Source organism: Molothrus aeneus, chromosome 31 (assembly GCF_037042795.1).
Source record: "Molothrus aeneus isolate 106 chromosome 31, BPBGC_Maene_1.0, whole genome shotgun sequence".
Classification (NCBI taxonomy): Eukaryota; Metazoa; Chordata; class Aves; order Passeriformes; family Icteridae; genus Molothrus; species Molothrus aeneus.
The window spans coordinates 2,547,272-2,614,240 of record NC_089676.1 but is presented as its reverse complement, the minus strand read 5'-3'; the positions used below and the strand labels follow the sequence as shown (position 1 = coordinate 2,614,240).

The 66,969-nt window shown below is 53.0% G+C and overlaps 11 protein-coding genes across 11 annotated transcripts; 8 read left to right on the top strand and 3 right to left on the bottom strand.

The window, feature by feature from the left end:
• The first annotated feature begins 566 nt into the window (after window positions 1-566).
• Window positions 567-2,057, top strand: LOC136568373 (uncharacterized). The gene has a single exon (XM_066568353.1). It carries the CDS (start codon window positions 567-569, stop codon window positions 2,055-2,057), a length of 1,491 nt encoding a protein of 496 aa, XP_066424450.1.
• A 14,231-nt stretch (window positions 2,058-16,288) lies between these two features.
• Window positions 16,289-16,603, top strand: LOC136568093 (putative small proline-rich protein 5). The gene has a single exon (XM_066567948.1). The coding sequence runs from the start codon at window positions 16,289-16,291 to the stop codon at window positions 16,601-16,603; it is 315 nt and encodes a 104-aa protein (XP_066424045.1).
• Window positions 16,604-27,034: 10,431 nt separating this feature from the next.
• On the top strand, window positions 27,035-28,315 carry LOC136568092 (keratin-associated protein 9-1-like). The gene is made up of 2 exons (XM_066567947.1): window positions 27,035-27,187; window positions 27,260-28,315. Exons 1-2 carry the CDS (start codon window positions 27,035-27,037, stop codon window positions 28,313-28,315), a joined length of 1,209 nt encoding a protein of 402 aa, XP_066424044.1.
• Window positions 28,316-32,361: 4,046 nt separating this feature from the next.
• LOC136568113 (late cornified envelope protein 1D-like) lies at window positions 32,362-32,613 on the top strand. The gene has a single exon (XM_066567971.1). It carries the CDS (start codon window positions 32,362-32,364, stop codon window positions 32,611-32,613), a length of 252 nt encoding a protein of 83 aa, XP_066424068.1.
• Window positions 32,614-36,150: 3,537 nt separating this feature from the next.
• Window positions 36,151-36,363, top strand: LOC136568149 (keratin-associated protein 10-3-like). The gene has a single exon (XM_066568002.1). It carries the CDS (start codon window positions 36,151-36,153, stop codon window positions 36,361-36,363), a length of 213 nt encoding a protein of 70 aa, XP_066424099.1.
• A 6,249-nt stretch (window positions 36,364-42,612) lies between these two features.
• Window positions 42,613-43,563, top strand: LOC136568364 (keratin-associated protein 5-10-like). The gene is made up of 2 exons (XM_066568334.1): window positions 42,613-43,173; window positions 43,432-43,563. The coding sequence occupies exons 1-2, from the start codon at window positions 42,613-42,615 to the stop codon at window positions 43,561-43,563; spliced, it is 693 nt and encodes a 230-aa protein (XP_066424431.1).
• Window positions 43,564-46,457: 2,894 nt separating this feature from the next.
• Window positions 46,458-46,874, top strand: LOC136568090 (loricrin-like). Its single transcript, XM_066567946.1, has one exon. It carries the CDS (start codon window positions 46,458-46,460, stop codon window positions 46,872-46,874), a length of 417 nt encoding a protein of 138 aa, XP_066424043.1.
• Window positions 46,875-50,122: 3,248 nt separating this feature from the next.
• On the top strand, window positions 50,123-50,440 carry LOC136568365 (loricrin-like). Its single transcript, XM_066568335.1, has one exon. It carries the CDS (start codon window positions 50,123-50,125, stop codon window positions 50,438-50,440), a length of 318 nt encoding a protein of 105 aa, XP_066424432.1.
• A 6,310-nt stretch (window positions 50,441-56,750) lies between these two features.
• Window positions 56,751-58,607, bottom strand: LOC136568322 (protein MRP-126-like). The gene is made up of 3 exons (XM_066568268.1): window positions 58,519-58,607; window positions 57,573-57,731; window positions 56,751-57,076 (listed from the first exon to the last, which is right to left on the bottom strand). Exons 1-3 carry the CDS (start codon window positions 58,525-58,527, stop codon window positions 56,885-56,887), a joined length of 360 nt encoding a protein of 119 aa, XP_066424365.1. The 5' UTR covers window positions 58,528-58,607; the 3' UTR covers window positions 56,751-56,884.
• A 2,602-nt stretch (window positions 58,608-61,209) lies between these two features.
• Window positions 61,210-62,588, bottom strand: LOC136568361 (protein S100-A7-like). Its single transcript, XM_066568331.1, has 2 exons — window positions 62,397-62,588; window positions 61,210-61,374 (listed from the first exon to the last, which is right to left on the bottom strand). The coding sequence occupies exons 1-2, from the start codon at window positions 62,586-62,588 to the stop codon at window positions 61,210-61,212; spliced, it is 357 nt and encodes a 118-aa protein (XP_066424428.1).
• Window positions 62,589-65,594: 3,006 nt separating this feature from the next.
• Window positions 65,595-66,726, bottom strand: LOC136568048 (protein S100-A9-like). Its single transcript, XM_066567884.1, has 2 exons — window positions 66,574-66,726; window positions 65,595-65,831 (listed from the first exon to the last, which is right to left on the bottom strand). Exons 1-2 carry the CDS (start codon window positions 66,724-66,726, stop codon window positions 65,595-65,597), a joined length of 390 nt encoding a protein of 129 aa, XP_066423981.1.
• Window positions 66,727-66,969: the final 243 nt, after the last annotated feature.

Sequence of the window (66,969 nt, the reverse complement as noted above, 5' to 3'; positions counted from 1 at the left end):
GTGGTGCAGCCAGTATAAAAGCTCAGCCATCCCAGGGCTCCTCATTCAACCCACACCGAGCATCGCGACGTCCCCACCAGCACCGAAGGTAAGCCCGTGCATACGGAAACTTCTGGAACATCTATGCAGGGAGATCCCTCCATCAGTTTGTCCTTGGGTGCTCTTGGAAATGTGATGGCTCCAAAACCAACTGGAGGTGCCAACAGAGCTCCCTCCCTTAGACAGGGGCGTTGCAGGTGGAGCTCTGAAAGCTGAACTTTGAGCTGCTGAGTCAGTGTGAGACATCCAGAAGGATCCACACCATTTTTGAGGCATGTCAGAGCGTGTGTGCAAACCTCGGGAAGTATTCCCAACCTCCCTGCATGCAGAGGGTTCCTGGAACTGTTGTGACCTGCAGAGATCTCCCCGGGATGTCAGGGCAGGTCTCGGGGTGGGAGTTTAAAGTAGGGCTGCAGAAGATGGGACAACTCCTGGGAACTCTTCCTTCCTGAGCTGGGAAGGCTCAGCTGCCTCTCCAAGGTTCTCCTTTCTGACAGCTCCCTTCCTTGCAGGGTCACTGCTCCAAGATGTGCTCCAGACAAAGCTCCGGAGGCTGCCATGGGATGTCCTCCCAGTCCAGCGGGTGCCACAGCTCCTCCAGTTACCAATCTGAAGGCTCCTCCTGCTGCGGGGGCGGAGGGGGCAAAGTCATCATCAGCTCTGGCGGTGGAGGAGGTGGATCCTGCTGCAGCGGGGGCTCCTCTGGATATGGGATGGGAGGGGGATACTGTGGTGGTTCTTCAGGATCAAAGAGCATCATTGGAGGGGGAAGCAGCGGAGGATATTCAGGTTGTGGCATGGGAGGAGGGTACGGTGGTGGCTCTTCAGGATCAAAGACCATCATTGTAGGTGGAGGTAGTGGAGGTTCCTCTGGATGCTGCAGTGGGGGCTCCTCCAGCTATGGAATGGGTGGAGGATATGGTGGATCTTCAGGATCAAAGAGCATCATTGTAGGTGGAGGTAGTGGAGGTTCCTCTGGATGCTGCAGTGGGGGCTCCTCCAGCTATGGAATGGGTGGAGGATATGGTGGTGGATCTTCAGGATCAAAGACCATCATTGGAGGGGGAAGCAGTGGAGGTTCCTCTGGATGCTGCAGTGGAGGATCCAGCTATGGAATGGGTGGAGGATATGGTGGATCTTCAGGATCAAAGACCATCATTGTAAGTGGAGGTAGTGGAGGTTCCTCTGGATGCTGCAGTGGGGGCTCCTCCAGCTATGGCATGGGTGGAGGATATGGTGGTGGATCTTCAGGATCAAAGACCATCATTGGAGGGGGAAGCAGTGGAGGGTCCTCTGGATGGTGCAGTGGAGGATCCAGCTATGGCATGGGTGGAGGATATGGTGGATCTTCAGGATCAAAGACCATCATTGGAGGGGGAAGCAGTGGAGGGTCCTCTGGATGGTGCAGTGGAGGATCCAGCTATGGAATGGGTGGAGGGTACAGTGGTGGATCCTCAGGATCTAAAACCATCATTGTAAGTGGAGGCAGTGGAGGTTCCTCTGGATACTGTGGTGGAGGATCTTCAGGTTATGGCATGGGTGGAGAATGTGGCGGTGTGTCTTCAGGAACCAAGATCATAATGGGAGATGGAAGCAGTGGAGGTTCCTCTGGGTGCTGCAGTGGAGGATCCAGCTATGGAATGGGTGGAGGATATGGTGGTGGATCTTCAGGATCAAAGAGCATCATTGTAGGGGGAGGTAGTGGAGGGTCCTCTGGATACTGTGGTGGAGGATCTTCAGGCTACGGCATGGGAGGAGGGTACGGTGGTGGCTCTTCAGGATCAAAGACCATCATTGGAGGTGGAGGCAGTGGTGGATCCTCCGGATGCTGCGGTGGAGGATACAGCTATGGCATGGGAGGAGGATACAGCGGTGGCTCCTCAGGCCAGACCATCATCATCAGCTCTGGAGGTGGCGGCGGAGGCTCCTCGCAGCAGAAATGTCCCATTGTCATCCCCAGCGTGGTGTCCCACCAGAGCAAGCAGAGCTCCTATTGGCCCTATGGCCAGCAGAAGTGAAAGCCCTGGCCAGCTCCAGTTCTGAGTCTCCTCCTTGCCTCCAGCCTGGCTCTGCTGCCTGGTCCTTCCCAGCGTGTCCTCTCCTGCCCCTGTTCCCTGGACCCTCATGTGAGATCTCCAGGGTTGCCCTGCTGTACCCTGCTCCTGGTGTTGGGGTGCCTTTGATAGCGTTCTGCCACTTTTTACACCCAATAAATGTTACAACTACTCAAACCTGCCCTTTTTTTTGGGAGTTCATTTCTCTCTTGCACTACCAACCCGCACTTCGTGGTTTTGGGATGTGGAAATGTCTCTGATGAGATGTTTCACCCCAAAGCCACCTGGTTTATTGTCCCAGAGGTTTTTCACTTTCATTTTCTACCTGGGCTCTGTGAGGGAGGAACAGAAGACCCCAAAATTAGAAGGAACAACAGCACCAACACCCTTTGGTGCATGGTGCAGGGCTTCTGTGTCCTCTGAGGTGCCAGCACTCAATGCCACCTCCGTGGACCTGATGGGAGATGTGACCAGACCCATCAGGCTCAGTCAGGAAGAGAAGGGATTGGGGATGACCCAGCTGCAGCAGGTGGGCAATAAAACATCCATGACAGCATCCACAGCTTTGCCATCCTCCCCTTTCCTGCAGCAAGCTGAGGGAACACCCTCAGGCTGTGCCAGGGGAGGCTCAGGGTGGAACCAGGAGGAATTTCCTCATGGAAGGATGGTCAGGCCTTGGATGGGGCTGCCCAGGGAGGTTTGGAGTCCTCATCCCTGGAGGTGTCCAAGAAAGGACTGGAAGAGGCACTCAGTGCCCTGGGCTGGCTGACAAAGCAGGGACAGGCAGGACTCGATGGTCTGGGAGGGCTTTTCCAACCTCAGGGATTCTGGAATTCCATGGTCTGTACCCAGAGGGAAGCCTCACCTTCGAACCAGCCAACCCAGCCCGAGGTCAGGCCGGGGGGAATAAAACCAGCATCAAATCCCTCAGGCTGCTCCAAATCTCCCTCCCAGTCTCAAAAATCCCCCTCTCCCCAGGCTTTGCACCCTGTCCTGGCAGCCCCACAGCCCCACGCATGGATTTCTGCCCAGGTATGGGGTTTGGGGCAAAACTGGGACTTTTTGTCACCACGGCAGAACTTTCCGGAGCTGGTCCAGCCTCCAGGAGCTGCTCTGCGGCCCCGCTGCTTGTTCCAAACCAGGGGAAGGAGGTGAAAAAGAAGGAAGGGAGGGATGTGGAGGCATAATCCTTCATTAAAGCGTAATCCAGCCAGGCTGGGTTTAAGCATGGGGACATTCCCACCTCCGCAAATTCTGCCTTTTCTAAGCTCTCTTTGAGCACCCTTGCAAAATTCCCACTTCAGGCATCAATCACTTTGAACGAACTTCTGGCTCATGTGCAAATGTTTTCCTCGGAAAAAAAAAAAAAGTTCCCCCTGGAGCCACCGGGGAGGGATCATCAGGCTGTCACCAGAGCTTTGGGAGCTGTTCCTCCCCACCGTCCCTGCTACACCCACATCCCCACCCACCTCTCCCGGGGTTGGGGGCCGGAGGATTCCTGCGTAGCCCAGGGCAGGGGCGCAGGAACGGGCTCATTACTCAGAAGTGACAATTACGGCAGCGAAATGAGCGGTCTGAAGGGAGATATGGATCGGGAGTCAAAGCAAACACTGAAATCGCAGTTTGGTAAATAAATCCTTCTCATTCCCGAGGGTGTCTCACTTCCCTTACATGTTAAACGCCATATAAATGTTCCCGAGGCTGTTTAAGCTCCTCATTCAGTCGACTTTTACCTTCTAAATGTGTTTCCGATGGCTGAAGAGGGTAAGTCTCTTTTTTTTTTCTGGGATTTTATCCTTTCCTAGTCATGGGATGAGGCTGATCTGATACCTTGGCTCGTGGTGGCAGCAGGACCCCTCTGCCTGAGCCAAATCCTCGGGATTTGGGAGGGCTCCAGCTCCGTTCTGGGTCCAATCCCTGCTGAGAAAGATGAAATCAAGGCACCAGAGCGGGATGCAGAGGGACGAGCAGGGTAAAAACCCAGATGGGTCGGCAGGTGGGGACTGCACAGCCTCTGTGGGTTTGAATGTGCAGGACACATTTTTATATTATTTAATAACAGCTGGACCTCAGACTGGCCACGAGCCTCTGTGGCTGAGCCAATCAGCTTCTATAAAAGAATTTTGGGGCTGCAGTAACAGAGCCAGGGTGGAAACTTTTATCCATTGCTCTTGCAACAACTGAGGAAGAGAAATGAAGATGATCCTCAGTAATTTTGCAGCTCTGTGGACACGAAAATGAGTGAGGCAAACCAAGGCAGTTCTTAGAGGGGAAAATAATACATTTCAGGTTTTATATTTCAGCTTTTGGATTCAGAACATATTTTAGCTTTTGGATTCTGTGGAATTAGAGGTAGAAAGAGGAAACCTATCCCAGGAAGACCCCAGATTTCCTTGGATTTGAAGAGCTGGGGCTTGGAGCAACCTGGTCTAGCAGAAGGCATCCTTGTCCATGGTAGGGGGTGGCATTGGATGAGTTTTAAGGTCTTTTCCAACCCAAACCACCCCACAATTCCGTGATCCTCTAACAGCTCAGTTTCAAAGCCTGGAACTGTCACATTGCCTGGCACCAGCACGAAGTGAAACAGTGCAAGTTTGGGGATGTTTCCCTTTCCTCTTCCAGCTCTACCACTGGGAGTGTTTCCTTTCCTCTTCCAATTTTACCACCAGGAGTGTTTTCCTTTCCTCTTCCAGCTCTACCACTGGGAGTGTTTTCTTTCCTCTTCCAATTTTACCACCAGGGGTGTTTTCCTTTCCTCTTCCAGCTCTACCACTATCTGCGGCGCAAATGGTCGCGGCAGAACCGGGGCTACAGCCGCGAGATCTCCCTGAGCCACCGCGGCTTCTGCTCGGGCGCCTTCACCAACCGCCACGGCCGCGCCTCCTTCTCGTGTGGCGGGGACAGTTCCGTCACCTACAGCCGGAGACCCTCGTCCTGCCCGCCCCTGCCAGCGCCAGCCCCCTACAGCATCTCAGGGAGGTTCTCGTGTGACACTGACGGGTCCCTCGTGGTCAGCAGTGGGGACCATGGGGTCATGTCTGGTTGGGACCCGGTGGTGAGGACAGTCCCTGTTTATGGCTCCGGAATGGGGATGGAGTACGGTGGTGAGGATGTGGGGTCGGCCATCAGCAGCGCGGGAGGAGGCGGAGGATCTGTTTACCACGGAGGGAATTCAGGAGTGGTGGAGGGAGCAGGGGCTGGGTATGGATATTCTGCACCCCTGAGTGACACCCTAAGCACGGGGAGGGTCTCTGAGGGATCGGGGTACTACGGAGGAGGGTATGGATATGGGACGTATGGAACATACGGAACTGGGGTGTTGCCCGGGCCAGAGCTCGGCCCTGCGGGCGGGGCGTGTGCCCAGGTGGTGCAGCAGAAATGCCCCGTGGTCGTCCCCACCATCAAGAGCCAGCAGTGCAAGCAGAGCACCCACTGGCCACCCGTCCAGAAGAAGTGAGGGGCCCAGCAGCCTCTCCCACGTGCCAAAAGTGCCCCTGGATGCGCAGCAGCGGAATTTTCCCTCTCGACATCATTACATCACAGAGCTCTGCGTTCCTCACGTGGGGCAGTGCCCCAGGAGCTGCTGGAAAAAGGGGTTTGTGCTGTGGTGATGGGAAAAGGTTCTTTTCTCCATCTCCTCTGGATCATGGGTCGGAAAATAAAATTTCACAGTCTGTGGGTAATTTCAATATTGGGATGATTTCTTTCATTACCATTTCACTCCTCCACTCAAAATGCAAATAGATCCTCAAGGAATCTCAAAGGATTCACAAAGGACCTTTTCCATGTGTATTTTACACCCAATTTAAATGTAAATTTTATGTTAATACAATTAAAATACATCACTTTCAACCGCCAGAGAAGTTCAGGTTGTGCCAGACTCTTCCCAGTGGTGCCCAATGACAGGACAAGGATAAACCAAACCCCAGTTCCACCTCAGTAGGGGGGAGAATTTATTTCCACGGAGAAGGCAGGGGAAGGAGTGGGGTGTCCCCTTCCAGAGACATTCCAACCCCACCTGGAAGATCTCAGGAGAGATCTCCTGCTTCCTCAGGAGATCTCCCTCCCAACCCCAACTACTCCAGAATTTTGGCATTCTGTTCTTAATTCTGGGATTCCGGCTCTTTCTGGAGCTGCTCTTCCCACCCCATGGAGCCCCCACGAGCCTCATTGGGGAGATCTGCCAATCTCCTGGGGAATTTCCGACTGATTATTATTTACAGCGTGACCTGGCAGTGAAAGGTTGTTTACCCGGCTCCTGCCCCGATGGCGAAACCCCGAGCACGTAGAACCTCGTGCATGAGGCAACTCCGAGGAGCTCCTTGGCTTCCTCCCCATAACCTGCTCATGGTGTTTTTTTTTTTTTTGATAGGATCAGGCCCTAAATTAGGCACGGGGAGAGGACGGTTCCAGTGCTGGCTGGGACGTGGGGTTTGCCCAACTTTTAATCTTCTCTTGTTTGACTCATCCAAATACTTATTAGGAAGGGGAAAAAAAAAACACCCGTAGATTTGGGTCCATTTAAAAGTTAGACATAAAATCACATTGCTTGTTTTTTACCTTTCTGCTTTTACCAACCTGGGGGGATTTTGACTTTTTCAACTCAATAAAAATCCGGAAAACTTTGCCCTGAAACACCAAAGACCCAAATCCTCTTAGCTCTAAACCCGTGTTTGATGCCACAGGATCCTTCACGTGTAAAGTGTCATAAGATCATCATGTGGGGACATTATGCAAGATTTTGCCACCAGCCCTATTAAATTCCATTCTAAAATTAGGCAGCATTATCATTTATTCGCTTTTATTTCTATTTCTGAAATCTACCACTTCATTATTATTTCTGTGGGTTTCCTTCTTTCATTAAGGGAAGCAAAAAAACCCTATTAAATTCCATTCTAAAATTAGGCAGCGTTATCATTTATTCGCTTTTATTTCTATTTCTGAAATCTACCACTCCATTATTGATATTTCTGTGGGTTTCCTTCCTTCATTAAGGGAAGCAAAAAAACTCTGAAAGCTCAAACAAATTCCCAGAGAATTCCACAAAAGCAAGCCCAGAGCCTTCAAATATTTAAGTTTACCCAAGTGACCGAAAACCACCTCAAAATTTCAGTCCATCCCAAAAGAGAGAAAACACTTGAAAATCCCATTTTTTACTCCCTGGTTCTGGAGTCTCCTATCAAAGGGCACTCTCCAAGATTGGATGGTTCAATATTTAATAAACCCAGGGCAGACAGGTTTGCAGCCAAGGCTGGACGCGAGGAGCCAGAGCTGATCCTCCCTCCCCAGAGCTCAGCTCCAGCCTGAGGCTGGGAAGAGTCCCAGGCTGGGTTTTATCCTCTTGCACAGTGAGGTTTCCTCCCCTCTCCTTGCACAACAGGGCAGGGACAGTCATCCTGTGAGGAACTCTGATAACACAGGAGTCATCCCAAAGCCTGATAACACCTCATCCCAAACTCTGATAAGCCAGGACTCATCCTGAGCTTGTCTGTGCTTGTCAAACCAAGGCCCCTCTCCTGCAGCTGTTGGTAAACAGGCTGAGCAGTAAACACAACTCTGGCTTCTGGATGAAAGTCTCCAACTGGCGCCTCTGGAGAGAAACTCCAGGAATTGTTTCAGTGATAGCAAACAGAGCCACCTCTCATCTTCAGGGCATCTCTGCCCAACAAAACCTGCCACCCCTCGGCCTCGGGGCCTCTCTGCCCAGCCAAACCTCGTGGCTCCGTGAGGGATTTCAGGTGGGAAGCGAGTGAAAACACATCAGGAGTCCATGCTGGAATTCCATGGTCGGGAGGGGAAATGAGAAGTCGGGGATGTTGCGAAGCCGTGGTTGCATCCAGGATTGCACCACCCCAGTGCTCTGCACCCAGATGCTCCCGTCCCGCCCCAGGGAAGAGCTGGTGGAGCTCAGGATGCGTGGGGAGCTCGGATGTGTGGTCTCTGACCCAGCATTTTACTCACAGCTTACTCACGGGTGCAAGGTTTGCACAAGCGGCTTCCGTCTGCGCCGGTTTCCCATCATTGCTCCAGAGCCCAGAAAATAAAACTGAGTAAAATATGAGAAAAAAAATGGAAATTTTCAGATAAATTCTGTGTGGGGCATCTTGGGACTGGCCAGGAAAAACGTCAGCAAAGATAATTGGTGATGACCGTGTCAGTGATTGTGGAATGGCCGTAAAATCAGGTGGGATAGAAACTCCAGGAGTAGATGTCCAGGCAGATGGACACAGGGGGGGAATCACAGAACCATGGAACCACGGAAGCTCAGAATCCTGACTTCACAATCACAGAACCCCAGAACAGCAGGGGAGCGGGGTCACCTGGAGAAGGTGACACAAGGACACGTCCAGGAGGGTCTGGAATGACCCCAGACACTCCAGCTGTCCCAGGGCTCCTCCACGGAGAGAAGTTCTCCCTCGTGTTGAGGAAACCTCGTTACATTTTTGGGGAGTTCACAGGTAGAAGCCAACGATTCCAATAGTGGCCTGTGCCACCAGATGGGTTTGCCAGGTCACCTCCCAGCCAGAGCCTCCCACAGTGGCCACAGACTTCACCATCCTGGTTCTGTTCCTTTGGGAACTGACCCTGCCAGAGAGGGGACACTTGGCTCACTTCTGGTACCTGCAGGTGCCTCACAGGGTGAAAATTACTTTAAAGATGTTTTCCAAGCGCCTCCAACCAAGACTTTCTAAGAATTCACCATTTCTCGTGGGGGCAACCTGAGAATGGTGGGTTTTTCTCCACAGGAGCCCCAAGGCTTTGCTCCTGCTGAGACCAGTCCGGGAGGACGGGGCACCGGGACCTCTCCTTCCTGCCAGACTCCAGGTGAGAGGTTTTGGGAGGACAGGAACCCCAAAACTCGCCGCCTTTGCCGCCCGTTTTGCAACCTAAAATTCATCGTGCCGTGAGGGTGAGCCAGCCCGGCCGCCCACACGGTTTTCACTCCGAGCCCGCCAGGGGCAGGGCGCAATTAAAGCTGTGTAAGACGAGGAAGACAATCCAGAGCCTGACAAGTCAATCAAAGAAATCGGGTGGAAGGAGCTTTTGAAGGTGATGGGTAATTAGGGGTGGGGCTGTTTTGTAAATACCTTGGTCATTTTTCCCCTCAGGGGGTTATTGCATTTTCAGGAAGGGACTTGGGAACTGTATAAAAGTCCTTGGAGGGGAGAGCAACTCATTCACTCAGCTCCACTCCTCTTCCAGAGCCTTCACAGCCCAGGTGAGTGCCTGCTAACCTTTAATTCCAAGGAGGATTCCCTGCACTGAGCTGAGCTTGGCTCTGGGGGCATTTCCTGGGGTTACTGAAAGCCAAATCCTCGGCCCTGTGGCTGGGGCTGTTTTGTGCTCCCAAAAATTAGGACTGTCTGTGCTGAGAAGCAAAATTTATTACCGGTAGTTACATTTGGATTACTCTGGTGCTTTCCAGCATCCAAAGGACAAACTGGAAATTGATAAAAGCAAAGAATGGGATTCAGTGATGAATGGGAGGCAGCAGGCTGATCTTTCATAAGAAAATTCAGGGTTAAGCTGGGAATTTTAATTGCTTTTATAAGCCTGACTCCTTTAATAAGCTCCTTTGGAAAACATTCAGGACATGAAAGTATTAAAACTTCTTCCTTGAAGTATTGAAATTTCTTCCTTGAAGAAATTAAGGAAAGGACAGAGAAGGAAGATTTAAACTGTGAGAGGAGGGAGCAGCAGGATCCTCTTCCATCTCAGCATCCTGGATGCTTTTTGCCTCCCTAAAATCCCAGCAATCCTCGGCAGGATTTGGGATGTGCACAGAGGATTTTCCTCATGCTCAGGAAATTGGGCCTGGAGAGACCAGAGGACACGAGGAGGGGGGGGAAAGTAGAGGAAATTGTCTTTATTTTGGGCACCTGCCTTTGGAAGTGGATTTTTCCAGGGCTTTGCCACCAGTTCTGGCTGTGCCAGGGCCCCTCAAGGCTACAAAATTTTTGGGATTCTTGTCAGGATGCCTCTTGCTGGTGTGGGACATCCCAGCATCACACAGAGCAAATGCTCCTCCAGGAGCATCCCGGGATGCAGCCAAGGAAGAGCAGGGAAATGGCTCAAAAAATATCAGGGGAATGGTTGAAAAATAGCAGGGAAATGGCTCAAGGAGAGCAGGGAAATGGCTCAAAAATAACAGGGAAATGGCTCAAAAATAACGGGGAAATGGCTCAAGGAAGAAGAGGGAAATGGTTCAAGGAGAGCTGGGAAATGGTTCAAAAAATAGCAGGGAAATGGCTCAAAAAATAGCAGGGAAATGGTTCAAGAAGAACAGGGAAATGGCTCAAAAAATAGCAGGGAAACGGCTCAAGGGAGGAAAGGGAAATGGCTCAAAGGATAACAGGGAAATGGCTCAAGGAAGAAGAGGGAAATGGCTCAAAAGATAGCAAGGAAATGGCTCAAAAAATAGCAGGGAAATGGCTCAAAAATAGGAGGGAAATGGCTCAAGGAAGAAGAGGGAAATGGCTCAAAAGATAGCAGGGAAATGGCTCAAAAAATAGCAGGGAAATGGCTCAAAAATAGGAGGGAAATGGCTCAAGGAGAGCAAGGAAATGGCTCAAGGTAGAGCAGGGAAATGGCTCGAGAAAGAACAGGAAAATGGTTCAAGAAATATCAGGGAAATGGTTCAAAAATAGGAGGGAAATGGCTCAAAAAATTGCTTGGAAATGGCTCAAGGAAGAGGAGGGAAATGGCTCATGAGGCCCAGCAGAACCATGAGGGCTGCTGCGGGGTCTCGTGGGGCTGTTCAGGTGGTCCAGTCTGATCCAGCACTGTGGGAACGAACCCCCAAACCGGGGGAACTGGGTGGGCAGAAAGTCAAATCCTGCTGGGGCATTTGAGGTCGATGCGAACCGTGCCCTCCCTGCCCCTAACACCAACCTCCTCTCCTTCCCAGCTCCCAGACCTCCTCTCCGCCACCCTAAAGATGTGCTCCCGTGAGAACAGAGGCTGCCACAGCTCCGAGAGCTCCTCCTGCCACGGCGGCAGCTCCTCCTGCCACGACAGCGACCGCTCCTGCCACGGCTCCGAGGGGCTGGTGTGCCACGAGGTGACCCCGGTGCCCGACGTCACCCCCGTGGTGGTGCTGACCCCGCAGTGCCCGGCGGGCACCGGGCAGGTGCCCCTGGCCCAGGTGCCGTGCCAGCAGCAGCAGCAGCAGATCAAGCAGCCGGTGCAGTGGCCGCCGCAGCAGCAGCAGAAGTGAAAAAGCTCAGAGCTGCTCCCTGCCCCTGAGCTTGGGCAGGCCCTGCCTCATCCCTGCAGCCCTTTTCCCTCCTCCTGAGAACCCCCGAGTGGCATTAGCGCGGTGGAATTGGGATTTGTTCTTCGTTCCCTGCTCCTGTCTCCAGTAGCAAAGGTGTGATGTTGAATTAAAGCCTAAAAGCTCATCCAACCTGCTGGCGTCCTGGTGTTTTTCCACTGCTTTTCCTTTATCTTTGGCATCGTTGCCCAGCCTGTCTGGGCTGAGGGGAGCTGCTTTCCACAGCTCCCTCCCTTTTCCCGTGGCGTTACAGAGGCTCAGCCCCGCAGTCCCCATACTTTGGGCGCCTGCCAGGCTGATTTCAAAAGCTGTCTGGGGCTGAAGGTGCAGATCAGCGTCTCTGCAACCCCGGCCCTTGGCTCGGAGCCTCAGACCCTCACGGGCACGCTGTGAAGGGTTTGCAGTTTGTTCGTGGCCAGTGAGCACAGAGCTCTGTCCAGGAAATCTGGAAATCCCTGATCTCCCTAAAGAGGAGGACACGAGCAGAGGAAGGACCATGTCATGCTCAGTGTCCCTTCTGACCCCTATAAAATGGAGAATTTCGGGTTAGATTGGTCTTTTCTGCGAGGGAACTCTCCCTGCTTTGAAAATCTGTGCTCCCTGGAGGAAATCCCAGAATCCCAGAGGAACTGAGGGTGGAAAAGCTCTCCGAGACCTTTGAGTCCAACCTGTGCCTGATGCCCACCTTCTCACCCAGCCCAGGGCACTGAGTGCCACCTCCAGGCCTTCCTCGGACACCTCCAGGGATGGTGGCTCCAAACATCCCTGGGCGGCCCTTTCCAAGGCCTGACCACCCTTTCCATAGGGAAATTCCTCCTGATGTCCCCCCTGAGCCTCCTTTTCTCCCAGCTGAGCCCCCGTGGGAGTTCTCCAGCCCCTTCTCCTGCTGCCCCAGCCCCTTCCCCAGCTCTGTTCCCCTCTCTGCCACACTCCAACCCCTCAATGCCCCTCATGAGTGAGAAGAAAACATTCCCATTTCCTCCAGAGGCTTAAACTGACTTAAACCATGAAAGTTCTGAGCCCCCCTTGTAGGTGTGAAAGGGGAAAAAAGGAATTTTAGATCTGCAGTTGGATTTCTCACTGCACCAGGCTGATTTCTGTGGGGTTTGGGGCTCTGTGGGATGAGAGCAGCACTGTGTGTAATGCACAAGACATTTAATTAGCCAAGGGTTCGTGATGAACCTTTGAAAGGAACTAGAAAGGTGCTATTAGTGCTTGTTTTATTACTGCTCTTAATTAAAATAACGAGGAGCCTCAATGCCAGGTGTGAGGTCGGTGATTGCAGGGGCAGGGAATGAACGTCAGGGTCGGGAACAGGCTCCAGCCTGGCTTGGGGACATCCAGGGGTGCCAATCCCTGTCCCCCCTCACCCAGCCTGTGCCAACCCAGCCAGACCAGCGGCTCCAGGCTGGGTTTGGGTCTGCCTTTGTGGGAAGGGCAGATAAAAATCTCCTGCGTGAATCCTTTCCAAGCAATCCAAGGTTTCACCTACGCTCCCGGCTGAGCCGGAGCCATCCAGGCTGTGCCACTCCATGGAAGGAAAGATTTGGGAAGGGCCTGAGGAGCAGAGACAGGGAATCTCTCCCTGGAGAGCTGGAGTGGTGTTATCTCCACACACATCTGTGGAGGGAAGCAGGAAAAGCTGCAGGAATCCAGCAGGAAATTGTCCCCACCTTCTCCTCCCGCGGCAGCGAAGGTGCTGAACCAACCCCTGTGGAGAAATTCCCCAGGGATAAAAAAAAGGCCTCTCCACCTTGCAGTGTTTGCAGCAAGCACAGGTGGGTGCAGGCAGAGCCAAGTCAGGTGCGCAAACACGGAAAATTCCCTGTAAATGGTCCAGGCCGTTGGTGAAACCTCCTCAGTCAACCACAGGGAGTGGCAGCGCTCATCCCACACCTCTTGGAGCTCATCCTGCACCTCTTGGAGTTCATCCGACACCTCTTGGAGCTCATCCCACACCTCATGGAGCTCATCCCACACCTCATGGAGCTCATCCGACACCTCCTGGAGCTCATCCCACACCTCCTGGAGCTCATCCCACACCTCATGGAGTTCATCCGACACCTCTTGGAGCTCATCCCACACCTCATGGAGCTCATCCCACACCTCATGGAGCTCATCCGACACCTCCTGGAGCTCATCCCACACCTCCTGGAGCTCATCCCACACCTCATGGAGCTCATCCCACACCTCTTGGAGTTCATCCGACACCTCTTGGAGCTCATCCTGCACCTCTTGGAGCTCATACCACACCTCATGGAGCTCATCCCACACCTCATGGAGTTCATCCGACACCTCTTGGAGCTCATCCTGCACCTCTTGGAGCTCATCCCACACCTCATGGAGCTCATCCCACACCTCTTGGAGCTCATCCCACACCTCATGGAGCTCATCCCATACCTCATGGAGCTCATCCCAGAGCTCATGGAGTTCATCCCACACCTCCTGGAGCTCATCCCACGCTTCCTGGAGCTCCAGCTGCTCATCCCACACCTCATGGAGCTCATCCCACACCTCATAGACCTGGAAGCTTCCACAGTGAGCCATCCCTGGGGAATGGGGCCTTTGCCATCTCATGACCTCAGTCATTTCTGTTTCCTGCCCCACTTCCTGACACTGGCATCTGTCACCCTTTTTTTTCCCCATTTTTCCCTCCTCACCTCTCCCAGGTGACAGCAAATCTCCTCCCACACATGCCCAAAAATCCCAGAAGTTCTTCCTGACCACAGCCTGACCCAAACCTCTCAGGGAGGAGTCATGGGTCGGTTCCGTGCACCAGTGGAACACAGCTCAGCCGTGAGCGCTCCAGTCTGAGGGATCCCAATGAGTCAGCACAGCATCACCCCAAATCCCTCGTGCCTCGCTCCTAATCCCCGGTGCCATCCCAGTGTTGACACATTCCTGCCTTTTATGGGACAAGAAGACGTAATTGATGGGTCGGATGGGCATGACTTGTACCCAGGCATGGGAGACCAAAGTTCACCCGTGATTCACGGGAAAATCCAGGTTTTGAAGTGTCTCCTGCATCACATTGTTGTGTTCGTGTCTCCATCCCTGTCTCATCATCCCTGAGATCATTCCAGAAGTGTTGGAAGCAGGGCAGCAACAGCAGCATTCTGTCCTGGATAAAACAAAAAAATTCTGGGTAAAAATCAGAAGAGAAAATAACCAAATATAAAATAATATAAAACAAAATAACCAAATATAAAATAAAATAACCAAAATAACCAAAAATGACCAAAACCACTCTGGGAGGGTTTGGGCCATCCTGGAGGTGCCCAAGGAACTCCTGGACATGGCACTGAGTGCTCTCAGTGCTTGACCAGGTAGGGGTTGGTCAAATGTTGGGCTCAGTGGTCTTGGAGATCTTTTCCAACATCAGTGATTCCAGAAAACTGGGATTCTGTTCACCCCAAACCATCCTGTCCTGGCATTTGATACCACTGCCCCCAACACCACGTTGGGGTGCAAAACCAGACTGAAACAGCACCTGAAGCCTCAGGCTGGGTTTGCTTGGCCAGGTTTTGGTGGATGGGGATCCACAGAGGTGGCAGAACCTGTGGACCATGGACAGGAACCCACTCTGGGGCAGGTTTGGTGGCAGAACCGGTGGACCATGGACAGGAACCCACTCTGGGGCAGGTTTGGTGGCAGAACCTGTGGGCCCCATGGACAGGAACCCACTCTGGGGCAGGTTTGGTGGCAGAACCGGTGGACCATGGACAGGAACCCACCCTGGGGCAGAACCTGTGGGGCCATGGACAGGAACCCACTCTGGGGCAGGTTTGGTGGCAGAACCTGTGGGCCCCATGGACAGGAACCCACCCTGGTGGACACCTGGAGGAGAAATCCTTGCTGGGCCACAGGCAGGTTGGAATGATCACTGAAGGACAGATTTGGGCTAACACAAACCTCTCATCGAGATATCCGGCCCCATTGTGCAATTCCCCTGCAGAATTCCTGCCCTAAACCTAATCCCCAGGGATTAACTTCAATAATTATTTTTTCACATGGAGTTCGAGCACGTGGAGCGCTCCTGGTCCAGGTGACCCTGAGGAATTTGGGATTACAAACACCTCTTCTGCCTGATCCACGTTGTCCATGAGCAGATCCATTGGTCACTTCCCGTGAAAATTCCTTCCAATCTCGTTCATAGGGAGGTGAAGGAATTAATGAGCTATTAATAATTACAGTGCCAAAAAGCACAGAGCATCAAAGGGAAAATACGGGAAGCTGAACACAGCGGATAGAAATGGGATCTGTAATTAGGGATGCCTCATGTCCCAGATAAACCCGTGGAAAAGTATAAAAGGTTTCCCATCCCAGTTTCCTTCACTCACTGCTCTGCTCCAAAACAGCTCCATCCCCACTACTGGAAGGGTGAGTCCAATTTTTTCTCTTCCCCCGGAGTTTCTTTAGGGAAACTGGAAGTTTTTCCATGAGTTTGGGTAGAATTGGAGTGTGGGACACTCCCTCCTCACCTCTGGATCTGGATCATGCTGGAGACCAAGTTCTTGTTACCCGCAAGAGCAAATAATTAAAACAAATTAAAATAAAGGCTTTGAGCAGAAGCTCAAGGCAAACCAAAATAACAGAAAGGGCAGAAAATAAAGGCAGAGGGGTTTGTGGAAAAGGGGCTTGGAGGTTTCCAAGCAGGAGGAACCAGAGGGTCTGGAGCTTCTCTTGGGAAATTGATGTTTGGACCAATTTTTCTCTGGAAATCAAGTCCCACCCATAAAAGTTTCTGAGGGTTTAGCCAGGCATTAAAGCATCTCCCAACAACACTGACCCCCCGCTTTCTCACCCCCGAAGAACTGGAAATTAGGAAGAAAAATGGGGAATCCCAGAACAAATATCTATAAGCTCCTGCTGGCTGTGACCGTTCCTCTCTCCCCTCCAGCTCCGCCACCTCTCCAGCGCGATGTGCTCCCGCGGCTCCTGCCACAGCCACGAGACCTCCTGCCATGAGTCCCGCTCCTCGTCCTGCCACGACTCGGGGGCCTCGTGCCACTACACCATCCAGAGGCAGCCCGTGCAGAAGTTCAGCTACGTGACGCCCTGCTGCCCCCCGGTGCAGCCCTGCTACCCCCCCGTGCAGCGTTACTGCCCCCCAGTGCAGCGTTACTGCCCCCCAGTGCAGCCCTGCTGCCCCCCAGTGCAGCGTTACTGCCCCCCAGTCTGCCCCCAGGTCACCAAGAACATCTGCAAGCTGCCCCCGTCCTACCCCAAGTACTGAGGGCACCCTGGATGGCTCCTGCTTTGGGTGCTCTCCATGCCTGAAGCTTCAGCCAATGGTTCCTTATTCCCATTTTTAATTAGATCCTTGAATTCCTCGTCTGTGATTAGAATTGGGTTCCTGGTTTTGCTCTAACTTGGTTTAAGTACTGAGGGCACCCTGGATGGCTCCTGCTTTGGGTGCTCTCCATGCCTGAAGCTTCAGCCGATGGTTCTTTATTCCCGTTTTTAATTTGATCCTTTAATTCCTTGTCTGTGATTAGAATTGGGTTCTTGGTTTTGCTCTAATTTGGTTTAATTTGCTCAGCACGCAAGACCCAGCTCAGGTTGCTTCCCATGAAGCTGGGAATGATTCCTGCTGCTTTCCACCCATCTGACAGCCTCCAAAACAATAAAATTTGATTTCCAAAAGTAAGAGAAGTTCATGGTTTGTTCATTCTTTGACCTTTTTTATTCCAAATGATTGTTACCTTTGACTTCTTAGTCACCACTTTTCTCCTCAAGCTGATCACAAAATGCCCCTGAAATTTCAAAATAATAAAAGCCGGCGATTCCAGAGGCATTCCTGGAGCAGCTGAAGGCTCAGGGAGCTCACCTGCACCCTTTTTTATTCACATATTGATACACAGAATAGGTATTTATACATTTATATGCAGAAGGAATTGCTCACAGGAGGGTGGCACAGGTGATTCCATGGATACCTGGAAGTTTCCAAGGCCAGGCTGGATGGATTTCGGAGCACCCTGGGACAGTGGGAGGGGTCCCTGCCCATGGCAGGGGTGGCACTGGAGATCTTTAAGGTCCCTCCCCATCCAGACCATGGGAACTGAGTCCCCTCCTCAGCAGCTCCTCACACCTCGTTCGTCCCTTTGACTCAGAGTCACAAACATTTTGAGGTGTCTGATAAACGCAAATAAGCACCTCGTGGCTTTTCCTAGCCCTCCTTCTTTCACTGAGCTCCAAATTACTGTTTTCAGCGACCATTGCAGGCACTTAAAATATGTGTGAAATCTCTCTGGGCTTTTGACAACCTCAGACTTTCCTTATCTCCCAGTCCAGCTGAGCCACCAGTTCCAGAACAGGCTCTGTGGCTGCATCAGCTTCCCCAAGAGCTCAGCAGTCAGACTCAGCTGGAGTTAATAACCCTGGGAGTTGGGTGAGATGATCTTTAATGTCCCTTCCAACCCAAGTCACTCCACGATTCCCTGATTCCGTGGATTCCTCCCGCCTGACGGAGGATTGACTCAAGGGCCTACCCCAAAAATGAGTTTTATCCACCCACATGAAGCATTTCTATGTCACAGCAGCTTCCAGAAGGCTTCAGATTTTCCTAAACTCTAAAAGATTTCCCTAAAAGCTGTTTGATTTCTGAACCACGGCCTGACAAATAAATAAAAATATTCATAGAATCGTAAAATAGTTTGGGTGGGGAGTGACCCTGAAGATCACCTCATTCCCTGACCCCTGAGTTGTTCCTGTGGCTCTCACCTATATAAAAGTCACAGGAAAGGGACAATTGCCCAATTTATTCTCCTAAAACCTTGGGCTGCTCTGAGAGAAACTTGGGACCAAAGAGCGAAACGCGGGAAAGAATAAAAAATTTAAAAACTGCTTAAATTAAATGAGACCCCGCAGAAACAAGGGGTTGGCAATAGGCAAAATCCTCACACAAACCCTTCCTGCTGAGGATTTGAAGCTCCCTCCATCCAGGAGGAAAATACCGTGGCACAAACCAAAAAAACAGCTGATGGTCGGCAAACGGAACGGAAAAAATTGGGACTGGGGACGTCGTTCTGGTGTCACCTCCGGAGTCGAGGCGTCGGGTCCCAGGTAGTCACCAGGACCTCCCTCTAATGAAGTCCCTGGGAGCTGTGGCTCTTAATTACAGCCCCTTGTGTCAGGGGAAAAAAACCTATCAATCAAAAAAGTGACTCTGCCACGGAGAACCAGGGGCAGCACGCGGGGAAGGAGTCAACCCTCCGGAGTTGATGCAATCCCGGTTGCCCAACGACAAATCACTTAATAACTCCAGGGATAGGTTCATTTTTGCCACGGGAATATGCAACTGCCTCCAAAATTCCCTTCTAAGCAGATTGGGAAATTCCTTACTTATTAAAGTGCTGAGGAAAAAGCCATCGTTGGGTTTTTTTCCTGACTGCGTCAAGTCGGAAATGCTAAAAACGAGACACAGGAGATAAATATGAATATGAGGGTTTGTGTCAGCATTGCCAAGAGGTGTCTAATTCCCACAACAACCATTTGGGAGATATAAAAGTCCGGCATCCCCTGTCCACCCTTCACTCAGCACCAGCTCCACGAGCTCTTCCTCTTGCTCCAGCCAAGGGTGAGTTGGATTATGTTGATTTATCTACTCTTGAGCAGCAGTTGTTCGCAGAGTTCTGTGTTTGGACTTTGCCTTTGTCTTAGAAATTCCTTATTTTTGATGGCTGGGTGTTTGAACAGGCACAAGGTTTGCTCACAGGTGGGATGGCAGAAAAGCAGGAGCAATTGAAGGAGCAGATGTGGGAGCCTTTGGGAGCCAGCAAGGAATTCACTCCCAGGTGATGGAGGCAGAGAGAGCTTGGACAATTCAGAGCAGTTTTAGGGGGAAATTCTACCCTGAAAAGCCAACAGGAGCATCTTGGGAGGGAAATTCCCATCAGAGCCGCACCATCATGGAGCATCGTCCAAAAGGCAGGGCCACCATGTCCTGTACATCCCAAAACAGAGGGAAACAACATTTCCCATCCCAGTCCTGAAGAAGAGCCAAGGAGGGGGCAGCTGTCCCAGCCTGACCATCTCTCTCTTCCCTCCAGCTCTGCCAAAACTCCAGCACGATGTGCTCCCGCAGCTCCTGCCACGACTACGAGTCCTCCTGCCACGGGTCCCGCTCCTCCTGCCTCAGGTCCTGGTTCTCCTGCCACAGATCCCGCTCCTCCTGCCACGAGCCCGAGCCCTCCTGCCGCTACGTCCAGAGGCAGCCGGTGCAGAAATGCACCTACGTGACGCCCTGCTGTCCCCCCGTGCAGCGCTACTGTCCCCCTGCTGTCCCCTGCTGTCCCCCCGTGCAGCGCTACTGTCCCCCCGCTGTCCCCTGCTGTCCCCCAGTGCCCTACTGCCACCAGTACACCAAGAACATCTGGAACCTTCCACCAGCGTGCCCCAAGTACTGAACAGGATCCAGCCCCGGCAGCCGGAGCCGCCGGCTCCTCCCTTGGGCACCCCGACCTCGGCTCGGCTCGTCCACGCTGAAACCCCCGGATCTTCATGGTGTGGGGGTGAAATGCTCCCCCCTAATTAACATTGATGGTGTCATTCTTGCTAATTATTCCGGAAATGTCCTTTTCTAATTCTTCAGGGCATAATCATTTGTTGGGAATCTTTCTCTGTCTTGCGCTTCTGGTTCAGACTCATCTGGGTGTGGGAAATAATAAATCTGATTCATGAGACCCTCGTTGCCTTTGAATTCTTTTATTCTCATTTTCCTTGATAATTTTGGTAATTTTTTCAGAGGTTTCCAATTCAAATTTCTTTGTATTTCCAAAGTATCCCAAAATTTGGTGGCAAATAATTCCCACGTTCATTTGGGAATGGATGGAAGTCAGTAAAGGAAAGGGGGAGACGGTAAAAGATTGGGCTCCATGATCTCAGAGGGGTTTTCCCACCTCAGTGATTCCAGGAAATTAAATGGAAGGGGAATAAGAAGGTCACATTGCAACTTCTTAATATGTAAGAACTTACTCCGAGCTCTATTTCAGACCTTGGATATAAATTTTCAAATATTTGAAAGCCTTTGAGCCTCTGAAAACAGAAGGCCCAAATTCCTGCGAAAGAACTGTGAGCAAAGGAGGATGGGAACTCTTCTGACATCCCGTTTTCTTGAGCAGGCCCTGAATTTGAAAGGTTCGGAGATGTTTTTTTGGGTGTTTTTGGAAGGCTCTTGAGGAGGTAGAAAGATGTTGGGGAGCACGAATGTGGACAAAAGGAGAACTGTCACACAAAGCTGCCACTTTGTCACCTAGGTGGCTGCTGAGGGACCCTCACCTGAGCCACCAAATGTCCCTGAGGAATTCCTGCCATCCTCCCTTGCTCCACAAAACCCCCATGAGGAACCGGCTGCCTTTGCCCTGGGGAACAGCTGCGGGACACCCCTAGTTTGGGAGATCTTCCCTTCCCAGTCAGTGAATTGTTCTAATGGGCAACATTTTCCCGGGTTGAGGAGTTTCATTTTCTTACGCTTCAAACTCTGAGTCAAGCAGGTCCATAAATCCAGCTTTAGTGCCCAAACCAGGAGTGACAAAACCCAACACTTGCTCAAACTTCAGCTCCTCTTCTCTGAATCCTTAGGTGAGGTCAGGTGAAAAAAATGTGAGGGATCACAGAAGGAGACAGAAACCAAGGAACGGGAAAACATAATATCCTCAAACCTCATACAGAGCTCAGGGTCAGGTGTTTTTCTCTTTAATAACCTGTGATTCACGTGGAACAACCTGATGGGATCATCCCAGTCATCTGCCAAGTTGAGGGACACGTGAAGAACCAGGAATATTTCATTTCTTGCCATCCCAGGGAGCCGAGGAGATCCCGCCGGATTTTCCGGCGTTGTGCCATCCCCAGGAATTGCAGGCGCTAATCCCATTTCCTCTTGGCACTCAACAACAGGGGAATTAAAACCCTGAGCTGTCACCTGCACCCAACAAGGCACCAACCCCAGGAGTCAGCGTTTCTGAGGCCTTTCTGTGCCTGATGCAATCCCGGGTGTCCCTCATCCCTAATTAACACCCGTCAGCCTCCAGGAAATGGGAGAGGGCTGCCCTTCCAAAATCCCTGCTGTAGGAATCACCGGCGGGACGGGGCGTCAAGGAGGGAACACCTAAAATCAGGGGATGTGCAAACATCTGCGGGATTGAGCACGGAATTAATTAAGGTGTCATCGTGACGAGGTGCCTCACACCCCAAATAACGTCAGGAGAGGATAAAAGGCCCCTCAGCCCCGTCCTCCACAGTCGCTCGCCTTCGCTTCCAGAATCTTCTCGCTACAGCTGAACAGGGTAAGACCAACTTGGCCATTTCTGTTCTTAAAACCTCCATGAGGGTTTTTTACGGGTTTTGTGGGAGTTGGGATTTAGGGAAGTACCTCCTGTTTGTGCTGAGGGAGGGAAGGGTGGGGAATGGCGGATGGAGGACAAGGATTCACGGGAATCGTGGAAAAGGTGCAGCCCCCAGAGGGATCCTCGGGTGACACAAACTCTGCTGGAGCTGGGGCTTGGCAGGTGGGCTCCTGGGGCTCCAATTGACTCACAGGGACCTCATTTCACACCCCAATTCCCAGAGCATTTCCAGCAGACTCGGCAGGATCGAGGGGGCTTTGGGTCCGGATTTGGCAGGTGAAAAAAGGAGAGAAACAGTTCACAGGAGACATAAGAAAAAACATTATTAAAAAGAAATGGGGGGGAATATAAGAAAAGAATCAGAGCCTCCTCTCACCACATGGATGCCTTGCTCCAAACAGCTCTGCCACAACTCCAGCACGATGTGCTCCCGCGGCTCCTGCCACGACTACGAGTCCTCCTGCCACGGATCCCGGTCCTCCTCCTGCCACGGATCCCGCTCCTCCTGCCACGACTCGGGGCCCTCGTGCCACTACACCATCCAGAGGCAGCCTGTGCAGAAGTTCAGCTACGTGACGCCCTGCTGCCCCCCGGTGCAGCCCTGCTACCCCCCTGTGCAGCGTTACTGCCCCCCAGTGCAACGTTACTGCCCCCCAATGCAGCGTTACTGCCCCCCAGTCTGCCCCCAGGTCACCAAGAACATCTGCAAGCTGCCCCCGTCCTACCCCAAGTACTGAGGGCAGGATCCAGCCCCTGGATGCATCGGTTTGCCCCTCGTCCACAGCTTCCAGCTCGTCCCAGTGCTCGTGGCTCCGCAGCTTTGCCACTTCTCTCCAAGAAAAAGCTTCTAAAACCGCCGGAGGTGATGCAGTTTTAGGATGAAACCTCTCGGTTTGAGGAGCTCTGAGATGTTTATCTTTCCTCTGCCAACGCTGGGAATGGTTCCCTTCTTGCTTTGCTGCTTCGTCCTCCAGCAAGACAATAAAAATGGTGTTTCAAGCCAAATGAGCAGTCCTGGATGTTTTCAGTCACTGCTGTATTAAATGGGCTGGGTCGGTGGGCAAGAGGGGCATTGAGGGGCTGGAGTGTGGCAGAGAAAGGAACAGAGCTGGGGAAGGGGCTGGGGCAGCAGGAAAAGGGTCTGGGGGAGCTGGGGGGGCTCAGCTGGGAGAAAAGGAGGCTCAGGAGGGACATCAGGAGGAATTTCCCCATGGAAAGGGCGGTCAGACCTTGGAAAGGGCCGCCCAGGGATGTTTGGAGCCACCATCCCTGGAGGTGTCCGAGGAAGGCCTGGAGGTGGCACTCAGTGCCCTGGGCTGGGTGAGAAGGTGGGCATCAGGCACAGGTTGGATTTGGTGGTCTTGGGACCTCTTTTCTCTGGGATTCCACGCTGGTCTGGGTGGCATCTCTGTTTTCCTGTGGGTTTGGAATCACGATTTAATCCCTGGAGCCGGAGGAATGCCAAGGAAATGTGAAATCCATGGAAAACGCCTGCAAGAGGTGGGAGGAGCACGTGGGGTGAAAGAAATCCTTGCCCTGGGCTCAGCCGATGTTGGGGGTTCGAGTTTCCACCTGACCTGTGTGTTCATGTGTCTGCTTTCAGTTCTGCTATTTTTGGAACGGAAATAAAATCAGACCCTGCAGGGTTTTGAGCATGGAACAGCCTCAATTAACCAGTTTCTGCAGTGTAAAATGAGTGAAGGTTTCCCCAGCGTGACTCATCCCTCATCACCCATCCCTGGCCGTGGGAAACAGCCTGGAATGAGCTGGGTGCTGCAATAGCCACTAAATGACCACTTGGTCAATAAGCAATTGGAATTAGTTATTTATAGGTTCTGGAGAAAATGCTCATTAGAGAGGAATGGGTTAAAAAGGAAAAGTTGAGGTCGGGGCAGAGAGCAATGAATGATTCACCTGCCTGGGGGTTCCTGCCCTTGCCAAGAGGTGGCTCAGCCTCATAGGAGCCTGAAAAAAAACAATTTTCTTACTCATTCCTGCCCTCCCTGCAGGTGGGAATTGAGTTTGTGAGGTTTCACCGCAGCGGTGGTTTGGTCTTCAAGCAGAGACTTTCACTTCCCTGTGCTGCCCCAGCTTCCAATTCCCTCCTCCCTCACTGACCACGGCACGTTTTATTTCATTTTCCAAATCCAGAGAAAGCCATAAAGTTGATAAGGAGCCTTTTCCCCATGGATCCAGGCTGGGAATGTTGGGAATGTTGGGAATGTTGAGCCTGTGGAGACCTCAGAGCCTCTCCCAGGATCTGCAGGGGCTCCGGGGAAGCTGGAGAGGGACTTTTCCTCAGGAACTGCAGGAACAGGACACGGGGAATTATTTCAGAGTGATGGAGAGGAGTTTTAGGTGGGATAAAATGAAGGAATTGTTCCCTGTGAGGGTGGGAAGGCCTCGAAGAACCACAAGCGTTTGGCAAGAGAAATCCTCTTTTCCAGGTGGCCTGAAGGGACATTTCTGCTCTGCTAAGGACACACCAAATAACTTCAGGCTTATTAATTTCTGTTGTTTACACCTCGGTGTAAACAAATCTAAAAAGTAAAACAAATTAAAAATTAAATTCAAATGACGACACCGTGGATTCCACAACCCGGACAAACTGTGAGGAAACCCCCAGAGATTAATGGGGAGGAATTTGCCTCAGGATTGCTTTCCTGTATCTTCAATCCAAACAAATGGAGCTCTGCTCCTCTGGGCACCTTTCAGAGCCTGCACAGTCCTTTCACTCAAAGCAAAAGATGATTGAGACATTTTTATGGCCCTAATTTGAATATTTTCCTCTGCAAAATCGCTGTTGGGATCTACGAATCCACCTTGCAGAGCTTTAAACTCCTCCGGTGTTCACATCCAACTGGGACAATGGGAATTTTTTGGCTCGCTGGATGAAACCATGCACCAAACCCATACAAAGTCAACATAAAACGGCCTAATTTTGGCCAAACCCTCTTCCATCACCTCCCTGCTCAGGATATCCCACATTTCTGATGCTGGAATTTCTCTGGAGTCTCCGGAATCACCTGGAGCCGCGGGGACTCGGCCGCTGCAAATGTCAATCACTAATTAGGAGAGAATGGGCGGCACCCGGCTCAAGGTCATTAATGCAGCTAGAGCCAATAGGAAATTAAGCTCTGAGGGAACTGGAACGTTGACCTTGGGATGGCCTTGCCTGGAGAAGTGGTGACTTCACGGTCCTGTGAATTCCTAGAAGGAGGAGCAGCTCCTCCAATTGTGACGTGGCCCAACATCAAGAGCGGAACTGAGGGGAAACAGAGGATTTGTGTCACCAGGAGCCAGACTGAAGGTTCTGGTGGCCCAAAGTGTCCTCAACATCCAGAATTGGATGAGAAAACACAGCCTAAATCTCCCCTCCCTCACCCCAGCAGAAGTGAGGGGTCTCCAGGGATGCAGGGGGTCCTTCGGTGCTCAGCACCCATTTCCACCCCAGGGGTGACCTCAGTCACCAAACATTTCCCGTGACGGGAGAGAGATCATTTTTTAATAAAGTCGTGGTTTAATTTGAGATCCTCGAGATGCTCAGGACACATCACACGGAGGCTTTTATGCAAAACAGATATTAACATCCATCATTAATGGCTGATCACAACGTGATCATTAGCATCGGCGCTAATCGCTGCCAGCGGGTGACTGGGAGCTGAGCACGGAGTTTTTCCAGAATTAGCATCCGTGGGTGGCTCTTCCATTACTCCAGGGCATCTTGGAATCTGAAAAGAATTGAATAGGAATTCTGCAGATCAAGTCATGCCGAGCATAAACAAGATGCAAAACTTCCAGAGCCATTTTGCATTTTGTTTTTATTTAAATGTGCCAAAGAGGAATTGGAAAAACGCAATCTCTGATTTGACCCAAAACCAATCCCAAATTTCCACAACGAATTTGCAAGTGAAAATGTTTGATATTGGCAAGGCCTTGAGCCTGAGAGAGCTCAAGGAGAGTTTGGACAACGACCTCAGGCACAGGGTGGGTCTTTGGGGCTGTGCAGGGCCAGGGGTTGGTCTGGATGGTCCCTGTGGGTCCCTTCCAGCCTGGGGTATTCCATGATTCTATTCCCAGGTGTTTTCCCATGCATGGATGGGATGCAAGGGAAGGGACATCAAGAACTTTCTGGGTTTGCCCTTCTGGTGACCCCAGAGAAGGACTTTGGGCTCCACCATTTCTGCATTCAGACGCAAAGCACGGGACCATGGAACTGCACTTCCTGGAATTCTGTTTTAAAAATCATATCAAGGAGCAACTGACGTCCAGAAGCTTCTGCACGCCTCTGGAATCCACTGCACCTCAATCTTAATTAGGATTTTTATGTCAATTAATCATCTCCACGCAGCAGCCTTACCATATGCAAAGCGGGTAGAAACAACGCCTCCGAGCGTCCCACAAGAATTAACTCGACATTAAAAAATTGTAAAAAATTCACACAACAAATTGATAATAACCCAAAATTGAGGGGTGGGTCAAAAGCCACGAGGCAAAGACTAAACACATGAAGGCCCATTGGGTGAATAAGTACAGGCTTAGTGCGTAAATCACGGATTGCTGGGGGGTACCTCATGTCCGGCAGGACAACTCCGACCTCAATAAAAAGGTCTCCAGGTGCCTCTGCTCCTCACACAGCTTCAGCTCTCAGCAAGAACAAGAACGGTGAGTGCTTCCTACCAGAGATCCTTGGTTCTCTTGGTTCTTTGGCTTTGGGCAAGAGGTGGACTGAGGCTGGGTCGCTGTGTGTGATCTCTGCAGGGTGGTGGGATGGATGAACCTTCAAAGGTGTCTTCGGACCCAAAATGTTCTTTGGCTTTGTGGTTCCATGGGTTTTTGATTCCATGGCTTTGTGATTCCGCGGATTTATTGTTCCAAGGCTTTTTGATTCCAAGGGTTTATGGATCCATGGGTTTAAGGTTCCATGGCTTTGCGGTTCCGTGGGTTTTGCGATTCCATGGTTTTAGCGTTTACAGGGTTCCGTGATCTACAGCTCTCCCTGAAATCCAGATTTTTCTGAGACTGTTGATCTGCTGCCTCTTGGAAAAGACGGACAGAGCACAGTGGAAAATGAGCTGCTTGGGGTGGAAATTCAGGGAGGAGCACAGAACAGGCAGCTCCCAGGAGAGTTCAAATATCTCTGGGACACTGCAGGAGTTGCTTCGATTCCTGCGAGGATCTTGGGTTTCCAACTCAAGACAAAAAAAAATAGGAAAAGGGGTGGGATGAGGGCCTGGGCAGGGTGGAAAGATGGGTTGAATCTCAAAGTCCTTTGTGTTCCAGGTCCTCGCTCAGCCACCCTTCACTCCTCTCCCAACACCATGTGCTCCACTGGATGCTGTTCCACGGGATGCTGCTCTGTCGTGAAGAGCAAGACCGTGTGCTGCACCCCCTGCAAGACTGTGTGCTGCAGCCCATGCAAGACCGTGTGCTGCAGCCCCTGCAAGACTGTGTGCTGCAGCCCATGCAAGACCGTGTGCTGCAGTCCCTGCAAGACCGTGTGCTGCTCCCCGTGCCAGCAGTCCTGCTGCTGTGACCCGTGCCAGTCCTGCTGTGACCCGTGCCAGAAGCCTTGCTGTGACCCCTGCCAGAAGCCCTGCTGTGACCCATGCCAGTCCTGCTGTGATCCATGCCAGAAGCCCTGCTGTGACCCGTGCCAGTCCTGCTGTGACCCGTGCCAGTCCTGCTGTGACCCGTGCCAGAAGCCCTGCTGTGAGCCATGCAAGACTGTCTGCTGTGACCCGTGCCAGAAGCCCTGCTGTGAGCCATGCAAGACTGTCTGCTGTGACCCGTGCCAGAAGCCCTGCTGTGAGCCATGCAAGACTGTCTGCTGTGACCCATGCCAGTCCTGCTGTGACCCATGCCAGAAGCCTTGCTGTGACCCGTGCCAGTCCTGCTGTGACCCGTGCCAGTCTTGCTGTGACCCCTGCCAGAAGCCCTGCTGTGACCCATGCCAGACCTGCTGTGATCCATGCCAGAAGCCCTGCTGTGACCCATGCCAGACCTGCTGTGATCCATGCCAGAAGCCTTGCTGTGATCCATGCCAGACCTGCTGTGATCCATGCCAGAAGCCTTGCTGTGACCCGTGCCAGAGCTGCTGTGACCCGTGCCAGAGCTGCTGTGACCCGTGCCAGAAGCCCTGCTGTGATCCATGCCAGAAGCCCTGCTGTGATCCATGCCAGACCTGCTGTGATCCATGCCAGAAGCCCTGCTGTGATCCATGCCAGAGCTGCTGTGACCCGTGCCAGAAGCCTTGTTGTGACCCATGCCAGACCTGTTGTGACCCGTGCCAGAAGCCTTGCTGTGACCCGTGCCAGTCCTGCTGTGACCCGTGCCAGTCCTGCTGTGATCCTTGCCAGAAGCCCTGCTGTGACCCGTGCCAGTCCTGCTGTGACCCATGCCAGTCCTGCTGTGACCCGTGCCAGTCTGTGTGCTGCACCAAGGTGTGCCACAAGTCCGTGTGCTGTGTCCCACGGCCCTGCTGCTCTCCCTGCTGTGTGGTGAAGAAGCCCGTGGTGGTTTGCTGCACCCCCGTGAGGAAGTACTGCACCCCCTGCATCCCCATCCAGCAGTGCTGTGCCAGCCTCAGGAAGACCTGCTAAACTGCCCCAGGTGGCTCTGAGAATGGGCACAAGGAGGTGAAAATCTCCTCATTTGACTCTGGTTCTCATGGCGATGGAGACAATTCGTAGCGGTTTTCTTCTTCTTTCCAAGCTTAAGCTTCTGCTTCTTTCTGTCCCTTATTTATCAGTTGTCTTTAGTTATTGACTGTCTTTAATTAATTATTGACTGTCTTGAGTAGGCCTGAATTTATCTCCCATTGTATAAGGCATTAGATATTAGTGGGGTGTTAATTCTCCTCTTGGTGTTTGGGAAACCTTTGGTGTCACTGTGACCGCTCCTCATTTCCTCTCTTGACTTGTAGACAATAAAACTTGGCATTAAGCAAAACACAACATTTGGTCTTTTGGTCGTTCTTACTTGGCTTTGCCCTTAATTTGTCACTTTGCCCAGGATTTGTCACTTTGCCCAGAATTTTCCATCTTGCCCAGGACTTGTCACCTTGTCCAGGATTTGTCATCTTGCCCAGAATTTTCCACCTTGCCCAGAATTTTCCATCTTGCCCAGGACTTGTCACCTTGCCCAGAGTTTGTCCTCATTCTGACACCATCTGTGCCCTTGGCCAAAGTCCACACATTTGGGACACAAAGAACTCTCCAGGCTCTTGGCACACATTGAGTCGTGTCTGAAGCAAGCAGAGCATTCCTGATCCTCTGGAATGGGTGCCCAGAGGAGCTGTGGGTGCCCCTGGATCCCTGGAATTGTCCAAGGCCAGGCTGGAGGGTTTGGAACAGCCTGGGACAGTGGGAGGTGTCTCATGGCAAGGGGAGGAACGGGATGAGCTTTAAAGTCCTTTCCAGCCCAAACCATTCCTTGATTCCTCCTTGCCCTTCCTGAGCATTCACCTCACTCAGATTTTACTACAGAACGGAAAGCTGAAGTAATTAAAACTCAAAGGACTGAGCGAGGAGGCGTAACTGCACCATCTGAAAACACAGCACTCCATAAATCAGAGACCCCTCAGATATCCTGACTTGGAAGGGATCCACCAGGAAAACAGAGCCCAATTCCTGCCCCTCCAGAGACACCCCAAAATCCCACCCTGTCCCTGAGAGCGTTATCCAAACGCTCCTGGAGCTCCGGCAGCCTTGGGGCAGAGCCCATTCCTTGGGGAGCCTTCTGAGGGCCCCACCGCCCTCTGGGGGAAGAACTTTCCAGAAATATCCAACCTAGAGCTTCCCTGGCACAGCTCCAGCCATTCCCTCAGGTCCTGCCCCTGGTCCCGGAGCAGAGATGGGAGCTGCCCCTCGGGAGGAAGTTGTGGACAGCTCTGAGATGCACAGGAGCTCACCCCTGGCTTCAGAAGGGACATTCCAACAGGAATACCAAGAGGAATTCACTACTCACTGGACAGCAGGCAGCATCTTCTTCCCGCCACCATCTTCCAAAAATAAAAGCTTAGAAACCCCCAGAAATCGTTGAATTTTTACGGGAACAGAGCGTTTCCCCAGCGCGTTCTGAGCCGGGAATGAAACCTGGGGTTGGCATCCAACCTAAAAGCCTCATTCCTAAAATAGCAAACCCATGAGTCAATGATACCTTCCCTCCCTGGCTGGGACTTTCTTTGCTATTAAAATGCAGGACTCAGCTTGGAATTGCAGGTCTGGAGAAAATGCCCGGAGCTCTGGCTTGATTTGCTTCCTCCAACCTTCACACGCGACATCTGCATTAAAATCATCTTCTCTACGTGTTTGACTTCTCTAAAAACATTCTTGGGTCTTCAGGAGGTTTTTTATGTATTGTAAATCAGGCAGGAGGATATCCCAGATCAAACCATTCAATAAAGAGCTTTCTCTTTAAGGAATCTTTTGAATATTCATTCCGTCTTTGAATCACAGAATCACGGGATGGGTTGGGTCGGAAGGGATGTCGAAAACCACCACGTTCCAACACCCCTGCCATGGACAGGGACACCTGCAGCTAGGCCAGAGAGCTCCATCCAACGTGGCCTTACCCCACACGGGAAAAGCTGCAGGAGCAGATTCCCAAAAATCTCAAACTCCCAGAACCACCGCGGAAGTTTCCAAAAACATCACAGGATGGGGCGTGGGCTATAAAAGGAACTTTGAGTGGATGTCATTTCTGACCCAAGAGCAGGTTAAATGGCGTTGAACAGCAGGGAAAATGCTCTAAATGCTGGCAGTGGTGGGGTGGCTCAGCCTGGAGAAGAGGCAGGTTTGGATGGGATATTGGGAAGAAATCCTTCCCAGCGAGGGTGGTAATCCCTGGCACAGGATATTCCATGGGTGTCCCATCCCTGGATGTGTCCAAGACCAGGATGGATGGGGCTTGAAGCAACCTGGGATAGTGGAAGTTGTCCCTGCCCATCCAGGAGGGTTGGACTGGATGATTTTGGGGTTTCTTCCAACCCCAAATAATTCCATATTTCTATGACTACAATACCAGGATCATCTTGGCCAGCAGGACAGCAATAAAGCCCGATAAAAATGCGATGAATGATTGATTCAAGGGAGATGTTTGAGGGTTTACACAGGGAGGACGTCGCTTTCCTGCAGGCAACTCCTGGTTGTCATTGAGTGACCAAAACAATGTCCTCCCCTGGGGACAATTCCAGAGGGGACACCCAACGTCACAAGAGGTCGTGGTCACATCCTGGAAAGGCAGATCCTGTCCCAGTCACCAGGGATCACCTGCCACCACGTCAGCCTCACAGTCAGAGTCTCCTGGACGTGATGGCAGCCTCTTTTTGCCATGAATTGGTGCTGCCTCAGCATCCTGGAATTCCCATCTTTTACCGGAGGCCCCTCTCATCACATGGAAGCCCCACCATCATCTTCTGGCGTGGAGCTGTCCCTGCTCTGCGTGTGGCCGCAGTTCCTCACGTGAACACTCAAACGTGATCACCACAAGTCTCCTCAGTCCCGGAAACCTTTGGGATAATCTCAGAAATTGGGAATGTGTGGAACCAACACAGGGAAAAACCCTCACACACGCACTGCTGCTCTGAAAGCTGCTTTGTTTAGACTCAGCCCATCCATTCCATGGATGAAAATGAGAAAAAATCTTAATACAACAAAAATTACAAAACAGGGAGTGTGAGGACCCAGCACCCTGAAGGGAGGCCCAAGAGCAAGACTGAGAAAGGGCAAATTTCAGCCTAAATTTTGACCACAGAGGCAGGAAAAAAAAAACATTATTCCCGTTGACCAAAAATTTCCACCGGCCCCCAGAGATCCCGGCCAAGGGCAGAGGGGACACATGAGCAATTACAACTCCAAGTTCCAGGCATGGTTGTCCCAGTGCTTCAGCACCTGGCTCCCCCGAGGCACATTGTTAAGCGTCCCCGTGTCCCAAGGTCATTCCTCGGGAAGGGGTGGGAATACCTCAGAGCTCCCTCCCTCCGGTGCCATTAACGCAAATCCATTAGAAAATTTGCATCTGTTGTTTCCTCTGGAGGAGTAATTATGGGGCACAATTGAGGTGGTGAGCAAACAGAAAGAGGCAGAGATTAAACACGGGGGGAGGAAGGCACGTGAGGGGGTACCCCGGGTGATCCACGGGGTCAGAATTGCCAAGGGATGCCTCATTTCCAGGGGAGGAAGCTTTGGAGAGTATAAAAAGCTCCCCCCAGCCCAGGGGTCTTCATTCGATCGTCTCCACTTCTCCTCTCCTCTCTCCACTGCTCAGCAGGGTAAGTTGGACTTTGCTACTTGTCTTTACTTTGGGATTCTCTGTTTCCCTGGGTTTCTCCAGGGTTTTCTGGGCTGTCTGGTTTGGGACTGGACACTGAAGAAGATTTTGGGATCACAGATTGGTTTTGGGGACCAGAGATCGGTTTTGGGCTGCGCCCAGGTGGATTCTCTCTGGCAGAACCAGTGCTGGACAAAACGCCAGAAGCACAGGAGTCAGTCCTGGGATTCAGGACACCAGGCACCTTCCTGGCCAGTTTGGGATGGATTTGGGGATAAGAAAGCTTTAAGCTGCCTCAGTCTCTGGGAGATTCAAGCAGAGAAAAAGACAAACTCTCTCTTTCCCTTCCAGCCTCGCCTCCACTCCCATCATCAAGATGCCCAACGGATGCTGCGGCGGCGGAAGTAGCTACACCATGTGCTGCTACAGCAGCCCCAAGACCTGCAAGAGGCCGATGTGCTGCAGCCCCATGCAGTGCTGCAGCCCCTGCTGCACCCCCTGCTGCACCCCCTGCTGCATGCCCATGCAGTCCTGCTGCATGTCCATGCCCTGCTGCTACACCATCACCAGCAACAACAACGGCGGCTGCTGTGGTGGAAACAACGGCGGCTGCTGCGGCGGCAACTAAACCCACCCGGCTCGTCCCCTCTTGGATACGGATTTGGATATGGATAACACGCCGAATGCTCCTCCTCCTGTGCTTAGAAGCTGTAGAACTCCTCCTCTTCTTCTCCTGCCTTCCTTCACCTCATCCTTGTGATGTGCCCTGAAGCCGCGGCCCAGCGAGTTCCTCCCGCGAGCGCTGGGCGCTGCTCTTTGTCCTCCTCTTGGTGTGTGGGATGTTTCACTCTTTTCATCACTGTTTCGTTTTGATCTTTCTGGAAAAAAAAAACAAAACCAAACAATAAAATCTGTAGTTTGTGACCCCGCAACCTCCTGGTGTTGAGCTGTTTGTTCGCTGGTGGATCCAGGGGGTTTTGCCGCACCTTTCACCTTTTCCTGGTGGTTTTTCCCAATGTTGGGATTCTCCTGTCTCCAAGGTGTTCACTGAAATAAAATCACGGCATTCCTGATGTAAATCAATTCAAATTGGAGTTCCTGGCACCTCTGGGAGTGATATTTGCCCTCTCTGTATAAAATAGCAGAAAAATAGGAAGAGAATAGGAGAAAAAATGGTTGTTTGGAGACCTCACAGCAGTTTCCAGGATATGGAGCGGCTCCGGGGAAGCTGGAGAGGGACTTTTCATCAGGAACTGCAGTGACAGGACAAGGGGGCGTGGGGTCAGACTGACAGAGGGGAAATTGAGGTTGGATATTGGGAAGAAATCATTCCCTGTGAGGGTGGTGAGGAGCTGGCACAGGTTTTCCAGGGAATTTCTGGTTGTGCCATCCCTGGAAGTGCCCAAGACCAGGTTGGACAGGTCTTGGAGCCACCTTGGATAGTGGAAGTTGTCCCTGCCCATGAAAAGGGGTGGAATAAATGGATTTTTAAGGTCCCTTCCAACCCAAAGCGGTCTCTGGTTCTATGAAAATAATCCATAAACTCAGAAAAAACAGGAATGTTTTCAGGAAGAGTCTGACACAGACACATCCCAGACAGCCAAAATCTGCCTCAGGACTCACAGCGCCAGTCCCTTCAGACAGTCTGACACTCAGGACATGGAGGTTCTGCCTCTGCCAAACTGAGTTTCCAGGCATTTGTTTGTAAAACAAATGCTGAGGAGCCTCTGCTGCCTTCAAGGGTCGGTTGGAGTTCTACCAAAACATGAAAGTTCTGCACTGCCATCCTTTTGATGCATTTTATGCCCTTTTCTGACTCTGTTTCCACGCTGCTTCAGTCCCTTGTTTGCATTGTGATCCACACCCAACTCCCCAAAAACAGTTCGGGTACCCTGGTTCCACCGAGAGTTGGACACGACCATGCAGGGTGGGAAATGCCCACCTCCACCTCCCTTCTCACAGCTGCCAATGGAAAACCTCCCTCAGGAGGCACAAGTGGAGTGCATCCCTTTGCTACTGCCCCATTAATTCCCTGCAAATTGATAAATGGATCTGCCCAGGTGCATTTGTCTCTCCCACCAGGAAGGAAATGCCGCGCGTGTTCTCCTGCCCTTCACGCAGAAGTCACAATTACCGCCTTGCTTCTCCCTCGTTTCACTCCAGAAATTGCTCTCATGCCGGGGAAGCCTGGAAAGGAGCTGCTGGCATTTCCTGCAGGGATGAAACAGCTCCGAGATCTCAATCTGCTCCCCCTTGCACCGCACAGAGAGCAAAGCAAGGTCCTCATCACCGTCCTCGGGGCTGGTCCCAGCTCACCTGGGCCGACCCCTCTCCCCAGCAGCCCTGGGATCCCTGAGGATGTCAGACAGCAGCAGGGAACTGGCCAGGCAGGATCCTCCATCCTCTCATTAGGCAGCTCTCAGGATAATGTGGCGAGGTCCTCGACTGAGAGCTGCAATTTCAGACCGTGAAAAAATCCCTCCCAAAATTCCTGCCCGGTGCTCCTGCCAGGCTTCAGCTGCCCAAGGCTCTGCCCTACCTCGACGTCCCTCCCTTCCTCTGTCCCTCACAGAAAATGGTTTCACCTCAAAAAAGTCTCTTCCTGAGTCCCTGCCTCCCACTCAGCTCCACCAGCCCAGCGAGGAGCAGTTTCTGTGCTGGGCCCTTCTCTTCCACCTCAATCTTCTCATTTTTGGTTCATTCTGGGCTCCCTCCATTTCCAACACCCTCAGAGGGTCCTGCGCCAAGTCCAAAACCCTCCGTCCCTGCTCAGGGCCAGGATTCCAGAATTCCTGGAATTCAGCTGGATGCCAGGGGAGGCTGCAGGAGGGAAATGTTGATTTGGGGTGCTCCACACCCAGTCCTGGAGCCACCATCCCTCGTGTTGCCTCTTACACAGGCAGAGCTGCCCCTTAACCTTTTAATTGAAATATTAATAAAAATACTAATAAAAATACAATTTAATAAATAAAGGGAGAACTTCCCAAACCTGGAAGTGTCCAAGGACAGGCTGGATGGAGCTCTGAGCAGCCTGGACATGTCCCTGCCCATGTCCCCTGCAGAGGGGCGGAATTGGATGATCTTTAACATCACTTCCAACCCAAACCATTCCAGAATGCATTTGCACAGAGTCACGTGCGGGTGACTGAGCCCCAGACATCCCAAACACCGCTGGCTCCCTCCTCACATGCACATCCAGTGACCAGGAACAAACAAACATCCCCATTTTCCTGATGTTTTCCCAATTTGCTCCAAACGCCATCCCCGCGGAACGACCGGCACGACGCCGGGGCTGGGTTTGGGCTCCAGCTCTGATTCAGCACCAGCTGCTGCTGAGTCAGTCCCAGAACATCTCCATCCAGCAGATACGAGGCCGCATTTTTTAGCTCCCTCACAAGGTTGTGGGGAGGACAAATTCATCCAAATTCACGGGAGCCCTTTGATTATCTCCAGGCTAAACCATGACGAGGCAGAAGGAGCGTGGTGATCATCAGTAATGAGGCGAAATGCAAATTCCAGGCGACACCTATGGCTAAAAAATATGGGTTTGGATGGATAAACAGGGAAGCTGGAATGGTCAATGGCTGTCTCACTTCCAGGAGGAAGGATGGCCGGGAGTATAAAAGGGCTCCGGGCCCAGCTCACTTCATTCGCTCATCTTCTCCTCCCTTCAGCTCTCCTCACTCTTCAGCAGGGTAAGTGAGAACTTCGAACCCTTCCCTCACCTCCTAAAGGGGAATTTTGGACATCTAAAATTTGGATATCTGATATTCATAGCAGATCCAAGTATTTTTGGGCATCTGGGGTGGGGATTGGACGTTGGGGTTTTACGAACTCTGCACAAGGGGATGAGCTGGGAATGTTCGGGGAGGTTCTGGGAGTATCAACGGGGCCATGCAGGGGAGGGGCATGGAGAACATTCCAGAAAAGTCCACAGTGGGCTGCTCCTCCTAAGACACCAGAATGAGCCATTGGGCACCTGCACCATGGGAAAAACCCAGAGCTGCTGCCACAATTTCCAAACAGGACACGCCTGGGTTTGGACCCCCAAAGCTGAATCGAATAACCAGAGCCTTGAATTCCCCCCAAACTCCAAACCCGCTGCTCCCCCTCACAGCCTCTCTCTGCTCCTTCCAGCTCCGCCTCCTCTCCCACCACCTCCAAGATGCCCAACGGGTGCTGCGGCGGCGGAAACAGCTACTCCGTGTGCTGCTACAGCAGCCCCCGCTGCTGCAAGACCCCCATGTGCTGCAGCCCCATGCAGTGCTGCAGCCCCTGCTGCATGCCCATGCAGTCCTGCTGCATGCCCATGTCCTGCTGCTACACCGTCAGCAACAACAACAACAACGGCTGCTGCGGCGGCTGCTGCGGCAACTGAGCTCACCTGGCGCATCTCCGGCTCAGACACGGATTTGGACACGGATTTGGACATGGATCCCAACCCCAATGCTTCTCCTGCTGTGCTTGGACACCTAGAATTTCTTTTTGGTGTCTTTAGTCCCCTGGCTGTGCCCTGAAGCCGCTGCCCAGCGAGTTTCTGGCGCTGCTCTTCCTTCCTCTCTTGGTGATGGGGCTGTTTCCCTCTCCCTTCTCTTTATTTAATCCCCAATTAGCCGTGAAAGACAATAAAATTTGTAACTTCTGACCCTGCAAACTCCTGGGTTATGTTTATTCATTTCTCTTTATCCCTTAAACAGTAGTGTGGGATGTGTTGAGCATTTGCCTAATTGATTAATGTAATTAATTTTGCATGTTTGGCATTCTGTGACGACAACGCCTCGCTGTACCTGGTGAACTCTTCGGGTTCACCTGGGGGAAAATGGGACTTGCAAATGAAAAATGTCACCTCAGCAAGAGGTGACAGTTTAATTCATCAGTTTAATCAGTTTAATTCATTTTTCTCCTGCTCATTTGAGATCCAGTTTGAGATGAAAGCATGTCTGTGGTCCTAAAGACAGAGCTGGAGGTCTTCTATTCCTAATGGGAATCTTCCCAGATTTAAAAGCTCTTGCTGAGCTTTTAAAGGTTTTTAAATTAATAAACAGGCCAGGGTCATTCAGGTTGGAAGGGATTTTAAAGCTCACCCACTCCCACCCCTGCCATGGACAGGGTCACCTCCCACTGGCCCAGGCTGATCAGATTCAGGTCCAGACTGAAGGGTCCGGAAATGCTGAATCATTTTCTCTGGGTTCTATTAAAATGTGGGAAGCTTTAAGAGACCAGATCAGAAATTAAATATTCACACTTGGGGATTTGTGAAATCCTCGGGAAGTGGCTCCAAAATTCCTTTAATGTGAAAAAAAAAATCCAGGCCCAGCATCAACCTGGGGCTCTGGCAATGAGTTCTAAACCTAAAATCCTGCTCGGCCCTAACAGATCCCGAGGTCTTTTTCATCTTTCCATACAAATCCCGTGGCTTCCTGCCAGGCAATTCCACTTCTCCTGTAGCTACGGAATAAATGAATAAATTACAGCAGGGCCCTGTCAGGTGCCAGCGCAGCCCTGGAGCCACACCCCCGAATTCTGCGAATGCTTTTCGCAGTGATTCAAACCCAAATTCCACCGGACAGAGCTCCGAGCATCCCTTACCCCGCATGGAAATCCCTTTGGAGCCCCGCGGGGCTCCTGGGAGAGGAATTTTCCTGGTACTTCAAACACGTCTCGGCCACAGAAATGCAAACTGGAGCAGCTCCACAAAGCAAAAATGCCAGAAAGGTGGACACGGTCCTTGGCAGGGCCTGAAATTGTTTCTGTGTGAGGTCATCGCTCCTCTGGTGTCCCCATTCCAGACTTTCCGCACATAAAAGGCTTTTCCTCGCCGTAGCCAAGGTGCTCCGCATTTGGGAGCGAATTAATTTAATTTAATCCATTTAGATCAGGGAATAAACCTCCAAACATCCCATGCCCAGCCTGCCACTGTCCCCCCGTGCCCGGTGTCCGCAGGAATCCCGGATTCCCATCTCCCACAGCAGCACCACCCGGCTCTGGGGCCACCCTGGGTTCCCTCCCCTTCCTCTGGAAGGACCCCTGGGCCCTTTTTGTGGTTTTCCCACCGCCACCTGAGTCCCCTTCTGGGCGCATCACTCAGCATCCCGGCATCCCAGGTATCCGCATCCCATCCCGGGATCCCGTCTGACTAACGCGGGGCAGGAGCCCATCCGAGCCCGGCCAGGACTAATGGGATAATGGCCACAGCCTCTTCAGAGCGCTGCCCACACCGGGCCAGGCGTTAATTGGGGCTGATTAAGCCGGCAGAGAGCTCCAGGAACAAAACACACACACACACACACACACACGGCAGAGGCCTCAGTGCTCAGCTATTCATTCCCAGGACGTGCCTCATTCCCTGCAGAGCTCGGCCCATATAAAAGCTTCCAGCCCCGGCTCTCTGTGCTCAGGACTCCGATTCCCTGCTCAGCCCGTCCGTTTCTGCTCGCAGGGTGAGTTGGATGCTCTCAGATTCCTTGGAAATAGCAAAAAAAAACCAAACAAAAAACAAAAGGCGTCGGTGTTTTGTTTGCGTTTTCCCGGGTTGTTTATGCCCGAGGGCTTGGTCACCCTCAAAGGATTTTGTGAGTCATGGGAGAAGCAGCTCCCGAGGGAACTGGGGGGGCTCAGCTTGGAGAAAAGGAGGCTCGGGGGGAATTTTGGGCTCCGCAGAAGTCCCTGACAGGAGGGGACAGCGCGGGGGGGTCGGGCTCTGCTCCCAGGGAACAGGGACAGGATGAGAGCTGGGCCAGGGCAGGCTCGGGTTGGAGTCGGGAGGAATTTCCCCCTGGAAAGGGGTCAGGGCTTGGCAGGGGCTGCCCAGGGAGCTTTGGAGTGCCCGAGGAATTCCTGGACGTGGCTCTCGGCTGGGTGGTGTTGATCCATCTCATGCTGGACTGGATGACCCCGGAATTCTTTTCCACCCTCAACAACTCCCCGATTCTGTGATCCCTGCCCCCAGGATGCTCCAGCAGAAAAGCGGCGCCGACCACGACCTGTGCCAGCACCAGGGCTGGACACCACCCAGCTGCACCGGGCACTGCCACCACGACCCCCCCGAAACCTGCCCCGACCCCCCCGAAACCTGCCCCGACCCCGGCAGCCTCAGCCACGACACCGAGGGCTCCACCCAGAGCTGCCACCCCGGCCATCTGTGCCCACCCCGGCCCTGCTGCTGCCCGGCCCCGCAGAGCTGCAAGCCCCGGCGGCGGGTGGAGGTGAGCCCGGTGCCCCCCGTGTGCCCCCCGCCCGTCAGGATCCACCGGCGGCCGCTGCAGCAGCACCGCCCGTGCCCGCCGTGCCCGGAGCCCGACCCGGGCAAGCCCCGCAGGCGAGTGGAGCAACGTCCCGAGGAGGATGAGGAACCTCCGGTGGTCCTGCGGCCCCCGCAGCGCCGCTGCCCCTGCATCCAGCGACGCCCCCGGCCCGTGCCCTGCTGCCCCCGGCCCTCCCGGCGCTGCTGTCCCCCCATTGTCCCCCTGCCACCACATCCCGGCCACCAGCAGCAGAAGCAGGTCACGCTGGTGCCCCTCTGCGTGAAGAACTGAGCTCAGGGATCCCTCCCCACCTCCTGGCTGGGTTTGGGGGGTTCGCCCCCGGCCCAAGGGACGCTCCCAGCGCCGCTCTGGGCTCGCTGCTGCTTTTTGCAGATTTGGGGATGCCCCGCTTGGCCCCGGCACCGACACTTTTTAAATTTTTAAATTCGGGGCGTTCTCCCCCTGCCGGGTTTTGGTTTTCCCCCGCCTGAGGCCACTCGGACACAGAGGAACCGTCACGGGTCTGCTCTGCCGGGCTTCACCTCCAAGGCTGTTGGGGAGCAGCTCCAGGACTTTGCAAGGAAAAAAGGAACCACTGTAGAGGCGGGAGCATCTCAGACTCCTGCAGCTTTATCCTCTCCCCGTGTATTCAAGAATAAAGTTGAAAATTATTTAGCAAACTCTCGGTTCCTCTCTTTTTTGCCCACCGACATTGCAAGGAGAAGATGTTGAGAGAGATTCAGGCTCTCCCGAGGGAACTCGTACATTTAAATCAGGGCTTACACGGGAGGGTTTCAGTTTTGCCCTCAGGGGTTTCTGCAGGTTGGAAAAATCAAGAATAAAGTTGAAAATTATTTAGCAAACTCTCGATTCCTCTGTTTCTTGCCCACCGACATTGCAACGAGAAGATGTTGAAAGCCATTCAGACTCTCCCGAGGAAACTCGTACGTTTAAATCGGAGTCAGGGTTTCATCTCTGCCCTCAGGGGTTTCTCCAGGTTGGAAAATCCTCCCCACCGCGGTTCACCCACCCCGGGAGCTCGGCATGGGCAGAGCCGGGCACCAACATCTGCTCAGCGCCCAGCACCTTCATCCCCCGAATGGGAGCAGTGCACATCCTCATTTGCATGCTAATTATGATAATGAGCGCGTGGCCCGGCACGGGAGGGGTGGCTGTGCATGCCGGGGATGCCTTTTCGCTCCTGCAGGAAGGTGCAGGCCCAGGGGTAACCTGCTGCTTCTCCTCGCTTTGCCAAAAAAGCCTCCCACAGAGGGCATGAAAATAAATCATTTAATTTCTTGGTAATTTCTTTGTGTTGCCTCGGCATCGCCCGGGCGATGTGTCCTCACACAACCGCCACGGAGAGCTGGGAAGGCAAAAAAGAAAAATTCATCCTCGTTTTCTTGGCCACAGCAATTCCTTTTTCTCATGTCTCATTCCAAATAAAAACACCACTTACCTGTGAAATTTACCTCGGGAGAGTCCTTTTTTTATTAGGAATTTTCTTCCCAGTTCCCAACACGGTGACTCAGGGCCCACAGACCAAGGCCCAGCTCAGCCCCCGCTTCCAGGTCTGATTTGGTCCAGTTTGTCTCCCAAGCTGCTTCTCAGCAGCCCTCCCATCCCAGTACCCCCGTCCCAGTTCCCCCATCCATCCCAGTTCCCCCATCCCAGTTCCCCATCCCATTTCCCTCATCCCATTTCCCCCATCCCAGTTCCCCATCCATCCCAGTTCCCCATCCCATTTCCCCCATCCATCCCATTTCCCCCATCCATCCCATTTCCCCCATCCCAGTTGCCCATCCCAGTTCCTCACCCCAATTTGAGGATTTTCCGAGTCCATCCCATTGTCCAGGGTTTTAATGAAGCTGTTAAACAGCACCAGCACCAGAATCAGCCCCTTTTTCACCCCCACGCTTTTCATCCACCCAGTTCCAAACCTCCCTCAGTTTAACCCTGAGGCTGCTGGGGGAGACTTTGCCAAAAAACCTCACAAAAGTTGGGGCAGAACCACGGAATTGTGGAATGGTTTGGGTTGGGAGGGTTCAAAAAACCAACTTGGGGGTGAGGGAAGGGGCAAATCTGGAATGCAGAAATGGGGAGGAAAGAGAATCATGGAATGGTTTGGGTTGGGACGGTTCAAAAAACCAACTTGAGGGTGAGGGAAGGGGCAAATCTGGAATGTAGAAATAGGGAGGAAAGAGAATCACAGAAAGGTTTGGGTTGGGAGGGACCTCAAAAAACCAACTTGGGGATGAGGGGAGGGGCAAGTCTGGAATGGAGAAAAAACAGAATCGTGGAACGGTTTGGGTTGGGAGGGACCTTAGGGATCATCTCACTGCAACTCCCAGAGGCACCTTCCACCATCCCAGCCCTGTCCAAGCTGGCCTTGGACACTTCCAGGAATGAGGCAGCCAGAAATTCCCTGGAAAAGCCGTGTCAGGCCCTGCCCGCCCTGGCTCCCTCATGCCCATAGCCAACCCCCGCATCACGGAAACCGACGGGCACAATTTGCTTTTGGTGACTCTGAGCTGGCCCTTCCCATCACCTGCTCGTGCTTCACCTGGAAATGCTCCTGACGGGCAGCAGGAGGGGAGGGTCGGAGCTCCTGACTCACAGGTCACCCTGCAGAGGGTGAATAAGTCCTTTATTACCTGGCTCACACATCCAAAATGGGGCTTAGGCCGTCTCAAGTCTTTTATGTGCCCCGCTGGGGACCGATGTTATAATTAAAAGATGCTTATCAGAAATGGTGAGTCAAGCAGAACATGCCAGGCACCGGGAACAGCATCCAAATGGAGGAGATGTTTTGCCAATAAATAATTTAATCCTCGTTCCTGCTGTGTGTTTCACGTTCAGGGGAACTCTCAGAGCTCTATAAAAGCCCTCAGCCCCTTGGCCTCTCACATTCTGCTCCACTTCCTGTCTTCATTTGAGATCTGGTGAGACTCATCTCTTCTTGGATGGGGGTCTGGGTTTGGGAGGTCACACACCTGGACTTTCAGGCCATGCTCTGACACGGGAGAAGCTCTTGAGGGACCTGGGGTGGGATTTACAGCGGTGCCACCGCATGTTGGTCAGTTTTGCTCTTGGAGGTGAAAAATGGGAAAGGGAAGGTCAGAAAGAGGGTTTGGATGCAATTTGGATGCAATCTCACCAGCATTGGGCAACTGCAGAAATTTCCTCTGGATCCAAGCCCTAAGGACAAACCCCAAGGGAAATCAAACAGAACCAGAGGAGACACTGACACCAACCCCATCTCTTCCCCAGGTTTACTGGATCCAAGCCCTCAGGACCAACCCCAAGGGAAGTCAAACAGAACCAGAGGAGACGCTGACACCAACCCATCTCTTCCCCAGGCCTTTTCCCCCCAGAGCCCCGCCATGATTTACTCCTCAGGAAGAGAATCCTTCTTCAACCTGAACTCCACCTGGTACGACCCCTCTGGCTCCTGGCTGGACACACGGCGCACGCCCTTCCGCTACGGCTACTCCACCTGCTGCTCCTCGGGCTCCTCCTCGGGCTGCCATGGCGAGGGCGTCGAGGGCATGAGGGGCCACGACTACCGGCACTACGGCTACCGGCAGCCCCGCTGCGCCGAGCGCTGCCACGGCTACTCCAGCTCGTGCCATGGAGCGGGGGACAGCTGTGTCAGGAGACCCACATACAGCTACGGGGCATCAGGGGGGTGCCAGGGTTACGGGAGGTCTGTGTGCGCTGAAAGGTGCCAGGGTTACGGGAGGTCCGTGTGCGCTGAAAGGTGCCAGGGCTCCTCGGGTTCGTGCCATGGAGGGGGGTCCAGCTGTGTCAGGAGACCCACGTACAGCTACGGGGGTTCAGGGGGGTGCCAGGGTTACGGGAGGTCTGTGTGCTCCGAGAGGTGCCACGGGACAGTGGCCCAAGGGGGGAAGCCGTGCTGTGGGACGCCCGTGCAGAGCATCCCAGTGCAGAGCTGTCCCCAACCAGTGCAGAGCATCCCAGTCCAGACCTGTCCTCCACCAGTGCAGAGCATCCCAGTTCAGAGCTGTCCCCAACCAGTGCAGATCTGTCCCCGTCCCTGTCCCCCTCCTGTGAAGAGCATCCCAGTCCAGACCTGTCCTCCACCAGTGCAGATCTGTCCCTGTCCCTGTCCCCCTCCCGTGAAGAGCATCCCTGTGAAGAGCTGTCCCCCTCCAGTCCAGACCTGTCCCCCTCCAGTCCAGGCCTGTCCCCCTCCAGTCCAGGCCTGTCCCTGTCCCCCTCCGGTCCAGCAGGGCTGTGTCCCCATGGCCAAGGGCATCCCCCGCCAGCAGCAGAAGCAGGTCTGCAAAATGCCAGCCCGGAAGATCAAATAAAGGACCCGAGGAGTGAGGGGAAACAAAGGGAATTGTCCCTGTCCCCCCTCCCTTGTCCTGCTTTGTCACCCATCTCTGCTCTGTCGCTCTGCTTGTAACGCGCTCTGAAGTTGTGACCCGCTGATGCTGTGAAATTTAAAATGCTTTTCGCCTCGTTTCACAGCAGATGTGGAGGCAATAAATAAAAAATGCTGTCTCAAACCCCCCTCGCATCCGTGTTTCTATCTCCTCATCCCTCTGAGTGGCTCCGGGTCCTTCTGGTGGCCAGAGCTGGGTTTGCAGCGGCCTCACAAGGAGGCTCCAGGGTGGTTCCACCTGGCGGCTCCTCGTTCCCACTCCAGGCAATTTCCTGGTTGGTAAAGTAACAGTTTTCATCACGGGGTGTTTATGCAAGGGTGTAATTAAATGTTAATGAAGTTGTGTAAGAAAAATCCACTTTTTAACGGAGAGGGGAAAAGCAGAGGGTCTGTTTGGGACCATGAGGCAACGGGTGCAGCTGGATTGGCACCAAAAACCTCCAAGAAAAAGCCCTGGGGGAAAAAAGGCAGGAAGAGGATTCGGGAATGGCTCTGAAAGCTCACAAATCTCTGGTGGGGTTGGGAGAGGAACCCCCAGGGAGGATTTCTGGGGCCAGGCAGGGATGTGGAGCCGCTGTGAGTCACAGCACCGCGTGCTCGGAGCTCCCGGCGCCTCCCCAGCCCTGGTGAACGCCTCCATCCCCTCCTGAGTCAGGACGTGGCACATGGCACCATCGGCCACCTCCCAGGGTGGGGATTCCTCCTGCTGGAGAAGGGAAAAAAGCAAAAGCAGGTGCAGGGTGGGGGTTTTAGGGTGGACACTGACAGTGACACCACCCAAAGCCTCCCTCGCCAGCTTCTGCCAGGGCAATTCCTTCATAAAAGCAACAAACGACCCCAAAAAAAGCCATTTTCCCACTCAGAATGGTGTCTGAGGATCCAGGGATGCCTCTCCAAGGACCAGGAGCTTTGTAGGGGATACAGGGAGCAGCTGTGGGGTCAGCACGGTCCTGCCCCATACGTGGGGCCAGGTGCCCCCGGGCCCTGCTCAGGTGTTTGTCTCCATCGATGGAACAGGTTTATCCCCATCACGGAATCAGGGCTGTAATTAATCGTGAATAATGAGTTTCACAAGGATTTCCATTCTCCCGATGTTTGTGAAATATCCCGAGCCGCGTTCGGATTTCCTCATCTATCAGTTCCAGCAATTCAGCTCCACGGGGGACCAAGGGGTCTTCCGGAATCTGTATTTTATTTTCATTTAATCCAGGCTTTTTTTAATATCACAGTGGCCTCTAGAGTCCTGCAGGAGATCAGGCCTGGAGCTCTCCATGGGCACAAAGACACTTTTGTCCCCAAAGCAGATCCCCATGTCCTCCCACTCCTACCAGAACATTCTCTACATCCTACGGGCTTTAAATTCCTTCTGTTTGGGTTGAAAGCCTTAAAGTAAAAAAAGGAGTGACTCGAAAAATCCCAGCACTGCTTTTAGTGCTTCTTTGCTGACTTTATTCAGAATTTTTGATGTTTCTTTGATGCCCTGTCCAATTATGTTTAATTTACTACCCACCACTCCAGCCTTTTTGTTCCCTTTCTCGTTCATTTTTGGGTTTCCTTTACAACCCCACAATCAGACCCCACAATCCCACCTTCCCACCCTCTAACACCCGTCCCATCTCAGTTCAGGATCTGGGCACAAAGAACAGGTAAATGCCACAATCAAAGGTGACAAAAACCACCCCAAACTCTCCCAGCCCTGCGCCCCACCGGGCCAGGCGTGGTGGGCAATTAACATTTTTATGGAGTAACGAGAGGGATGTCAGGATATCGATCAGCTCCGTGTGTCAAAACAGCACAGCAAAAACTCCCAATTAGCCAAGTGCTCGGGGTGCTGAGCAATCAGGTCCCTCCAGTGGGGCCCCAGCTCGTTTCCGGAGGAGAAGCCCAAGCCAGCCTTTAAAAGCCCTCGCTCCGCGTTTCTCCGCAGCGTCTCAGCTCCTCAGCATCGCCTCTCCAGCTCCTTCTGATCCAGGTGAGTCCAGATCCATCCGATTTTTACTCTCCTAACGCTCTCCAGCTCCTTCTGATCCAGGTGAGTCCAGATCCATCCGATTTTTACTCTCCTAACGCTCTCCAGCTTCTCCCCAATCCTGAGCTCTTTGGGACTTCTCTTCCACGTCCTATCTCCATCTCAGTCCTTCTGCCAAGTGGGAAAATGTAAAAATTCCCGGCTCATGTGGCTCTGCATGTCTTGCTCTGGAGTTTGTCCGGCTCTTTTCACTTCTCTCTGATGTACAAGACCAAAGGAGCCACCACGGGCAGATGTACGGGGATAACTCTTCTCCTGCTCAAGAACCTGGCTTAGAACCGTGAAACCATGGAATTATGGAGTCATGGAATGGGCCAGGATAGAAGAGACCTTAAAATCGGCTTGCTGATTTTAGGGACACCCCCACTAGCACTTCCCAGGGTGCTCCAAGTCCCATCCAACGCAGCCTCGTGTCGTGGTTGAGACGGAGACAATGCAAAGCAACTCCCCTTTTTCAGAAGGCTTCAAACCATTTTGATTTTGATGCATGATTTTTATACATTCTTACGAAACTCATAAATTTACACTTATTGGTCATGAGAGACAAACAAAGTGCTCATTGGAACAGGCAGTTGCAGGTTTCTCTTATTTCTCCTCCTTTCTTTCTTGGTTTCTGTATCAACAACCTCAGTAGAAAATCCTTTCAGGGTTGAACACAGATCCTCTTCTCAAACTTCTCTCTGGCTCACAGAAATCGCTGTAAAACCTCTCCCACAGCTTCGGATGCTTCCAGTGTCCCTGCTCATGGCCTTCACTCACGGATGAGTTTCCCCAGCAGGTCTCCAACCATGTGCTCCCGCCAGGACAAGGACCAGTGCCACCAGCAGGAACGGTCCTGCTGCCACAGCCACGGATCCGGTTGCCATGGGAGCAGTGGTGGATCCAGTTGTCATGGTAGCAGTGGCGGGTCTGGTTGCCATGGGAGCAGTGGCGGATCCGGTTGTCATGGTAGCAGTGGCGGGTCTGGTTGCCGTGGAAGCAGTGGCGGGTCTGGTTGTCAAAGGAGCAGCGGATCTGGTTGCCACGGCAGCAGCGGATCTGGTTGCCATGGAAGCAGCGGATCTGGTTGCCGTGGAAGCAGCGGCGGATCTGGTTGCCACGGCAGCAGCGGATCTGGTTGCCATGGCAGCAGCGGGGGATCCTGCCATGGAAAGCCGCCGGAGTGCCAGCAGCAAATCTACCAAGTGTCCTCAAACATGAAGTGATCATCCCACCAGCTGCAGGTGATCCACAGGAGTGCCCTGGATCCTGTGTCACGTTCTGAAAGCTTTGCATGTGCCCAGGAATTTCCAATTTCCAAGGACAAAGTGTCCTTCCCTCCCCGGTGTGTCCTGTAACCTGTCCTGAGCTTGTCTGTGGGTGCTGAAATAAACGCTTTGCTCAGCTGGCACGGTTGTGTGTGGATCGGTCTGTGACTTCATTTGAGCCACCATAATCCATAATTTCAGAGATGTTTTGAGCCAAAGAGTCTAGACAAAAAAAAACCCTTTTTTTTTTGCCATTTGGCCCCAAAACGCCGCCCCCGAGGGAGGTACCTCAGCGTGCTGGTGGCAAACCCCCAGCCAGCCTTTCTAGAAACGCTGTGCCCGAGCCCTGCCCGAGCCCTGGATCGTGCCAGGGGCGTTGCTCGATGGTTACACAACGAGCTGCTAAATTTCTTCTCAACTTGTAATTAAAACGAATTGGGTAATTTATTGCTCCGGTATTGCCATTCATGAAATGGATGTTACCGTGATAAGATTGTTCTCGAGTGCGTCAGGAGGATCAGAAATTTCTGGCATTGCTGAAAAGGGTGCAGGCAGCAGCTCACTCCCTGTTTTTGGAGCAGGGATGGCTCGGGAAGGCTCCTTGTCCGAATCTGGGGTTTCCCTTGAGCCCCCAAATTCAAAAACCGTTCTCAAGGGGTGGCCAACCACAAAACGTAGGGTTGCCCGTTGTTAACAAACTCAGAGCAATTAAAACACGAGGAAATGAACACAGGGAGATGCCAAGAGCCAAAAATTCCTTCGAGTGTTTTTTTCCCCAGAGGTCATCGACCACGTTTCTGCTGAGGCCAGAACAAAACACAATTGAAGAGCAGCGACCAAACCCAGGCACAGTTTGTCCTGACACTGTTCTAGATCGTGGCAGAAGATTAGCAACACAAAAGAAACTCCAGGTTGCTCACCAGGTTCCCTCACCTGCCCTGTCCTCCCAAATTTCCCAAAATCCTCTCTTTTGGATACCAGCAAATGTGGATGGGGTTTGGATGGAAGGAACCACTCAGTCTCCATCTCCATAAAATCAACGTGGACAAAGACAAATCAAAGACAGGAGAGCTTGGGAGGAAGGAAAATATTTCCCACCCAGTGTTTTCCAAGCTTCTTCACACCAACAAAACCACAGCAGCTCCCAGATGGGAAAATCCAAATTTCAGCCCTTTTTTTGCTTCCAGTTTAACGATTGCAATGTCTTCCATAATCAGTGACAGAAAAGAGCCAAACAAGCTCCATGCTCCTAAAGAATTCCCAGCCCACGCAGCAGAAAGGTACAGGGAGTATCCCAAATTATTGCCTCTCATGGTGTGGGGCTGAGCATCCGGGATTTGCTGGCCAATTAGGAGCTAATTGGGGATCAGGGGAAATGCAAAAAGGGTGTTCCTGCAGCTCTGGAGAAAGTCCCAGGGGTCTGCCAGGTGCCCACAACTGTGTGTGGCCAAAGGCTCCTGTGGGATCCCTCCTCTTCCTCCTCCTCCTCCTCCTCCTCCTTTGGCAGCACCGGAGCCGCTCACCTGGAATAAAACCATGGATTTGTTCCCAGGCTGAGAGACTCAACCACATAATTAAGCACCTTGCTAATCCTGGATCCTTACCCAGGGCAGGGCTTATTCCTTCCAAACATAAGAATTCCAGCTGCTTGAGCTCTTGGCAATGGCAGGAAACCTTGGAGTTTCCTCGTCGCCCCACCGTGTTTTGACCAGTTCTAAGAGGAACGAGCCAAAGGGGATTCCAGGCAAATCCCAAAATCCCTGAGGTTGGAAAAGCCCCCCAAGGCCATCGAGTCCAAGCTGTGCCCAAACCCAGAGGGTCACAGCCAGACCCTCCTTGGACACTTCCAGATGACTCCAAACCCCTTTTCCAAGGCCTGGCCGCCCTTTCCAGGAAAAAAATTCCTCCTGATTCCCACCTGAGCCTCCTGTCAGGGAGTTGTGCAGAGTCAGAAATTCCCCCTGAGCCCCCTTTTCTCCAGGCTGGGCCTCCCAAGCTCCCTCAGGAGTTCTCCAGCTCCTTCTCCAGCTCCATTCCCTTCTCTGGACCCACTCCAGCCCCTCTTGCCATGCGTGCCCAGAACTGGACACAGCACTGGACATTCCCCTCACCATCCCCAGTGCAGAGGAAATTCCTGCTAAATCAGAGTTTTCTCCTTTCCCAAAACTGTTTTTGCCACTTCAGGGCCCATTTTGGTTTTTAGGGGAGTTGCAGGCCTAGAGAACCCCAGGACATCCTGGAGGGAAGCTGTGGTTTGTGGTTTGGGGGTGAGACATCATCATCTCCCCCTGAACCCGAATCACTCCCGGGGTGTGATCGACACCAAACCTGACCTGGGGAAACCGGGGCCACCCACGGCTCCCCCAGCCCAGCCCTGCACAGGCAGAGCCGGCAATTAAAGCTCTGTGGACAGGAAAGGCGACCTACAAGGAGAGGCAATCCCAGCCTGGATCGGGTGAGTCACCCCAGGAGCCCCAGAAAAGGGGAGGCAAAAAAAAAAAAAAAAAAAAAAAATTAAAAAGCCACCAGCGAATTAAATGGACGGGACAGGGAGGGGCTTCTCCATGTGGGGTGTGCAGAGAGGGTATAAAAGTGCTCCTGTCCCCAAAAGCCTCATTGCCTCTCATCCTTCTTCATCTCTTCCTGCACGAGCAGCTCAGGTAAGAGCTGGGGGGCTCCAGAACCATTGGTGGGGTGAGTTTGGATCCCCACACCTGGAACAGGGCTGGGTTTTGTTCTGGGGTGGGTGAGGAGGGAGTCCAGGGGTTCGGAGGGAGCAGAGGTGGGGATGTGGAGGGAGGGTCTGGGGTCTTGGCTCTGATTTTGGAATGCCAGGCATGGCCTGAGTGTCCCCAACACCTTCAGTGGGACAATGCCAGAGGGGAAAAGGATCCAGAAATGTGGGATCTGGCTGGGACAATGCCAGAGGAGAAGAGGATCCAGAAATGTGGGATCTGGCTGGGACTGGCACAAGGAACACCGGGATTCCTTTTCCCAGTCCCAGCCAGGCATGGCCTGGGTGTCCCCAACGCCTTCAGTGGGACAATGCCGGGGGGGAAAACAATCCAGAAATGTGGGATCTGTCTGGGACTGGGAAAAGGACCTCCAAACTCCAAACCCGGATTCCTGCTGCCTGGAAGGGCAGGAGCAGGAAGGACAAAGCCCTGCCAGCTGCTGTGTCCCCACAGGTGACCAAGCACAGCGCCATGTGCTCCCGCCAGGACAAGGACCAGTGCCACCGGCAGCAGCGCCAGAGCAGTGGTGGCTGCCACAGCTCCGGTGGCGGTGGCTGCCACAGCTCCGGCGGCGGCGGCTGCCACAGCTCTGGCGGCAGCTCTGGGGGCTGCCACAGCTCCGGCGGTGGCGGCTGTCACAGCTCAGGCGGTGGCGGCTGCCACAGCTCGGGCGGTGGTGGCTGTCACAGCTCCGGTGGCTCCGGCTGCCACGGGAAGCCGCAGATGCCGGTCCAGCAGCAGCAGCAGCAGCAGCAGGTGCCGCAGATGCCCCAGCAGAAGATGAAGTGACAGCGTGGCCATCGCCTTGTCCCAGCTCTGGCAGCAAAGGCCGCACGGGGACCGGATCCCTGTCACCTCCCCGGGGGTCCCGAAGCCTCTCCAGTGCCCTCCGGAGCCTGGCAAGGGCTGGGCTGTGCCCAATAAAGAGTCACATCCTCTAAACCCCGCTGGTGTTGGTGTTTCCTTGCACTCCAGAGCCTGGGAGGCAGCCCAGGATGGGGATTTGGGCCTGGGAGGTTCTCCAGAACCAGGATGGGGTTTTGGGGCTGGGAGAGGCAGACCAGGATGGGGTTTTAGGGCTGGGATGTTCCCCAGAACCAGGGACACAGCCCAGGATGGGGTTTTAGGGCTGGGATGTTCTCCAGAACCAGGGACACAGCCCAGGATGGGGTTTTAGGGCTGGGATGGTCTCCAGAGCCAGGATGGGGTTCTGGGGCTGGGATGTTCTTTAAAACCTGGGAAGCAGCCCAGGATGGAGTTTTAGGGCTGGGATTTTCTCCAGAACCAAGGACACAGCCCAGGATGGAGTTTAAGGGCTGGGATGTTCTCCAGAATCAGGGACACAGCCCAGGATGGGGTTTTGGGGCTGGGATGTTCTCCAGAGCCAGGATGGGGTTTTGGGGCTGGGATGTTCTCCAGAGCCAGCCCAGGATGGGGTTTTGGGGCTGGGAGGCTCCTAAAATCCAGGCAGGCACCAGGTTGGATGGTTTTTATTGGGTTTTTGTGGTGTTACAACCGTTTGGGTGAGAAGGGGGAAAATAAGCAGGGGAAATAAATCGCCTTTGGGATATTTACAGTGCAGAAAGATCTCTCTGAAAATCCACCTCCCTGAGGTGCATTTTTGGTGTGTCCACCCCCTCAGAAACCCATGGGAATTCTGCTGCCGACTCCAAATGAGCTGGAAATGAGCTCCCAACAAAAATAAACTTTTAATTTTCCCCCAGGAATTGCCACTCTGGGCTCGTCATTTCTGTACAGGCTGATATCAAATAATCAAATAATTCCCCTGCTCATCCCAGCCCTATTAACCAGGGATTTTTTTTCTTTTTTTTCACTTTCTCCCCATTAATAACCGGGGTGAAGGGGCTGAGATTTCAGCAGGGTTGAGATTTTTTGCTTTTTATGAGGAAAAAAAGAGAAAGTCTGCCCCCAACCACCCCCTCCAAGCCTTCAAAGCTGCATTTTTAAAGCACCCCAAGGAGACACCGCTGGAGCAGGGGGACCAAAGGAGACCTGGGGATATTTTTGCCTCATGGAGGTAAATTGGTGGAGCTGGGCTTGGTCCTCACTCGTCCCAGGATGTTCCTGGCGTGGAAGGAGGAGCAGGAAAAGCCTGGAAGGAGATCCCAGCATCGGAGCAATCCTATGGAAAAGGGAGGGAAACCCACGAGGGGGGTTCGCCCACAAAACCTGGCAGGACCCGAGGTCCCTCCCTCCAGCCCGCCCTGATTGGTGCCCAATTACTGCACGGGTTTAATTAGGGCTGATTAAACGCCCTGCAGAGCCCAGCTCCTGCCCCATCCCACCCTCCCCGCCGGGCTGGGCTCGCCACCATGGCCACACCTCGTCACCTGCGGGTGACACCGGGCACGGGGTCCCCACCTTAGGAGGTGTCCCACGGGTGGCGTCACCCTGGTGTCCCTCACCTGCTCCCTCCCCGTGCCAGGAGCAGCGCAGGGCCCTCAGTAGATGCAGGGCTTGGCCGGAGCCCTCTCCTTGTTCATGGGCTCCGTGTCGGGCTCCGAGGGCCGGGCGACGGCTCTGGACTTGCTGCTCGGGGACCTCTGAGGGGACACGCGGCCCTGTCAGCCCCTCCCGAGGTGGGGAAGGGCCGGGACCCCTCAGCCCGAGGTGCTGGAAGGGTCCAAACCCGTCCAAACAGGGCTGCAGAGCGGGAAAAGGGGAGGGGGCGCGGGAGCTCCGCAGGGAAAACCCCAAGGGAGGAGAGACCCCAGCCCAGCCTCGGATGTGGGGTGGGGGCTGCAGACCCCCCTCACCCCCCGAAATACCCCAGAGGGCAGAGGGGGATGTGGTGACAGCAGGAACCCGGTGGCTGCAGCATCCCCAGAGCCCAAATCCCACATTTTGGGTGCCCCAACTGCCCACGGGGAGTGCCCGGCTGTGGGTGCCCATCCTGCCTCTCTGTCCCTGCAGTTCCTGAGGAGAAATCCCTCTCCAGCTTGCCTGGAGCCCCTGCAGGTCCCGGAGGGGCTCTGGGGTCCCCACATTCCCAACATTCCCAGCATTCCCAGCCTGGATCCATCAGGAAAGGTCTCCAGTCCCTTTATCACCTTCGTGGTCTCCTCTGGACTCGCTCCAACAATTCCAGGTCCCTTTCCCAGCCTCTTTTCCCCTCTCCGGCCCCTGGTGTTACCTTGACAGGAACGAATTCCTGCTGGATCAGCTTCTTGAACTCGCTCCTGCTGAAGGTCTCCGATTTCCTGCCCTTCCTGGCGTTGCCCTGGGAGCTCTGCATCATGTCAGTGATGGCTTTGATGAGCCTGGACATGGCTCCAGTCCTGGGGAGGAGCAGAACCTGAGGCCGCAGACGCTGTCAGGGCAGCAGGAAAATCCCCCCGGAACATCCCTCCCAAAAACCCCAAATATGCCTTCTAAAAATCCCAAACATCCCTTTGAATAATCCCAAACATCCCTTCCAATAATCCCAAACACCCCTTCTAAAAATCCCAAATATCCTTTTCAATTATCCCAAACATCCCTTCCAAAATCCCAAATATCCCTTCCAATAATCCCAAATATCTCTTCCAAAAATCCTAAATATCCCTTTCAAAAATCCCAAATATCCTTTTCAATGATCCCAAATATCTCTTCCAATAATCCCAAATATCCCTTCCAAAACTCCCAAACATCCCTTCTAAAGATCCCAAACATCCCTTCCAATGATCCTAAACATCCACAATTCCCAAATATCTCTTCCAAAAATCCCAAATTTCCCTTCCAAAAACCCCAAATTTCCCTTCCAATGAGATCCCAAACATCCCACCTCAGCCTTCCTGCATTCAATTTCACCAGAGCTAAAAAGAAATTTTCCTTTCCCGGCTTCTCCGAGAACTTTCCCCTCGATCCCCCTCATTTTTTCCACTTTCCCTGCCTCAATTAGAGGGAAGCTGCTCCCAGGCACTTGTGGGGTGAATGAATCAGCTCCTGCAGGTGCCCAGAGGAGCTGATCCCGTCCTGCCGCCGGCTAAAACCGGTTCTGGGGCAACCCCACGAGTGCAAAAATTCATTTTAAAGACAAAAAGAAGCGATGGAGCCTCACCTGGATCCGCACCGGGAGTGGAGGGAGAGGCTCGGAGCAGCCCCGGGCAGGCTCGGGGGTGGGAGGAGGAGGAGAAGGAGAAGGAGGAGGAGGAGGAGGAGGAGAAGATTCCTTCCGGTCAGTCCTGTTCTCTTCCCAGGGAGGCTCCCTCATTATCCTGCGCTCCCAGGATGTTTACGGCACAGCTGGAGAGGTGGATGTAGGTCAGGGACAAAGCACCTCCTCGGGTGCCCAAAAACACCAGCCAGGGGTTCCCCTTCTCACGTAAAATTCTGCATTTCTCATCCCCTAAAATGGGGTTTTTCCTGTCTAGAACACAAAGGGTTTGTGGGTTCGGCAGCGGTGGCACGGTGAGGACACCTGGGGATCACCATGGGATCCTGCCCTGATGGATCTGGGATCACCATGGGATCCTGCCCTGATGGATCTGGGACCAGGCTCAGGCTCTGATCCTGCCCCAATGGAACCAGGCTCAGGTTCTGATCCTGCCCCGATGGATCTGGGACCAGGCTCTGATCCATCCCCAGGACCCGGGAAAGGCTCGGGGGCTGCAGCCACTCCCAGCCCAGCTCATTCTCTCCCGGAGGAGCTGCGGGGCTGCCCGGATCCCATCCCTGCCCAGAACTGCCCGGATCCCATCAGGGCTGCCTGGATCCCTCCCCTTGCCCAGGGCTGCCAGGATCCCTCCCCGTGCCCAGGGCTGCCCGGATCCCATCCCTGCCCAGGGCTGCCAGGATCCCTCCCCGTGCCCAGGGCGTGCCCCTCTCGGGCACCGAGATCTCCAGACAGGGGCAGATCTCGCTCAGCATCTCCCCGCGGTTGGGACAGGAGCGCCTGCAGAGCCACCCACGCCCCTTGGTGGGTTGGAAGTGGGATCAAGCCACGGGCTGGAGCCAAATTTTCCTTCCCCAGCAGGATGAGGCAAGAGGCAGCAAGTCCCTGCACGTCCCTGGCTGCTTTTGGGGCAGCTGCAGCAGCCTTGGCTGCTCTCCCTCTTTGGGAAACCCAGGAGCTTTGGGGGGATTTTTTGGGATTCCCTTCAGTGCTGGGTTTGGGGCATCACTGTGGGCGTACCAGCGGTGGGTTTCTCTGGGTCTGGATTGAAGGCACTTGAGACAGAAATTCATGTTTGGACTCAAGTGTTTATTATTGTGTTTATTATTTCTTATCAGTAAAACAGTCTCACTACTGTGAGCTCAGCAGTTTTTCATCAGGGGGCACAAAATGCCCAACAATCTCTTGTTCCAAGGTCTTTTAACACTAAACTATCCAGTTAAGAGCTGACACCTGGATTATTTTCCCTTTTAACCCAATAACTGATCCCAAAGAGCCCAAAAATGCTGATTTTCCCACCCAATTACAAAACGCCACCCAAACCCATGAAGAAGGAGGAAGAAGAAACATGAAGAGGAAATTCAGGACAGCACCCTGTGCCCTCCATCTTGCATACTAAAAATCCCAAAAACCTCAGGTTCTCGCTCTCTGTAATGTCACACTTTCGTGGGTTCCGGTCTACCTTGAAGTTTAGGAAATTTCTCCATGGATGAGGGTCAAAGTCGGCGCTCCCCTGGCGGTGGCAGCTCAGGCAGGACCTGGCGGCCTCTGCAAGTGTCGCCTCCTGGCGATGTCACATCCCAGCAGGTGGCACCAGGAGCCCGGGCTCGCCTCCGGATCCCGGAGTCTTTTAGGGGATTATTCTGATTATATCTTATTAGGGGATTATTATAATAATAATAAATAAATAAATAAATAAATAAATAAATAAATAAATAGTATTATTATATTATGTTATATGATTTATATTATATCATATCATATCATACCGTATTATATATTATGATAACATAAATATTATAATATAAATAATATAATATAATATAATATAATATAATATAATATAATATAATATAATATAATATAATATAATATAAAGTATATTGATTTACTATTATATTATATATTATACATTAAAGTAATATAATCTTATACTTTAATATAACATATATTACTATTATATATTAAGACAATCTTATATATTAAGATAATATATAATATTATTGTATACTATTATAATATATAATATATAATATATAATAATATATATAATATAGTGTATTATGTATTATATTATTATTATTATTATTATTATTATTATTATTATTATTATTATTATTATTATTATTATTATTATTATTTGTGGTGGTGGTGGTTTTGTTGTTATTATTTATTATTACATTTAAAAAATAAATTTTAAAAATAAATCTTAAAAATAAATCTTAAAAATAAACATTTTTAAAACACCTCATTTTTTGGGGGTGCAGAGCTGAGGGCTCCCTGCTCCTGCTGCAGCTTTGACCCCGTTAGGAGGAATTTGACATTTTGTGTGTCAAAACCAGCTCCAGAGGAAGCTGAAGCAACCTGGGGGTGAAGCAAACCCGGGGAAGTCTTGTGTTAATTGTGCCTTGTGTTAATTAATTGCGTCTTGCTTCAGCTCTTGCTGCTTTGGGGAAGTTTCTGGAAGGTTCCTTCCCGGAGCTGGGCGGTTTCAGGGCTTTGAGTCACCCTTGGGAAATCAGCTCTGCTGCTTTTCTGCCCCAAAAAGGGTTTGGGAAGCTCCCAGCCAGCTTCTCCCTCTGAAAAGCAGCTCATTATTACTAATTAACCTTTTTGGGGTGTTCTGGGTGAGGGATTGGGGTTGTTTCATGTTCTTGTCCACAAATAAGTTTTTAAGCCCAAAACTTAAAGTGTCCACCACCATCTGTGGAGCAAAAATGCCCTAAAAAGGGTTTTTCTGCAGAAATTAGTGCTCATCCTTCCTCCCAGCTCCTGCCCACCACCAGAGCTCAGCCTTGGGACATCTGTGCAGAATTTTCAAAAAATGGGAGTTTTTCCAGTTGGAAATGCAAAAATCCATCAAATCCTGGGTGCAACCCCAACCTCTGTGAGCCACCAGCAGCTGCTGGGGTGAATCCCAAATTTCCAGTCCCAAAGGTGAGAAAGGAGAGAAAAAAACCCAGAAAAACCCACAGAGACACCGGAGAGCTTTGGAAATCTTTATTTGGCAGCAAAACCACGGCGCTGGCAGGAAGAGGAGGGAGAGAGGGAGGATTTTAAGGCTGGATTGAGCTCTGGAAGCTTCTCCAGACTCCAGGATTTTGCTTGGAGGCGCTGCCTCAGTGGTGGTGCTGGTGCTGGTGCTGGTGCTGGTGCTGGTGCTGGTGGTCCTCCACCTCATGCAGGTGCTCGTGGGTGGCGCAGGTGACACGGGTGACCAGCAGCATCATCTCCCCAAAGCTGATCTGGGCGTCCTTGTTGACGTCCAGGTCCTTCATGATCTGGTCGATGGTGGCCTTGTTCTTCACGTGCTGTGAAGGAGAAAGAGGGGACAAAGTGAGGGCAAAATCTCCTTGGTTTATCCCCGGGGGGACAAAATTTTCCTTTGGCTTTAGGAAGGTGAGCTCCAAACCAAAAAAATGGGGTTTTTTGGGGGCTGTTTGGGGTGTGGCTTCCAGGAGGAAAAGGAGATTTTGGGCTGATTTTTGCAGAGAAAGGGATAAGAGCTATGAGGTTTCCTCCATGGAGAACATTTGGGATGGGGTGGTTGGGCAGGATAGTTTCTCCCCTGGGTAGACAAAATTTTCCTTTGCCTTTAGGAAGGTGAGCTCCAAACCAAAAAAAAATGGGTTTTTTGGGGGTGTTTGGGGTGTGGCTTCCAGGTGGAAAAGGAGATTTTGGTCTGATTTTTGCAGAGAAGGGGATGAGGGTTCCTTGGTGGAGAACGTTTGGGATGGGGTGGTTGGGCAGGAGAGCAGAGCAGGAAAGGGGCTGAACCCAAACCCTGGGGACAATCCAACCCCTCACCTTCAGGTAATTGGCCAGCTGCTTGTCAATCATCATCTTGAGCTCCTTCTTGGTCAGGGTGTCCCTGTCGCCCTCGCGGCGCGAGAACTGGTGGAAGACGTCGATGATGACGTCCATGGCCTTCTCCATCTCCGACAGCTGCTCCTGGCTCTGCTGGCCCTGCAGGAGAAATGGTCATTGGGAATGTCCAGGAGAATCCGGGATATCTGGGCTGGATCCAGGAGAATCTGGGATAACTGGGCTGGAACCAGGAGAATCCGGGGAGGAACGTTCCTTTCTGTTGGAGGCCGAAGGACCTCCTTGTCCAAGGGGGCTGAAGGAGAAAATCTGGGGAGGAACTGTTCCATTTTGGAGCTCTTGGAGTTTTCTCCAAGGAGGCTGAAGGACCTCACAGGCCCTGTGCACCTACAGATGAGAGCTCAGAGCTGATTCGGCCCCAAAATGGGCCTGGTCTGAGGCTGGTTCTGCAGATAAACCAACCAGAGAAGGTGATAACACCCCAAAAACACACAGCAGGTGATAACACCCCAAAAACCTTCAGTGGGGACACCAAGCAGGTGAACAACACCCTAAAAATCCTCTGTAGAGACATCAAGCAGGTGACAACACCCCAAAACTCTCTGTGCAGGTCACAACACCCCAACAACTCTCTGTAGGGACACAGAGAAGGTGACAACACCCAAAACCTTCTGTGGGGACACAGAGCAGGTGACAACACCCCAGAACTCTCTGTGGGGACACAGAGCAGGAGATCTGATGTCCAGGAGCCTCTCTGGTGACCGGGAACCTCTTCCAGGAGGAAACTTCTGTCCTCATGGGCTCTGGAGATGGTTTTGCCCAGCCGGGACCCCGGCTGGAGATGGAGAGAAGCTCCCTGAGGATCCTCACACCTGGGATGACCTGGAAAAGAGCACGGACACCCCAAATACCCCCCCCCTGCACTTGCCTTGCTCATCTTGTCACCGCAGCGAGGTCCCCTGGGGCGGGTGCGGGGCCGGTGCCACCTCGGTGTCTCTTATAGCCCAGCCATGAAGCGTCCCCGTTGTGAAATGTCCCCATCCCGTTCCTGGCTGGCCCCACACGGCCCCTGGCATTGCTCAAGGCTCCGGGAAGTTCCCCAAAAGGGGCTCTGTGGCTTTTCCCGCAAGCTCGGGGTGTCACCGGCTCAGGTGGGGGCGGCCCTGTCCCCTCACCTGCTGGGATTCGCCAGCAGCTCTGGGCAAAAGCCCCTTCCCTCGGGATTCTTCCACATCTGGGATTTTTCCACATTTGGGATTCTTCCACCTTTGGGGTTCTTCCACATTTGGGATTCTTCTACATCTGAGATTTTTCCACATTTGGGGTTCTTCCACATTTAGGATACTTCCACCTTTGGGGTCCTTTCACATTTGGGATTTTTTCCACATCTGGGATTCTTCCACATTTGCAATTTTTCCACTTTTGGGATTCTTCCACCTTTGGGGTTCTTCCACATTTGGGATTTTTCCACTTTTGGGATTTTTCTCAATTTTCCTCCTTTCCAGGGCTGTTTGCTGATGCTGGGGAGTGAAGGTCACCCCCTGCCCTGCTCATCCCCAAAATGTCCCCACCCTTGATCCATCCCAGTGCCCCAGGACTTGCCAAAAACCTCCAAAATCACCAAGCCCGACCTTTGACCCTTCACCAGAGCAGAACACCGAGTGCCACCCGCTCCTGGCAGGGCTGGCTGTGTCACACGGGGCACAGGTGGCACCGGGAACGTCCCCAGCCTGCGGCAACCAGCCGTCCATGAAAGACGATCCGGGCGTGTTCCCGGCCTGGCCCAGCTCCACGAGCTCCGGTACATCCATGCCAAGGGCGGTTTGTCCCCACCCCAGGTGTGCCCTGAGCTGCAGAGCCCAGGTGTGGCTCAAAGGCGAATATTTATTTCGCTTTCCAGGGCTCTGTCCTGGATTTTGTGGCTTTTTTTGTGTTGTTGTTTCTCGGCCTGGCAGAGGCCCAGCGCGGGCCTGGCAGCTCCGAGCTGCCAAGCTGGGGAGAAAAACGAGATTTTCCAGCATTTCCTCATCAAAATGAGCTGCCTGCTGACTCAGCACGCTTGTCTGGGGTTGGTTTGACCTGCCCGGCTCAGGTTGGTCTCGTCATGGTTGGTCTCAGGTTGGTCTTTGCCCTCCTGGTTTTGGAGGCCAAAACAAGGCCTAGGCCGAGTTCAGGAGCTCCTTTCAGCAGGAATTTCCTCCTGGAAAGGGCAACCAGGCCATGGAGGTTTGGAGTCCCCGTCCCTGGAGGTGTCCAAGGAAGAGCTGGACATTGGTCTGGGTGACCAGGTGGGGACAGGTCACAGGTTGGACATTGGTGACCAGGTGGGGACAGGTCATAGGCTGGACATTGGTCTGGGTGACCAGGTGGGGACAGGTCTGAGTGACCAGGTGGGGACAGGTCACAGGCTGGACATTGGTCTGGGTGACCAGGAGGGGACAGGTCACAGGTTGGACACTGGTGACCAGGTGGGGACAGGTCATAGGCTGGACATTGGTCTGGGTGACCAGGAGGGGACAGGTCACAGGTTGGACTCCATCTTGGAGGTCTTTCCCAAGTGAAAGGACCCCAGGATTCCATCCCCAGCCCCCAGCCCTGGCTGCTGGGGTGCTCTGCTTTCACAACAGGCACGTTCTGCTGCAGAACGGGACATCTGGGGACATCGGGCACATTTCACAACGGGGTGTCCGGGGGTGGCCGCGGGGTTGCAGAATTTTGGTGCAACTTCAGGAAACCTCCTCGGGTCACTTTGGTCACCCTGGAGGTGCCAGGGGGACAGGGATGGGGGCCAGGGTGTTCCAAGGTGGCCTGAGCCAGGGGTGACCCCCAGGTGTGAGTGGTCAGTGGAGGCACTGAGGGACAAGGGGCTCACAGGGACAGGTGCTGGCACCACTTTGGTGGCTCTGCAGGTGTCCTTGCAGGAGAACCTCCCTGTCCAGCTGTCCCCAAGGTCCAGGCTCAGCCAGGGGTCCATGAACCGGAGCAGAAACAGCCCAGGACCTGCTGGGAGGTGCCCAGGGACACACAGGAACACCCAGAGTTGCAAAGAGTTGCAAAATTCTTTCAAAACTCACTTTTAGGGGCAGGAGAGCGGCTGGTGTGGGGAGAGGGAGCAGCAGCTTTGTCCCCCTGGGGTCCATATCCCAACACCACAACACCCCAACTTCCCAAATCCCAAATTGTCATCAAGCAGAGCATTCCCAGTCCCTGAGATACAGGACTTGGGATTTTGGGTGTTTGGGTGTTGCCTCAAATCCAAGATTTGGGATTTTGGATGTTTGGGTGTTGCAGTTTTGGGATATGGAAGTGCCTGAACTCTGTGTCTCTCCCGGAACGGCAGAAAATCATCATTAGCACATCCTGAAATCCCAATATCCCAAACCAGAGGATTTTGGGCACTGGGAACATTTTGCTTCATGAGGTTTTTTTGACAAAACCATCACTTCAGGTGACCCCACCCACCCCTCTCTGTCCCTCCTGCCACCCCCACGACGGATGAGGAAAAGCTCAGAGAACTTCAAGTGCTGCTTTATTGTGCCATGGGGCTGCTCCAGGCGGGCAGGGAGCAGCCAGAGCCCGATCCCCCAAGCTTCCCTCTCCCGTTTTTCCACGGCCAGGCTCAGTCTTTGTCAGGCCCGCAGCGCTCGGAGCCGTGGCTGATGCGGTGGGCGTCATCAGCCAGCTTGCTCAGCACGATGGTGAACTCCTTGAAGCTCACCTCCTTGTCCTTGTTCAGGTCGGTCTCCCGGAAGAGCTTCTCCAAGTAGCCAGGCCGGTTCCTGTCCTGATTTTGGGGACACGAGGAGGGGTCACGTCCCTGTCCCAGCTCCACTCCAAGAGCCGGGTGGATCCTTCCCTGCCCTGGGAAGGGCTTGGAAGCTGCAGGATGTCCCAACCCTCCTCTACCTCACCTTTAGCCCCAAATTAAATCCCAGAGGAGACAGGATTTTGTCCCAAATCCCTGTGGTTGGGGGCGCAGTGGCTTTTAGGAGAAATCCATTGGACCAGGCCAATTTTTGGAGAAATCCATTGGATCAGGCCAATTTTGGGAGAAATCTGTTGGACCAGGCCAATTTTGGGAGAAATCAGTTGGATGAGGCCAATTTTGGGAGAAATCCATTGGATGAGGCCAATTTTGGGAATCACCAACGATGAACTTGCACCGCTTTTCAACTTATTGAGAGGAGACTGCGACATTAGAACTCCCAGAAGTTCTAATCCTCACGGCCTAGGCCCAAGAAGCCCTTGAGAAGTTTGGTGAGGTCCTTCAACAAAGACAAGCACATGGATGTCACAGATATTTCTCCTTGCAGTGTCAGGAGAAAAAAATGCAATTGTGTGGTCTCAGATTTCAATAGGACACCTCAAAGAGGGATCCAAATGGATTTTCTTATCCTACAGATCTCCAAAACCAATTTTTACAACATTAGAAACAACAGCTTGGGGTCATAATCAGAGCCAGAGCGAAACTGCTGACAACGGCAAAGATTCCACAATTTATCTGCCAATTGAAAAGAGAATCTTCTTTTGGGCATTACGAAAACCAGAAAAAGCTTCAAATTGCATGGCTGGACTGTTCAGGTGTGAGTTTAATTCCCTTCACACCACCACGCACGTGGAATCTTTTGATTAAGGCGTTGCAAAAACCAGAAGAATCTCAAACTGCAGTTTGGACTGTGCCTGTCTGATTCACTTCCCACCACCACAAGGAGTAGGGGTGGCCCCAACCCGGCTGTGACAGAAAGCCCCCCATCCCCCGGGAGCTCCCGAACCCCATCCCCGTGGGGTTGTCCCCCGGGCACTCACGCAGGTCCCCAGGAAGGACGGCGCCTGCTCCTTCAGCAGCGTGGTGAAGTCGCTCATGCTCAGGAGGTCAATCTCACCCTGGCGGATGCTGTACTGGTGGAACACGTCCACCACGGTCTGCAGGGCCTTCTCCAGGGTGCAGTTCCCCGGGAGCTGCCGGCTCCCGGCGTGGCTGTGGGTGCTGGTGGACATGGCTGAGCTCCGGAGGGACCTGCAGGGGTTGGGGACAAACCTCGACGTGTGAGAGGGGACAAAAATCAGCGGGAGCTGCACCTGAGCCTGGGGGCACCTGCAGCTCTTTGGTGTGGAGCAGAAAATGAGGGGATTTGGGGGCATTGCTCCAGTTTGGCTTCGTCAAGGAAGCAGCTTGTTCCGACACACCTGGGGACATTTTTCAGGTGAGGAAAGCAGGGTCAGGCCAGTGGGGGCGTTTAGGACACAGAATTAGTGGTGCCTCCACCAAAGATGCCACCAAAATCCCATTAATTTGTCCTCATTTTCCAACCCCAACCAACCTCCTGCTCTACCCCGAGGAGAACCCATCGCGCCGAGCTGATGGATCCCAAATGGCTTCTCCCTCATCCTTTTCCCTGCAAGGACCATCCTCGTCCTACTCACCCTGGTCTCCGAGGAGGGTTTGGATCCGTCAGTGTGACCCAGGAGCCTGGAGCAGCCCTTTTATACCTGTCTGAGGTCCTGTTTCATCAGAGCTGGTGACACACCTGCCACAAGCATCAGCTTGAGTTCACATTTCCCGCACCTGGAAATTGCCAGGTGGGAACCCCGAGCCCCTCCCGGCCTCATTCCTCCGCTTCAAGTTCCTGGTTGCACCCACCAGGCTTTGGAAATGTTGTCCTTGGCCCCTCCATCACCTCTGACAGGGCTCAGGGAGGGGAAAAACCCCGGCTTGGTCACACCTCCATGTCGAGGGCAAGGCCTTTCGGGCAGAAGTTGCCAAAACTTGGGGAGTTTTGCAACACGACGAAAAATTTGCACATTTTCCTTCTGCTGTAGGAGCAAACTGGGCTGTTGCACATGGAAACAGGGATGACTTTGTCCCCTGGGTGAGTTTTTAATGTGATTTCTGTTTCCTGCAACGCCAACTGGATGGACGCTGCCCAAGACAAAGCAGCATCTGTTTTTTATAACTTGTTTTCCAGAATATTTTCCATTGTTTTCTACTTGTACTCTACTCTCATTCCAGAGATTTTCTGGAGGAAACTGGGCATAAAACCAGGAGAAAACCCAAGGCCGGGGTCTTTTCTGGCTGGTGCAGGAACTGCTGCATATTTTGCAATTGTCACCTCTTTGTCACCCATGTTAGGGACAAGGACGAGCAGATTTAAAATCGGAAAATGAGAAGGTTTAAAAATCAGACAATGAGAAGATTTAAAATTGGACCACGAGAAGGTTTAAAATCGGACAATGAGAAGGTTTAAATTCGGACCATGAGAAGGTTTAAAATCGGACAATGAGATTTAATTTTGGACCATGAGAAGGTTTAAAATCATACAATGAGAAGGTTTAAAATCAGACAATGAGAAGGTTTAAAATCAGACAATTAGATGATTTAAAATTGGATCATGAGAAGGTTTAAAAAATCAGACAATTAGAAGATTTAAAATCAGACAATGAGAAGGTTTCAAAATCAGACAATGAGAAGGTTTCAAATCAGACAATGGGTAGGAGGAAGAGGGAAGGACCAGCCAAACCAGGGGTGCCCGTTCGTGTTTGAGGATGCTCCTGTGTCCCCGGGGCATTGCACGGATTTATTCCGGTATCCCTGACTCACTGCATTGTTCCTTTTGTTTCCCGGCCCTGCTCCTTGCAGGCTGGCACCCATCCCAAACTGGGATGTCAAATTGGAGTGTCACAGATCCCAAACTGGACTGTCACCCACCCCAAACTGGGATGTCGAATTGGAGTGTCACAGATCCCAAACTGGAGTGTCACCCATCCCAAACTGGGTTGTCAAATTGGAGTGTCACCCATCCCAAATTGGGATCCCAAATTGGAGTATCACCCACCCCGAACTGGGATCCCAAACTGAAATGTCATTGATCCCAAACTGGAGTGTCACCCACCCCAAATTTGAGTGTCACCCATCCCAAATTGAATCCTGGTCCCCCAGCTGGCAGGGAAATCCTCTGGTGCTCTCGTGCACCTCCCACACTCGGCCCCTTTCCCAATTTTCCCACTTTTTCCCTCAAACCCGTGGGGGAGCAGCTGGCCATGCCCAGCCCTGCAAGGACAGCGATGCCCGAGTGACGCGGGGGTGGCAGGGAGTGACATTTGCCTCGAGGCACGAGGGTGGCACCCCAAATCCAGAGCTGTCCCGTGTCACCGAGGTGCCACCCAAACCCCACTGGTTTCACCCGGGACAGGCCCTGGTTTGGGGGACGTTGGAGCCTCCTCAGCCCAGGGGTTCCCTGCTCAGGGACGTGTCCCAAAGCGTGAAAGCTTTGACTCGTTCTGCGGAGTGGCAGCTGCCAGGATGGAGCCCCCAGAGCCCCTCGGCCTCGTGCTTTGCTCTGCTGGGGCTGCTGGGCTCTTTTGGGGTCACAAAAACATCTCACACGCGTCTGGGAAGTGGCACCTCTGGAATGCAGCACCCCTGGGATGTGGCACCCTTGGGATCTGGCATCACCGGGATGTGAGACCCTTGGGATCTGGCACCCTTGGGATCTGGCACCCTTGGGATCTGGTGTCCCCGGGATGTGTCACCACCAGGCTGTGGCACCCCCAGGATGTGGCACCCTTGGAGTGTGGCGCCCTCGGAGTGTGGCACCCTTGGGATCTGGCACCCTCGGGATTTGGTGTCTCTGGGATGTGTCACCCTCGGGATGTGTCGCCCTTGGGATGTGGCACCCCCAGGATGTGGCACCCCCAGTTCCAGGGCTGGGTCTTAGCAGAGACTTGAGGAAGGACCCCCCCCCAACCGTGTTTCACTTCTGGCACTTCCTGGACCTTCACCCTCAGATCTGACCCTCCAGGAGCCCTGTGCTGCCCACTGAGGACCCCCAAAACCTTTTCCCCCTCCCCACAGACCCCAGGACACGGCACACGGATGGGTTTGGTGCTCAGAGGAAGGGATTTTATTTCAATGCCACAAAGTAGAAGCAGGTGACAAAGATTTGGTTCTGGACAAGGGGGGACACAGAGTCCCGTGGCTCGGCCACTGTGGGAGATGGCTCCATTTCAGTGACGGTGGCTGTGCCCATGCCCATGGTCATGCCCGTGGTCATGCCCGTGGTCGTGGCCGTGCCCGTGGTCGTGGCCGTGGTCACCACCAGGGCCCTGGTGGGACCTGTTGTGGGCATCAATGGCCACGAGGCTCAGCGTGGTCAGGAACTCGGTGAACTTGAGGCGGCCGTCGTGGTTGGCGTCAGCTTTGGTGAAGAGCTGCTTGATGTAGCTGTCCATGGTCGTTTTGGGCTGTGGGGGGAGCACAGTCAGCTCGGGGTCACTCACCCTTACCCAGCAAGGCCTGAACCCCAAAAAACCCTCCCTCGCTTTGGGAAGGTCCCAAGATAAAGTTCTGGAATGTTCTGCCCGGGGAGGTGGTGGAGTCACCATCCCTGGATGTGTTTAAACAAGCCTGGATGTGGCACTGGGTGCCAGGGTTGAGTTGAGGGGTTGGGGTTGGACTCGATGATCTTGAAGGTCTCCTCCAACCAACCCAGTGATTCTGGGAATTCTGTGAACCCTCCCCATCCCCAAGGAAGTGCCCAAGGATGAGCTCTGAGCGCCCCAATGTAGTGGGGGGTGTCCCTGCCCAGCATCCCTGGAATGAGAGGATCTCCCAGGCCCACTCCCACCCATCCCATCCCATCCCATTGATCCCATCCCATCCCATCCCATCCCATCCCATCCCATTGATCCCATCTCATCCCATCCCATCCTATTCCATCCCCTTGAACCCATCCCATTTCATCCCATTGATCCCATCCCACTGATCCCATCCCATCAATCCCATCCCATCCTATTCCATCCCACTGAACCCATCCCATCCCATCCCATTGATCCCATTCCATCCCATCCCATCCTATTCCATCCCACTGAACCCATCCCATCCCATTCCATTGATCCCATCCCACCCTGTCCCACCGATCCCATCCCATCCCATTGACCCCGATCCCATCGATCCCACCCCACTGATCCCAGCCCGGGCTCTCACCGGCACCGTGTTCTTCAGGAAGGGCTCGGCCGTCTCCTTGAGCAGCCTGGAGAACTCCCCCAGGCTCAGGTAGTCGTCCACGGGGCGCTGCGCCGCGAACCGGTGGTAGACGTTGACGGCGCATTCCAGCGCCAGCTCCAGGTCGGTTTTCATCCTGCCGGGAAAGGGACAAACGGCAAAACATCGAAGGGAACCCGAGCCCGGGGACTCACCAGGAAGGATCTGCTCACCTCGGAGGAGGTCTGGGCTCTGCAGAGGGAGGAGCAGGAGGATTGGTGGTGCCGAGCTGGGGATGGCACCTTTTATACCCTCCTGGAGCTGCCAGGAGCTCCAGGAGTTGTGCAAGGCACGCAGCACGCCCAGGTGAGGATTTCGGGCTCCTCACCCCATCCAGGA

What these genes read in the sequence shown, in the direction of transcription:
- LOC136568373 (XM_066568353.1), top strand. Translation starts at nt 567, where the DNA reads ATGTGCTCCAGACAAAGCTCCGGAGGCTGCCATGGGATGTCCTCCCAG.
- LOC136568093 (XM_066567948.1), top strand. Translation starts at nt 16,289, where the DNA reads ATGTGCTCCCGCGGCTCCTGCCACAGCCACGAGACCTCCTGCCATGAG.
- LOC136568092 (XM_066567947.1), top strand. Translation starts at nt 27,035, where the DNA reads ATGTGCTCCACTGGATGCTGTTCCACGGGATGCTGCTCTGTCGTGAAG. An exon ending in GCTGCAGCCCATGCAAGACC is followed by an intron (nt 27,188 to 27,259) that starts GTGTGCTGCAGT and finishes GACCCGTGCCAG; the next exon opens with TCCTGCTGTGACCCGTGCCA.
- LOC136568113 (XM_066567971.1), top strand. Translation starts at nt 32,362, where the DNA reads ATGCCCAACGGATGCTGCGGCGGCGGAAGTAGCTACACCATGTGCTGC.
- LOC136568149 (XM_066568002.1), top strand. Translation starts at nt 36,151, where the DNA reads ATGCCCAACGGGTGCTGCGGCGGCGGAAACAGCTACTCCGTGTGCTGC.
- LOC136568364 (XM_066568334.1), top strand. Translation starts at nt 42,613, where the DNA reads ATGATTTACTCCTCAGGAAGAGAATCCTTCTTCAACCTGAACTCCACC. An exon ending in CGCCCGTGCAGAGCATCCCA is followed by an intron (nt 43,174 to 43,431) that starts GTGCAGAGCTGT and finishes CCTCCAGTCCAG; the next exon opens with GCCTGTCCCCCTCCAGTCCA.
- LOC136568090 (XM_066567946.1), top strand. Translation starts at nt 46,458, where the DNA reads ATGTGCTCCCGCCAGGACAAGGACCAGTGCCACCAGCAGGAACGGTCC.
- LOC136568365 (XM_066568335.1), top strand. Translation starts at nt 50,123, where the DNA reads ATGTGCTCCCGCCAGGACAAGGACCAGTGCCACCGGCAGCAGCGCCAG.
- LOC136568322 (XM_066568268.1), bottom strand. An exon ending in AGCTGGCCAATTACCTGAAG is followed by an intron (nt 57,077 to 57,572) that starts GTGAGGGGTTGG and finishes TCTCCTTCACAG; the next exon opens with CACGTGAAGAACAAGGCCAC.
- LOC136568361 (XM_066568331.1), bottom strand. Translation starts at nt 62,588, where the DNA reads ATGTCCACCAGCACCCACAGCCACGCCGGGAGCCGGCAGCTCCCGGGG. An exon ending in CGTCCTTCCTGGGGACCTGC is followed by an intron (nt 61,375 to 62,396) that starts GTGAGTGCCCGG and finishes CCCCAAAATCAG; the next exon opens with GACAGGAACCGGCCTGGCTA.
- LOC136568048 (XM_066567884.1), bottom strand. Translation starts at nt 66,726, where the DNA reads ATGAAAACCGACCTGGAGCTGGCGCTGGAATGCGCCGTCAACGTCTAC. An exon ending in TCCTGAAGAACACGGTGCCG is followed by an intron (nt 65,832 to 66,573) that starts GTGAGAGCCCGG and finishes CTCCCCCCACAG; the next exon opens with CCCAAAACGACCATGGACAG.